General features: G+C 40.1%; 2 protein-coding genes across 2 annotated transcripts; both read right to left on the bottom strand.

Annotated features, from left to right (window-relative positions):
- Positions 1–22,724: 22,724 nt before the first annotated feature.
- Positions 22,725–26,951, bottom strand: cbln4 (cerebellin 4 precursor; the record flags this gene model as incomplete). The annotated part of the gene is made up of 3 exons (XM_084552774.1): positions 22,725–23,546; positions 25,180–25,296; positions 26,685–26,951. The coding sequence occupies 3 exons, from the start codon at positions 26,949–26,951 to the stop codon at positions 23,349–23,351; spliced, it is 582 nt and encodes a 193-aa protein (XP_084408900.1). The 3' UTR covers positions 22,725–23,348.
- An 8,944-nt stretch (positions 26,952–35,895) lies between these two features.
- LOC311493750 (uncharacterized protein) lies at positions 35,896–69,656 on the bottom strand. Its single transcript, XM_084552529.1, has 17 exons — positions 69,137–69,656; positions 68,444–68,554; positions 67,117–67,215; positions 66,738–66,911; positions 66,448–66,605; positions 65,073–65,261; positions 64,372–64,912; positions 63,973–64,135; positions 58,287–58,398; positions 56,460–56,550; positions 52,862–52,948; positions 49,041–49,193; positions 45,722–45,851; positions 45,578–45,610; positions 45,145–45,242; positions 42,565–42,648; positions 35,896–37,107 (listed from the first exon to the last, which is right to left on the bottom strand). The coding sequence occupies exons 1-17, from the start codon at positions 69,209–69,211 to the stop codon at positions 37,006–37,008; spliced, it is 2,400 nt and encodes a 799-aa protein (XP_084408655.1). The 5' UTR covers positions 69,212–69,656; the 3' UTR covers positions 35,896–37,005.
- Positions 69,657–72,089: the final 2,433 nt, after the last annotated feature.

Below are 72,089 nucleotides of genomic sequence, written 5' to 3'. Positions count from 1 at the left end.
AAACGGAAATCCGCTACTACCAAGCGGACCAATCACAGCTCTTGCAGTCTGCGTCACCGCAGCGCGTAGTTACATTTCTGGGGAGGTGCACATCAGGCTGCGGCAATAGGCCCTGCGACTTCTGATGTGTCATAATATCAAGCCTCTGCTGGTGAGAGTAAAACCTCTGTTATCACAAGCGTCTAATGTGTGAGCTCTGGACAGTCTCATGAACAGAAATAGTTCCAAAAATACAGAGAAATGTCCATAGATCAAAGACAACAATACATTATTTAGGTAGAACAACGTAATGGCTACATAGCCTACCATAAATATTTTACAAATGCCGACCGGTTCAAGAGCAGAAAGGTGACATTGTGTCTTTCCCCAGCCCCTTCTCTTCTTTCAGCTCTCTCCAACAAGGAAAAGCCAAATCCGCTTTCATCCGTGTATTTTCCTGCCGTTGTATACTTTCTTGTTTAGACTGTAATCATTCCTCTGAATGCAGCGTTCTTTTTTTCTATCTGGAGTCTTTTCTGTCTCTGAGTCTTTCTAGGTTTTTCACATTGTAGTTATTGTAGTCTACTCCATCCTCCACTGCAGTTTCTCTGGCGAACCACAGACACCAGATATAAACTCTAGTAAACTGCAAATTCAGAGGGATTTACTAGGTGCTGATTAGCTTCATCGGCATTGTGTGAACTTGTTTGAAAAGACCTTGACGTGCAGTATGTAAAAGCTCTGCTGCAGTGCTTCAGGAATTCAGCTCACCCAGCTGATACAACCAATCCAATTACACCGCAGATAGTGATTTTTACAATTAAATACTATACGAACATTAACAAAAAATAGTTTGCAGCCTTGATGACCTCAGCACCAGCTATCTGACAGAATTATTAATAAGACAAAATAGGCACTCGGGGCAGCACAGTTCTGTGGTGGTTAGCATTGACACCTCACAGCAAGAAGGTCCCGGGTTCAAATCCATGGGCCGACTGGGCCTTTCTGTGTGGCGTTTGCATGTTCTCCCTGTGTCTGCGTGGGTTCTCTCCAGGTACTCCGGCTTCCTCCCACTGTTCAAAGACATACTAGTTAGGTTAACTGGTGATTCTAAATTGGCCGTAGGTGTGCGTGTGAGTGTGAATGGTTGTCTGTCTCTCTGTGTTAGCCCTGAGATAAACTGGCGACCTTCTCCAGGGTGTACCCCGCCTCTCGCCCGATGACAGCTGGGATAGGCTCCAGCCCCCCTGCGACCCTCCAGAGGACAAGCGGTTACAGAAGATGAATGAATGAAAACGGGCATTCTTTAGGCCCCGATTGTGCAATTGATACATTAATGGCGGTGATTTCATATGGATGAGCCAGCAATCGATGCTCTGTGTTGAGTTCTAAAGCAGGGTAGGATGATTTGTCAGCTTTTTAAAAAATATGCCTTTCTCTTAAAAACAAACTCTTTGCTGTAAGTTCTGCAGTTACATGAGGTCCTTTGTGAATACAGTCCCAGGTGAGAGCACAGTATTAAATATAAAAAAAAAAACACTTTGCTTATGTACTAAAGACGAGGTGCTGTGTTAATGAACAGATCATATTCAGTGAACAGACACGGTTAGTGTTTGAGCCGTTAGTGGAACTTGTTGGGCACTGTTTTTATAGAAATCTAGCTCAGAGGCAGGAAACTACGTCAGCGACTGTATAACTACGGTCATCGCTGACGTGGTTTTCTTTGAACTCCTTGAACTTCATGAGCACGCTGTATGCCCACTTTTTTTCTACAATGAGTACTTTTAATGCTGGCTCTGTCCATTCATGTTACCCACGATCAGTCTCCAATCTATCTATATCTATCTATTACCTGGTATCATGTAGCCTTTGTTTGTAGCAGCATTTATTCTTTATCCAGATGTCTGAATGGATTTATCAGCTTGCTTCTGCTACTCTCTTCTCTTCTATTCTCTAGCTCTCTTTTTCCTGTCTCTCTCTATGTCTCCCATGTGGTTTCATCCTGTTAAAAGGGATTTTTTTCCTTGCCACCGTCACCTTAGTGTTTGCTCTATGCTTTTCAGGCTCTGAATTGTGTGAAGCCATCTTATTATTTTCATTCGCTCCTCAACTAACTCATGGTCCAGTATATTTTACAAATCATTTCTAATGACATACAGCATAATTATGTCATATCTCTAAATTTTTCGTTGGTATTGGAGGAAGGACGATAATCCTTACCACGCATGGCGTGATATCTACATTAACCGAATAAGTCATTTGACAAGGAAGTTGGGAAACTGCTTTATCGTGCACATTCAGTGAATGTTGGATGAAGTTGTTCAGCAGTGAGGTGTCACAGTCTTAAAATGAGGGAGGGATAACGTCTCCGGCTGGAGGTGGGGAGGGGGGTGGATTTGTGCTTTGAGTGAGAGAGAAATAGACCTCAGATTTTTCCTCGAGGTAACGGCTGCGAGAATACAGAATACACTGCCTCCTGTTGCGATCTGTTTTGTAACTCCATACATGCCAGCTGTCATTTAAACAGATTATTTATTTGTTAGCTGTGCTGCTCTTTGTATTGGGATCTATAATGTCTCAGTCTAACCTTTCTGTGTCTGCAAGCAAACCTCTTGTTCTCATTTTAGACGATGTACAAACAATTCTTGCACCTGCTGCATATTTCAAAAGGATCATTAAAGTGTCAAATTAAAGCGATGGCTGTTTGGCATGAAGACATTTTATAAATGACTGGCTATATAAGAGAGCACAATGGGATGCTTATAAATCTTAAATGCTGTCTTTTGGAAAGCCTTGTGTCTTCCTGTCAGCGCCGAACCAGAAGACAAAACACGCTGCGACTGGAGAATTTGTGCAAGGTGAGATGTGATCTCTGAAAAGTCAAGTGGTTCAGATGCAGGGTATTGGCTGCCGTTTGGAAGCTTAATAGGGGATTTTATTCTCGCAGACAGGGAAACAACTCACATTTTTCATGGGGTATTAATGTGCGAACGAGCTGACATGCCTACAAGATATTTATAAAAACGCGTGTCCAGGTGACTCGGAGGATCATTTTGGGATGGATTGTTTCTCCTCGAGCAGAGGGCCAAAATTGATTTCTTTCAAAATGAAACACAGACATACCTGCTCATAGAAAACTGGCTCTGCAGTTCTGTTCTGAATGTGTTCAAATCAACAAAGGTAGGTTACAAGTTCAGTATTGGTCTCCTTCTTTAGGTTTAATCAACAATGATCAAAGTTTTTTAAGTTTCAAAAGCTCTGTGCATCAGAACTGTACACATATTTTAATTTCTTTCAGCATATGTTAAGAGAAACTAAATTATGATCTACCTGCATGTTTTACATAGATATTGTAATTCATTTTGATTTATCCTACTGACTAGAAAGATACCAAGCCCCACCCCTTCACATTTGGTATCATTGAAAAGCCCTATATGTCCTCTGTAGATGGCAAAAGGAGTTAATTCAGTAGTATGCAGTAGGTGGGAGATATTCAGGTTTACAAATGTCCTCCACAGAGGACAGATTTGAACTACTGGTAGGCAGGAGGCTATAGTCAGTTTGAAATTAAATCCCATCTTTAGTGATGTCAAAGCTGGCCAAAAAAAAACAAAAAAATTTACTTTTATTCAACAGTACCAGACAACGAATCATAAAAAAGGAGGATATACAGACATAAACCAGGGTACTACAATGCTTATGTCACAGAAAATAATAAATAAATGAATAAATAAACCATGCTTCTAGCTTGCAGACCTGCATCTCTCTCTGGCTGGGCTGGCAGCAGTCTCAGCCATCCTGCACGCTCCCTCCTGCGGGATCAGATTCAGTTGGATTTTTAATTATCCGACTCTGATTCCTAAATTAGTTTTTTATGCCAGACTTAATAATAACAATACACAGAGATGGAGCTTGGGAGACTTGAGAATACTTATGAGGAGACAAACTGCTCAGTACCTCAGAGACTACTACCTTAACGTAGACGGCTATCAGTAAATAAAAACCCTTGTAAGACAATTAAATGGCACAATCACACCACCTTAATTACTATTCTTGACAGCACGAGCATGAGAATCACATTAAATCACATGTCTTGGATATCCTCTGCGCTTCGTAGTTAAAATTTTTTAGCAGTTTGGGGCACTCAGCTTAATGTTCCCACAGCACTGCAACGCACTGCAAAATCCTAGCAATGCTTTTGTAATAACTCGACTGTGTACTCGCACAAAAAGGAAATATGCTGATGCGATAGAGCAAAATAAATATGATGATTTTCAGAAATGCAACACTCGAGTTTGAAAGTGAAGCACTCCTGGATGGTGGAGACCGTGCCTTTCCTCTGTAATAACTGAGTGAGAGCCCACCCACCCGTCCTCCCACACAGAGACTCACTGTCACTGCTGTCTCACGCGCGCGCACACACACACGCGCGCACACCCAAACACAGCCCCTCTTTCACACACACACACGTTTCTAGTCAAGCCTTCATCCTTCATTTGCTGCCACCGTCTCTGTCTGTGTCCTACTGTACAGCTGAACCGCCACACCAATATCACTAAATTTGACCGAGCTATACCGGGAGGCTGCCTCCGCTGGAACACTGAGGTGAAAAACACATAATTAGTACCCCAAGACAACACACTGCAACCCAGCAGCTCGGGCCTCATCTACCAAGATGGATAGACAGATGGATATTTGCTAATTCTGTCTCCTTTGGATCTCTTGGTCTGTGCCATCTCAGGGTTTGACTCCTAGCCGAGACACCCTGAATAAGCACATCTGCCTGCTTCCTTCTCCGGAGACTTAATTGTTGCTGGACATTGTTTGCGATTCCTGCCAGGTTGCCAGAAAGTTTCTCTCCTTTGCAGCTTTTGGAAGCCCCACACAGCAGGATGTCCGTGCTGTTATTCTTATCCCATCAACTGATTCATGACTGTGGAAAAAGCTGATGAGACTAAAATAATCATTATCAGTCACATTTCCTCCTCAGGGTCAAACACACAAACCACAGTGCTCTGCGTCTTAAATCTGCTCTGATCTTCTGCATAACTGATGGTTTATATCGCTCATAAACTGGCAATACTTTGCAGAACTATGTAATGGAACTGATTCTGTTTCATAGCTTACTGTTCTTTAGGATTTTTTGAGGATTAAACAAGAATATTTGGCAAAGAGGAAAATAATATCCTCCGTATTACGTGCAGATAACAGTTGAAGCCTATAATGATTTAGTAAGATCAACATGATACAAATATAATATCAATGGTTCATCTTGCCATTAAATATAATTGAAAATAGAAATATGTCCATGTGGGGTAAACAGAAATTTCAGAGGCATGATATTAACAACCTTTGATGTTTTGAGCTGGATGCTAAAGTCAGTTTACTTTGAAAGGCAGATGGATTGTCACAAGATTAAAAGATCATGTGGAAATCCATCTTCCATTACCTGCTTTCAAAGCTCTTCAAACAGCAACTTGTTACGTTTCGTCTTTGCCGTTCCCCAATTATTTGATCTGTTTATTCCAAGTTGTGATTGATGGATTGATAAACGGATGGTCCAATCACATACCAAGGATTTTTTTTTGAAAGTGCTTGACCTTTCCAAACTATTTAAAAGTTGCATGTGGTTCTGTGTAATGAAACCATCTTGTGACTCATGTTAAACGGCATACTGCGAACATGCAGTGAAAATGCCGTCTCCAAAACAGTTCTCACTCATCGGACAATGGACATGGGCCTTCTGAGGGTGTCCTGTGGTGTCTGGCAACAGAATGTTGTTAGTGGGGGCCTTTGGGTCCTATGGGTTGAGGGGAGGGGCCTCTGTGGATCATCCCACAGATACTTGATCAGTTTAGGATCTAGTGAATTTGGAGGCCAGGTCAACACCTTGTGCTGTTCTTCATGGTTTTTTAGTTGTTCCTAAAGCGTTTTTGTGTGTGTGCCTGTGTCAGGCTGCATCCTGCTGGGGATGGCTGCTGCCATCAAGGAGTGTCATTGCTATGGGGTGGGGGTGCCTAGTCTGGTCTAGGTGGGTGCTACATGTAACATCCATACTAACACCAGGTCCAAAGGTTGCTCAGGAGAACATTGTATTGTCACAAGATGGTCAGTTGTATTGTCTTCTCCTGTCAGTGGTCATAATGTTATGCCTGGTCAGTGTATTGGGTATATACTATATTTTATTAAACACTTCATTCAATACCATAAAGCTCAGCCTCATAGAGTTGCTAAAAACAATGTTACAGGATCACCAAGTCATCAGGCTGCATTCAGGAGACCATGAATAGTCTCCTGAGAATGGAACATAAATTCCAATTAGTCCATCATGTCTATCGAGCAGAACTACAGTTATTTTACTACCTAAGTTAAATTTGTCGATCTTCTTGTAGACCTAGCTAATAGTACTCATCAGGATTCATCAAGGATAGCTGTACTGCTAGCCACTACCATAGTTAATAAAGATAAACCCTTTACTGATGCAGTAACAACAACTTCATACAAATATTTGTCAAGGTTCTTCTCGTCAGTAACAGAATGCAGTGAAAAGCCTCAAATATTCTTGTTGGGGTAAACAGACATTTTTGGAGGCACACATTATGAACTCCTTCAGTGAGATAAAATAACCGAGCCGAACATAGTGAAATCGTTTCTGCAGTTTGAACTGATTCATCAAATAGAAGTACATGAAGAAATATTGTGGTCCAGAGTGAAATCAACACACTTTTATCCAACCTTATAAATATCTCTGCGGAACTATGAAGGATATTAACTTTCAACACTAGAGTAAATAACAGCGCTCATTGTCAATTCAGACCACCATGCAGGCTGCTGAGTCTTCTGTTGATGTCTAACCTGTTCATGCTGGTATATTATATGAGAGTAGATGATATTTTTATTTTATTGTGCAACTGTTTCTCTGCACATGATGTGTTCATTTCAAAATAAAGTAATCAGAGTCCCACACATGTCATAAGAGACCTAAAAGCTTGTTATCTATTCAGAACTCGTCCCACGACTTAATACCGCAGCTCTGTCAGTGAAAGCCGAGCCACCGGCCCTCACAATGGAAGGATCCAGTTGTTACTGTCATTATGTTTTGTATGGTGCGAGTCAAATCCCACTTGGGTTGCCAATTATAATAACAATGATGTGACGAAGGCTTATTGGCCCCAGCGGGGAGGTTCACTTTCTTTTTGCCGACTCTACGGGGAGGTAGGAGTTCAGGATGCAGTGTCTTGTTGAGGGACACTTCAGCAGAGCTGGTGATTGCAATAAAGAAGTCTGAATCCAGATTCTCCAAATGATAGCGCACCCTACTTGCTAATATGATGTAAGAATTGTGCAAGTGTGTGTGAGAGACTAATGATACTGTCAATGACTAATTGCATTAGATCAAACATAAAGTTTGTTTACTCACTTTTAACTCACTTGTGTTATGCGCCAAGGTTTCTCTAAGCATGTGAGAGAAAGACGCAGCAAACTTATTGACCAAATGACAAATGTTTTCGCATTCACCCAGGTAATGTCTTTGACAGTCATTCCAAGATAATTTGAATTTGAGTTGCTGGTATGAATGAACAGATTAGATACGAATGAAGAATAAACCCTTCCAGTTGAGGGATTTAATTGTTGTTGTGACGTCTCCGCCTTGATAAGCGTTTCCAAACGGTAAAGAAAAAAATGGACACATTCTTGTTTATGTTTAGTGAGAACATTCACAGCATGGTGAGGTCAGAGAAACTTCAGAACTACAGAAGTTGGAGTATAATTGGACCAAATTTTATGTCATTAAAGCTGCATTTTTAGCCCCTATCGAAGGTGGACACCGCGGGAAGCGGTAAAAACCTGTGAAAGTGTGTGCTGTAACTGATTGCCCGTGGTGAAGTGTTTCTTTACTTAACATCAACATTAATGGCTCCTCAGCTTGAAAGTGATCAAAACCCTTGAAGTCTGATTCATTCTGCTTCACTGCACACCATTTTAAAAGAGCTGTGTCTAATCCATCGATATAACATGAAATGCATGTTATTAAGTAGGCTGATAATATTCCATTTAAATCTATACCACTACTTTACAAGTGTTTTTCTTTGTAATTGCACATTTCCCATGTAGAACTAGCTTGAAAAACTTGAAATAATTGATATGTACAATTACTAAGCAGGAAGTTGTGAACATTTATGCTGTCACTGAAGCATCCCATTGTAAATGAAAGTTAGTTAGCATAAAACTGTTAGCATCTTAGATTTTCTGATTACCCTTTCTTGATAATGAACTTTATGTGATGTAAAAGGTGCAGCAATGCAATGCTATTGAATTTAAACAGTCAGTTATAAGGGTTAAAGTTGAAATGTGGTCAAATTCATTGCATATAATGAATCAGCACCGTGGACATTAATATTCTCAACCCAGTCCCCATTAAACGCCTACTGTTGTGCAAACTGATTCTCCCTATTTATGTGTTTCTTGAGATATGGAGTCTGTACCCATCCCCGAAAAGCCCACACTGCTCTGGTTGGTACCTGAGCTGCCACCACCCATACATGTTGATGTCCACAGCTATAGCTGGAAGTGCTGCTGGTGAAGACGCCCCTGAGTGCAAAATGAGTCATCAACAACACCTACAAATGCCATATACTGGTACATATGTCACGTTAGGTACAAGACATATATAGGCATATATTAACACTTAAACATCCAATTAGATTTCATGGTTGTTTTTCAGACAACATTGCATAGTATTGTTAGCGCTGCTCTAGTTTATAGGGACTATAGAGTCCTTGCTAAAGATAATCATAGTCTTAGATTAAAATCCTTTTGTTTGTAATCTTGTGTCACCAATCAGTCACGTGGTATCACCAAGATGCTAATTCAGCATAATTTAGTGCACCACTGATGGCTCTCAGCTATCAAGGTGGCAGACACCGACCTTGATGTTTGGAGATGGATGTTTTTTCCACAGTTACTGTGTCCAAAAATATACAGATTCATTGCCCTCTAGAAAGCTGAAAATATGCAGCTGCGGTATAATCAAAATGTATAGTATCGCTTCTTACACAAATGTGAGGAAAATACTAAATAATCTTTAGGACCATTTTACTACTGGTGATTAAGTTTAACAACAGGCTGTAGAGGCCCTTAATGATGAAATTCAAATTTCCCCTCGGAGACTAGACAAGACAAAATCAACAACTAAAGCTGTTAACCAAAAGATGTTTTTGCTCTGTTGAGATATGAATACATAAAAAACAAAAGCAGTGTTTTTGTGCTAAACTATTAAATGACTTCAGCTCTGGAACTTTGGAAATGATTAATTGTTTCATTTGAGAACCGTTAAAGCCTTACACGTACAACTGAACTGTTTTCTAATGATTTTCTGTGTGATTAAGAGACACTTTGAGCTCTCAAAGTGTGGGTGATTGTTATGCAGAGGAGAATGAGCAATTTATCGTTTTAATCCAGGGAAAATGTTCTGTGCAGATTCAAGTAAATATTTTAGGAGTTTTCTTGCATCCTTTCATTGTTCTAAGTCACATTGTTAAAATCCAGGTGTCTCATCTGACCCTCAGTGCTTTGCTCTGTGTGCTGCTGCAGTTCATTGAAGGCAGACTCGGAGAGCTCTCAGTTTTGACTGAAGTGTTGACAGATGTCTATTCAGGCTTTAAAGTAATCTGGGTATTTGACATGATTTGAACTTTTGTGCGGGCTATATGTGGTGATGGACAGAAGAGTAACGGCAGCGTAGTCATCCACATCATCTGAGCACTGTGGAGTTGAATTTGTTTACAACTAAATGAATGGTTGTAGGACTTTCCAGTTGCATGCAGAGGTATTTTTTTCTTAGTATCGTTTGAAACATGTCCCACAATGAAATTCAACTGGCGTGCTACCAGACTCATACTCGTTTGAACTGAATGTGGCTAAGCCAGGATAATTTTTCCAGGAAGCACTTAGTTATTCTTCGGGGCACGATTATGACACCAGAGTTTGAATTCTGAGTGCAAATTGATTAAGTTTAGAAGAAAGATGAGTTTCAGTTTAATAGAGTGAATGCGTGCTTCAAGTCAGCATTTCCCGTGCTTTTAAATCAGGGGCCACATACAGCCCAGTTTGATCTCATGTGGGCAGGACCAGTTACACAATAGCGTATAAACCTATAAATAACGACAACGCCAAATGTTTCCCTTGTTTTAGTATCTCAGTGTTGTGTTATGTCCACACCTGTGTGTGAGCCCTAGGAATAGTTGCTAGTTTTATTGGGAAAAATTGCACTTAATGTCTTCAGTGTAATTTGTACACTTCGCAATTTCATCCTAGATTGGACCCTATGGCGGGCCGGTTGTGGCCCGCGGGCTGTATGTTTGACACCTGTGTTTTAAATAATGGACATAACAATAAGAAACAAAGCCATTAGTTGCTGTCATAAAATGATTAGTTTGTACCTGTGCAACAAAAAAATTAGTTATTTCAGCAAGTGCCCCAAAATGACACTTGTTTCTATTCAAGACACAACGCCCTCTGTTGGCCATAGTACTTATGACAAGTACAAAATAGAAAGCAAGAGTAATCTGCACAGTGAGGAGGTTGGGGTGGATGAATGAGACAACAAAATTTCATATATATTCAATACAGGAAACCACTAACAGTTCTTCTGATAGTCAACATTTTTTTGTTTTTCTTGAGTTTATTTAAATACACCAAAATAAGGCAAACAGACAAAAAAAAAAAGACCTGGCAAGCTTCTGCAGCAAGAGACTGGTGACTCTTTCTCATTTAGTTAATCAAACCCATGCACCATCCACTGACGCTTAAGGCTAGGGAAGGTGCAGGGGGAAGTAACAGCTAGAATATTTACAGAGCGAGGTCTGGACCAGATTTCTCCACTGCTTTTTTTAGAGGGCCGTCGTTTGTGTTAATTCAAACCATAACTACAAACCATCCAGTTGCTCTCCAGATAGCGAGTCAAAATCAGTTTTGTCCTAGAGGGCATGAAATGGACGAACAGTGCAGTTTTGTCGTCTAAGCTGGAGGATTTGCTCTCCCGTTTTGTTTTCTTGCCACCATGGAAAGAGTCTATGCCATAGCAAGAGACACAAGAGTCATAACAAAATGACTGTGACAACTTGGCATGTCGGGTTTACACTGTGTAATCATGAAATGTTTGTTATGTGATCCCAAGGAAATAAGCTGACAACCCAGAGCACGTGAGGCAGAATGTCTCATGATGTTAAGTCCACAGAAGCGGTGCCTCAGTCTGCCCCAGCCTGCCTCTCAGTCCCTTCCTTCAGCCACATTCCCACTTCACCCAGGCCCCTGCATTTCTACGAAGCTCCACGGTTTTTGTCATTCTCCATTCATCCACCAGATGCCCTCGGACTTTCACTTCACTCCCACCTTCACCTGCACCCCCGTTTCTCATTATCCCAAACCCTGTCACTATCCATGCCAACCTGTTTCCACCTGCTCCCAGCCAAGTTGCTGACATTGCCATTATGCTCTCACCATCCTGACTATTAGGCTGCCTGTTTAAGGATTGGCTACCCATGTTTTTACCTGCCAGAATTTGCTCTACTGGATCTGGTGGTGCATTCAAATTTCTCTGCTCTGGCACAATAATCCAAATAATATCCTGTAGTGTGTAATGCAGCCTGACTTCAAAATCAGGTAAGATTTTAAAACTCCTTGTAGTCACTTGTAGTAAGCCGGTCTTCCAGTCAGCACTTTAAACTGAAGCAATTAACTGCCTGTATGTCCATGTGTCTCCATACACAACCATGATCTTTGCTTTCTGTGGTTGGATTTCCAGATTACAACATAGATCACGAACTACTGTATTGTTAACATAAGATTACATCATGGTTAATGAAAAATAAACTATGGTTAAGGTAGGGTTCGAACTCCTTTCTTCTGTATGAAAGGTGGTTGGTCCCGACTGCCCCCCTAGCCCTAGCCTTCACACTGAAAAACCACAATTATAAAATAAGCCATGTGCAACTTTCAGATGCTAGAAAGATATTTTCCTGTTGCAGTGAAACAGTTATTACTTCCTTCAGTGTGTCATAACTCTTGTTTTTTTTTCATCTCGGCATGTTGCTAACATCTATTTGCATTCTGCCTGACTCCTAGAAAAGGAATCCGACATGGTCACCGCAGTCAGCCCAAGCCGCTGTCAGCTGGCTAAATGCGTGTGTCGGTGCACTCTAAGCTCATCATGTCAAGGACCCGCTGTACAAATTGGCAAAACGCCACAATTAGGTCTGCAACACAGTCACAAAGAAGAACCTGTAAGAAATTACAGGTTTAGATCCACATTGTTCTGTTTACATTTTGTGGTAAAGGGTCTTTAAAATACAGCTTCTATTTAAATTTGATCAGAATTTATGTAGTGCTTTTGTATCAGCAGGGATGAGTTGGTAAACCTCCACCTGGGTGTCAGGGTTCAGAGAGTTATTATAGGCTGTGTACCAACAGACATCAGAGCCCACTTCTCCTCAGCTGCACCAGGAAACGTCACTGGTTGACTAGTTGGTGCTTTTGCTCATCTTCTAAATTTCTGCGTTTGTACAGACCCTAGTATCCCACTTATGACTAGAATAATAACTCAATCAGCACAAAAAAAATGTAACCACCTCAATCGGAGCCGACTAGCCCGATCTGAAGGAACTTTTGGTTTGAGAGGGGTGGCCGTTGTGTTGGATATTGGACTTTTATGGCTGAAAGATATGTTCATCCCTTTTCACGGCGTACACACTCATTGTCCATTAGACCCGCCTAATGCACTTTTGATTTGGATCACTCTTGAGCTGCCATGCCAGTAAGTAGCCCCCTCTCCCCCTCGGAGACAGATGACAAGACGATGGCATTTCGTCTTCCTCGTGGCGTTACCAGTGATGTGCATCTCTTTTTCTTACTTAATGCAGCTTGTCTCGCTCACAAAGGCATTCAAAGGAGAAGTACAATATCCTGAGAGCCGGTCATGTCATTCATGGTTATTATCATAAAGACGTCAAGAATGAGTGGAGTGGAAGATGACTAGGCTGGTTTCTCCTTAAAATCCTCCACATGTAGGTTTAATATTAAATCACCCATTATGGCAGGTAAATCATGTTATAAAAGAAAGATTTAGAAATATAATTTAAAACTGCCTATATGGAGCCGTGAAGTCTATGTATTCAGGTGTAGAATGACAAAATTTAACTCTTGCACACTACCTCAATGGTACAGGACTGGATATTACTGATGTTATTCATTGCAGTTAATCTCCAATTATTACAGCGCTGACAATTTTTTTACTCCCTTTATTTATACACTTCTTGCTATTTTTGTACAATACTTAGTTTGCTAATTTTATTATATATTTATACTATTTAATATTTCTGCTATGGCTTGAATCGGGACCAGAGAAACTAATTTCGTTCCATCCCATGTACCAACATGTGTTGAAATGACAATAAAGAATCCTTGAATCCTTGAATAATGAACTTTAGTATATTGATTTATGCTGACACACGCAAACATTATGGCCTCCTTCCTAATATTGTGTAGGTCTCCCTTGTGCCTCCAAAACAGTTGGGACTCATCAGAGAATGGACATGGGCCTTCTGAGGGTGTCCTGTGGTGTCTGGCAACAGGATGTTGTTAGTGGGGGCCTTTGAGGGGAGGGGCCTCTGTGGATCATCACACAGATACTTGATCAGTTTGGGATCTAGGCAAGTTAGGGTTAGGGTAAGGGTTAGGGTTAGGCCAGGTCAGCACACCACAATTAGGCGTGCTGACCTGTGCTTTTGTGCTTTCAGGTTTTTTGAGTTGTTCCTAAACTTTTTTTGTGTGTGTGGCTGTGTCAGGCTGCATCCTGCTGGGGATGGCTGCTGCCATCAAGGAGTGTCATTGCTATGGGGTGGGGGTGTTTTTTATTTTATCATTGTTGTGTTATTTTTCATTCCATTTCAGTAGGATTTTCATATAATAATTAGAACCAAGATGAATATGCTGCATTTGTCTTTTCTTACACCGAATATATAAAAAATCCTCATATTTCAAGAATGTGTGTTGAGACCGTTGCTAAGTCTGATCGGCCCCAAACTAAAAATCTTGAGTCTTATAGATTTTTTTTTGTCTGTCTACGTGAACGCAATAGAGAACATGATTCAGAAACAGTTTTCTTCATTAAAACTGTGGGTCATATGTAATTTCAATTCCAAGAAACAAGAACAATAACAAGAAGGCAGTACTTTTGTTACACAATCCAACCTCAGAAATATTTGCAGCTTGATGAAAAGCAAATGAAATGCTAATATTATGTAGCTTCCTTCCAGCTTTGACCCCCTAAGTTTGTATGCTGGTTACGGATGGATCTAGAATCACAAGCTCATAGAAACACCTCTCCTGTGCACTGCATGAATTAGTTTCAGGTGCTGTCACAAATTTCTGCTTTTAAATCAATTCTTGACAAACTTGACAAACTCCGTTCCGTATCGGACTTTGCAAAACCGAACCACTGCTATATCAGTGAAGTAACGTGACTATCTTTATATGGTATTATTTCAGTCTTCTGCTGCCATTACTCCGGGAAGGCATTTGGGTGAAAACATATGACTTCAACGTCAATTTTGCGTCATATGGTTCAAAAATACAATATACGCCCACATAATTCTCTCCACAAGATAAATTATGTAGACTTTCCTTTCTGCATGCAAATATCAGCAGTTTTATAAATTCCAAGAACAGATATTGTGATTTACTCTTCTATTTGTGCTTTCCTCTGCCTGAGGAAAATGTCTAGCATCCTCTCTGCAGCGCTCAGTCCCTCTGGATACTGACAGCTGCTTGAATTACAAAGGTAGCAATGTGAGTAATGAACCCACTGAAATCTCATCATATGGAGCGACTCTGAGTTACCTGGAGAAGCCCCCTTGACCCTAACCCCATCCTCTGAGCCTCACCAATTGAGCTTTTCATCTACTGTTCAGAAATCAGAATGAGACATGTTGCAATCGCAGAGGTGCTCTGAAAAACTGCACTGCATGCAAACGTGATTTTGCGATCATTAAGCCCAACAAATCAGCAGTTCTGTTCCAAGCTTAGCTTTCAGACAGCGCTTATATATTCTGCTTGTGTTCACAGTGTGAAGGTACAGTTTTCACAGCAGCCTTGTTTTAATGCTTATGAAATAGTTTGGAACTTAGTTTAAACTGAGGTTTGATTCATGCTTTTGTGCAAATCTTGTCAGGTTGTCTGTGAAGAAAAACATTATTCAATGACCCATGCTTTGGTTTGGCTAATGTATAATGCACTAGCATTAAAGAGTTTAGCAGAGATGATTGTAGTAGTATAGAAAATGAAGTTCATGATTTGGTTGGACACGCCACATTTTAAGGTAACAGGTACAAGAAAAGATGTCAAAGATGTGCATTCATATGAAATACAACATTATTTGCAACTTGTGCAAGTAGATACCATTCCATTAAAGAAGACTTAAAAATTACCCAATTTACTCGACATCAACTAGCAGCCAGTGAAATGCTGATTGAAGGCTGATTAAAGATTATACGTGGGTTTATGGTAGTTTTTGGCACTTGAAGTGCTTAGATACATATTATTATACACACGACCAGACATCTGAGCCCAAATTCATTCTGCACAACGACAAGCTGTGTAATCATAGACTGTGAGATAATTTTGCTCCTTTAAAAAAAGAATTGTCCAGTTAACACAACACTGACATGTCACTTTCTAAAGTGGCAATCTCTCTTGAGATTTTCATTTAATATAAATGAGTCTCTTTATGTAGAGACGACAGGCTGCACACCTCCACCTCTCAGTGAGGAAACCATCTCATTTCACTTTGTCCTGCTGTTCGCTGTGCAGCATAAAGTTAGATCACCATTTCTCACAGTGATGGGGAAAAATAATAATTACTGTCAGACTTCTTTATTAAAATGACAACAGTTTGTTTTGCTGTTCATAAAATTCTGTGACCTGTTGTATAAAACTGCATTTGTTCATATCACCAGCTACTACAGGTGTCGCCAAATAAATCGGGACTGAAGCCGCTAAGTTGTATGTGACTTGTTAACAAGCGTTTGCCTTTAGGTATACTTCTACTTTACACAGAGCAATATTTGAGGTCATGTTTGTGTCCCCCTATGTGCTCCGTCTTTGGTCTCCACCAACTCCTGGTTCATCTAGTTCATCAGCCTCTAAAGGCTCCACAGTGTTCACCAGCTAGTAATAAACTGTATCTGTCTGCCGGCCGGTGCTGTGGAGAGCCGTAAACCAGATCTGCAAAGTGGTGGGCCAGGATAGCAAAGATCTACGGGACGACATAAAGCTGGTTAGAAACCAGCAGATATTAACTTCAGCCTACAGAGTAGTCCTAAATATTTATTAGAGCTGCTTGAAATCTGTATATTCAGTTAATAATTAAGAGACCAAACTATTTATCTGAAAATGTTGTTATGTCCATCATTTAAGAGTATTATCACAACAGCTGCATTGCTATTAAATAATATACTGTATATTTTATTATATTGAAGTTTAAGAGGTGATGTAGTATTTGTATCTGCATCTCGATCAGGTATTTTACAGCACAACAGCAGCCATGTGTTGTCATGTCTTCGCTCCACCGAGGTGGAAATCAAAGGCTTCTAATAAAGCCTGGCACCTTCTCGAACAGGGAACACAGGAAGGCAGGCTGCCACCAGCTGAATGTTTATCACAGAGAATCTGTCTCCCCGTCTTTATTATTTATTATAACAGGTATTTTACAGTCTGAGTATGTTTGAAATTTTAGAAACAAGCAGTAATTCGGGGAACAGCTCAGCCTCACATATTGCCATGCTCCTGACTTCATTTCTTTTTTGCACTGTTTCAACATCATAAGGTTCACAAAGGCAGTTGTATTTGATTGCATTAGACGGCAAGATTCAGATCCTGCTCCTGCAACTCTCATCTTCATCTTTTGCTAGCATGTAGCCGTCTTATCGCCAAGATTATTTACTTATTCAGAAACGGACAGATGCCTCCAGGTATTTACAGCGGAAGATTATGAGGAACTACCACTTTTTAGAGAATACTTTGTTAACACGTGAACACATCTCAAGGCTCACCCACTGTGGATCTGAACAATAGCTTGTTTTTCATCTACTTGTTTGCAGAGTGGGAGTCAGATGAAAAATGGTATGAAAGGCCACAAGCTACTTGTACTGCGTAAGAGTTTCTGTGGCACCAAGACTATTTTAACTGACTTTTGATTATACAGCTTCTGAGCAGTTTAAAGTGTAAGCAGATTTGAGTTTAGATTGACAGTGTTTTAAATAGTTGTAATTTTCACACACAAATAAGCAAATGTAGCTTCTGATATCTGGTTGACAAACTGATTCTATTGGCTGTTAGCAAATTTATTCAGTGGCATGAGCATATTTTTATTTACACGTGTGGTAAAATGCAAAATAAGTATAGTACTAGTATAAACCCAGCTGATTAGCCCTGCAACAGAGTGGCGACCTGTTCAGGGCCACCCGCGCAACTCTCCAGAGGACAAGCGGTTTCAGAAAATATGGATGCAGATGTATAGTTAGCATTGGCATTAGCACAATATTACAAGCAAAAGTGTAATTAAAATTCTATTTTAATCCAACACTGACCCTTAAATCGTTTGAAAAGCTTAACTGGACTAGCAGTGCAGTTGTTAGATTTATACTTTAATATTAGTTTCCGTCTGCAAATGTGTATTTTTAGATGTAAAAGCAAATATCTAGGCCAAAGTAAGTGCTTTTTCAGTGTTTGCAGTCCTCTTTGTCTTATTGTACATGAATGTTTTAAATAAACACCAATTTTCCGGTGTTGCGTAAAGCTATGAGAGCACAGCTGCACAGTACTAACACAATTTGCAGTATCCACACAAGATTTATTTATTTATTTATTTTTTTAAATGTCTGGACAGCTTTTACATCATCTAAGAGGATTTTTATGTTTAAAAGAGGCTTGTGTTTTGTTTTACTCAGATTAATGCTGAGTTGTAGCTCAGTTCAGGGGATCTCATTGGGTGCATCCAAAAAAAAAAAAAGAAAGAAAAAACGGTGTTCTGCATATTTAAGGCCAAGTGCCTGAAACTATATGATCAAAGGGTTGCACTGTTTAGAGACAATATATTCAATCACACACCAGTAATGTTCTCTGAAATCTAAGCACAAAGGTCAAAATGAAGCTTTAAATTCCACACAGCACACCTGCTACCATAGCTTTGAGGGCAGTAGGACCTTGTGTTGCTTAAATCTTCTTTTCCGCAGAATTTTTTTGTCTCGCACCTACATGATCATAAAAATCACAGAGTGGAAAGTTGTCGGGGTGACCTTCCGTTTGCTGCTTAATGATATCCACATAAAATCAAGAGACGTACAGTTTTACTTGAAATGAGTTTCTGGCAGGATCTTTCTTATCTCGTAAACAGTCTGACAGCCGGAACACAACGCGAAGCAGATCAAGCTGCAGTGGCGGATAATCTACCAGCAAATGATTTTGGGATGAGATTCATTAACAAGGAGCATCACCGCTCTTTCAACGCGTCACACAAACAGCGGAGATTCAACATGTTTTTACTGCCACTTTAATTTCAAATAAATACATGTTAGATAAAGGACCATTAACAACCTCTGCTCATGCGTTAATCACAACCTTGGAACAATTACCAATTACAGTTAGCGTGTCTCTTTTTAATTGAAAACGTTTGGTATTCATGGTAGTGCTGCACCACAGTACACCCCGCACTAAACAAGGCTGGTTGACAATCTGATGCATACCAAATTACTGACTTAGAGCTATGTTATGGTATAATTATGATGAAAGTCTTTTGAGCCTTTTTGTGTGTCATCAATTCCAAAAATATACAACTGAACTAAAAAGAAAAAATGCTCATCCTGTGATACATTTACTAAGCCGACATTTACATGATTTGGGAAGCGCAACATACAACTGGACCAGCCTGCATTATTCTTTCAGTCTGTCTGTTTGAAAGGGTATACAATCATACATTTTACATATGGGAGTAGATTCCATTGAGGAAAAATGCTAAATTTTATTTTCATTTGTCCACATATTTACTTTAGCCAGAATAAAAAGGCATTTCTCCTCACAGCAGCAAAGTTAAACTGACACCACTATCTGTGTTTCAGCTCTAATGTTAAAAACTAAATAGAGACGATGCTGCTGGGAAATGAAATCCACAATCACATTTATTCCAGTTGTAGAAGTTCTTGTTTGCTGTATATTAAATGAATTATGTGAAGATACAGTCCTTGAAAATGATAATAACCTTTCAGCTAAAACATAGTAAGAGTTTGTGGCAGAGTAGAGTTTCCAACCTTTCATTTAATTAAAAATCTTTACAGATGACATACTAATATTTATGGAGCCTGGAGTATTCTGTCAGTCATTTTTAAATACTTGCATTTAAAGTATGCTATTAACTATTTCTGGGGATTTTTTTTTTTTTTTTAAGGCATCATTAATAACATTAATGAATGATGAATGCACTTGTGCATCTTGAGCATGGCTGGCTTGATGTCTAATTTTAGGTTTTTCACTTTTTAATATGTTTTCTTGTCACATGCGGTTATATCTTTAAAAATAAAAAAATCAGCTCTGATTTGTAGACTGGTAAAAACATTTCCTCTCTCGCCTTCACACGTTTGAGTTTAATTAAAAAAAGTGAACTTTTTGAAAAATCACTTTTTTTTTTACAAACCACGCACTTTATTCATCATACAACGCTGTAATTCTTCAATACAATAATACGTTAATTAACACATTCATGTATACAATTTATGCATTAAATAAAAAGTTGTTAAAACGTTTTTTTTTTTTTTTTTTTTAAATGAGTAATAAAATGATCATCTGCTGAAACTATAAGCGTATCAAGGGTGCAGTCCAGTTTCCATGGTCATTATGAGTCCACCAATTGGAGCGAACACAAATGTAATACAGACACAGAAAATATAGATTATATCATTTTAGCAAAACAGATACACAGAGTATGATAAATAGATTGCAGGGGGAATTAAATACTGCTGCCAGACCTGTACGTTTAGAAGGTGCCCAGTCACTGAATACATTTGCAGTATTAATTTCAGCCTTGTTTTCTTGTGCTGCTGTCCATATGAGGTGTGATACAACAGTGACTGTATATGTCTAGGGGGATTGTTAAGATTCCTGTTAACTGAACGAAAATCCATTTTCTTTCATTTTCCCTTTATGATTCCAAAATATGACAGTTGCTCACTTGCATGGATAATATGTCTTCAACCCTGCGGAGCATTGCATCTGCCGGAATTGTTTCAGAAGACGAAGAAGATGTTTTCCCAGCTTTATAGACCTTTTTTTTTTTACTGCTTACATTTTTATTTGTCACAGTAGGGAAAACTCGTGTGTTTTAACAGTGGCTCAGTTCCATTAAGCGTGCCAAAATGCACAAAAGCAGGTTCTCCCCAAGTGGAATGCAGCCATTGTTAATACACCTGTTTTCCCCACTGTGACATGGTGACAGGTGACTAAGTTGGACACACGTTTTCAACGTCACTGCTCACTCTGATTCCAGCTTTTTTCATCTTTCATCTCATTTTCAGATATTTTTTTCGAATTGCATCACGTGGGTTTGATTGACATTGAGTATGCATGTTGTTAGAGGGCAATGACAGTGTTTACATGGACAATATTTCTTCAACCTGACTGAAATCATTCTGATAAGAGATTCCAGTTCTTCAGAGTCACGCTAAATAAAATGATCTAATAAGATGTTAGCATGCCCCGAAACATCAATCACAATACAGCTTTTTGGATAAAGTGGTTCGGCTGTGTAGCATCAAATCCATTATCCATTCAACAGAAGAGGGTGGTCATGAATGAGACATGTTTTCATGTTGCTGCCCGCAACAATTCCAGCTTCGTTCATCTTTTCCAACAGCTGTCTGAAGGTTGACACAACTCAGTCTGAAAATGTCCTATGATCAGGTCAGTCTGTTCTGTCTGGGGTGGTTACATGAGACATCTTTATTCTGACTGCACTGTTATTCTGATTATTAGTGGAGTATTAGTGTCCATGAAAATGTAGCAATTGATGTCAACTTATCAATCACTGACAAAAATGCGTGGCCGATTAAAACATAAATCTCATGAGTGAAAGTGAGCTTCAAGCTGATGAGTGTCTAGATTATCATGTCAAGGTAACACAGCACACAGTAACTCTAAAGAGGAGAGCTATTACACACTGGAAGCGCACACTGAGCTCAAGAGCAACAATTAAGGAGGTTATTAATTCATCAGTTATCCCAGGCCACCCAGTGGAAGCTGTTTATGCTCGCCGACTGTGACAGGAATCTATTTATTATCTGCATACTAACCAGTTAAGGTTCTCATTAAACTTTATTAAGCTCCATAAACCATGAGGGTACTTCTATCATAAATACTCAAGTAGGAATTAAGTTGATATACTTGGAATTTTTAGTGATAATTATGTTTTAAGAGAAAAGTAATGCTGCCTGAGTTATGAGCACATTCAGTGACATCATGTTTATTTTCAATAATATCTTCTGTAGCAGCCGAAGAACTGTTGACACTTTCCATTGTTACGTTGATAAACGGCTTTTAGTTAAGGTCAGGGAAAGATTGTGGTCTTGGTTTTTTATTCACATTTGACCAAAGCCACAAGCTTTCTCTAACCTTTGGCTACTTGTGGGAGGCAGAAACACACTGTAAACACAACACTGGTATGTTGTATATAATTTACAGTAAGTTTATATGACACGCTAGTTACACGCAGTTGCACGTTTGTCATTTGGAGTCAAATACTGCCGTCAAATTGAACACTTGAGCCGGTGATGACGCCATGGGAAGTGTTTTTGAAGTGGTAACATCGTCTGTAAGTCATGAGAACACCGCTGCTAGGTAACTGCTAGCAACTAGAAGCCACATTTAAGCTAACAGTTTAGCAAGCTAACGACTTAGCTAGTAACTTAATGTAGGAAATGTGAGGGTATGATTAAAAAGGAGGCCACATCAACATTTTCCCCAAACAAATAAAAGTATGACCAAAACTCTAAACTACAACCATTTTTTTGAAGACATCACAAGATACGTCAGAACTAGCGTGTTTGAACCTTTCCAAACTTCCACTTACAAGGTTGTGGATACCAAAAGAGTGGGCCGCTCATATGGACTCTTCTTGTGAACACTGTAAACATGACCTCATTTGAAGACATGAATTGACGTTAGTCTCCCTTTAGCTCTAGGTTTGGTCTCCACCAGATCTTCTAATCAGGCGGTTGCTAATATTGTGTTCTGTGATGGACAACATAAACTACAATAGATATGGTGATATTTGTGATGATTATAGCCAAAAAAAAAAGACTTCCCATTAATTTTACAATTGTAGTCATATCTCTTTGTGGTTGTTTTCTATGTATTTTTATAACTGATTTGTGTATTTATGATTTTTTGCAAGCCTTTGTGGTCATTTTGCATCTCTTTGTGTCGTTTTCCATCTCTTTGTGTCAGTTTGCTGCCTCTGAGTTGCATCGCTGCATCTCCTTGTAGTTATTTTGTGTTTCTCTCTGTGGTCATTTTCTTTCTTTTGGGTTTCTTTATAGTCATTCTGCATTTTGTTTTTTGTATTTATAGTATTTAGTATTATTTAGTTCGTATTTATATTTATTTGTCAGTTAGTGACAGGTGCAGCCCAGATATGTCTTGTCACCCTTTAGGCCCGTTCAACTATCCATCTATGTCTCTGACCGCTAAAGGCGCTTCTTGTCTGATTTAAACGAAATAGTTTAATTAAGAAACTTATATAAACATTATTTTTACCAACAGCCCTCTACACCACTACCATCCCTGTCACTGAAATACCTCATGGCCTGGAAAGCTTAGTTCCAGTAAAGACATTCCCCAATAAATATCAATGTGAATACTTTGCTGATGACAATTCACAGAGGCATATACACTCAAAAGGCAGATGTGCTTGAATGCTTCAACAGGTATTAAAAACGAAAAAAAGAAGTAGGATGAGCATATTCAAATGTTCTCTGTTTGTTTCAGTCTTTCTCTCTGAAACAGCTTGAGTGACAGGAACATACAGTAGTGATAAGGAACATTTGAAATGTCTTTCATCTGGACGGACACTCAGAACTTCCAGAGATTGCACACGACTTGCAAAGTCTTATTTCCTCTCTCTGCTGGGATCCATTTTCGTCCATCGTTCATCAACCATTTGGCAAGATCCAGCCAATGCGGCAGCAACGTTTTGTTTATACTGTGACAAGACATTATGAAGAAGTCGGTAAGAGTACAGTCTTTTTTTTTTTTTTCCTTTCTTTTATTTACAGAGGAAAGACAAGAAATCCAGAAAATGTAGAGTATTGCCATCCACCGACGAGGTTTCCTTTCTCCAGCTTTAGGTAGACCTTGTCCTCTTTTTCAAGAAAGAGCAGAACTCCGTTGGTTGCTGCCTCGCGAGTTACGTCTTTGTCACCCGCAAAGGCGGAGATGACTGGTTTGCCATTCAACATCAAGTTCACCTGGGTAATCCAACAAAAGTGACAATTAGCAACAGGAGAGGAAAGATGTAAGAGATGTTTTGTAACTTCACTTCACCTCCTCCACCAGTACCAGTACCATGAATTTATTTCATATTAGAAAAAAAGGAAGGTATTTCAGGTAGGTCTAAATCTTATAATGAAGCCTTTCTTTCCATTTATTAACATGTTTTAGTCGAACAGGAAATGTTCAGCAGCCATTGTTTTCATCACTGGTTCAATAGGATGAAGGTCCTCTAATTTTCTCTCATTTTTTAAAGAATAATTATAGAATCTTAACTGAGTAACATCTTTCAGGTGTTGCAAAGTTATAGTAATAGCTATAACATTTAGTTGAATAGGTACAAGGAATGAAATAAAATTTGTTAAAAAGGGAAAGATAACACATGGTCAACAGAGGGTGGTTTTGTGTCGCTGTGTCTGGCTGAAAGTTTTATTATCACCTCTTCTTTAATAAACCATCAAGTAAGTCATTTATGTTCTGTATCAATTGTGAGACACTCTCCACAACTTGTAGTATAATAAACATAAACCCTTATTGCCGGAGGAGGGAACACTGCAAGAGTTTGTTTTTATTCTTACCTCTGGGGGGGAATAAATCAGCGCAGCACCGAGGCCGAATGCTGACTGATGTGCACGTAGCCACTTAAATTTAGCTAATCAGATGTGAAAAGGATGATTATTTTATCACCCCAAGCAGAATCAAACAGCAGCCGCGTGGTGAAGCTTGTCGTTAATGAAATTTGACGAACGCGGGAAACCAAGACTTCAACCCCCTGCTAATTCAATACAATCTCTCACAAATTATTTGAGGGCAGCGCTTTGGTGGGGAGAACAAGTAAAAGAGCCGCGCTCAGGTTAACCACATCCTAATCAGGCAGTAAATTAATATAAAATGTATACATTACATCTTCTAATTGGTATCTTCACCTACTAATTGGTACCACCAGGGACAGGTGGGAACAGAGACATTAAACATGTTTCTGAGGAGATGAAGAGTAGGGCTTTTGAAAATGGAGTGCATTCATTTGCACTGCTTGGCTCGTGATAACACAATATCACTAATTATTTGTGGATAGTTTGCAAAAAGCGGATCAAACAAAAACAATGAAACTCATTATTCAGTTGATATGTCCCGGTAAAATGTCAAAGTTAGGGGACACCTTTTTAAATTCTTCCTTTGTAGCTGTTAAAAGGACCAATGAGGAGGTTTTAGTGGCGAGGTTGCACTTTGCAACCAACTGAAGTCTCCATTTCCAAGTGTAGAAGAGAATATATAGTGGTGGTGGACACTTAAAGGTAAAAATGTGAAGGGTCCTCTCAAGAGCCAGTGTGTAGAAATATGGTGGTACAGCATGGCAGACTCCATGAGGGGGCACTCACTCCTCTCATAGCTGCAGGGAGTTGCTCTAAACACCCATGGGAAAAAGTATCTAGTTTAAAAGGTTGTTTTCCACTTCTGATAATAACGCTCTAAATCCCACATACTGGTTTAATAATTCTGAATATAAGTGCTTTTATCTCATCTGCAAAGAGATTGTGTCCCAGTTTAACACTGAAATCAATCTCCAACTGAATCAACTGCACAGGTGTGTGAAGAAAACAAAATCTATACCTGTATGGTTTGGCTCTGGTACACTTTGATCACATGGAAGTTAAAACTGTAGACTCCTTTTCTTGGAGACAGGAACACTGAATCGAATGTGAAGTAGTTTCCTATGTTCACAAGAACCTGTGGGAGGCAGAAAAAGTACACACTGAGGGTCAAAAGTGTTCCTATACTTCAACAGAGCAACAACAAATTTATATTTTCCAACATATTACTCCGACAAGACAACCAGAATTTTTCATACCGCTTCTACGAGTGATACATGCAGAATATGGGAGCCCTAAACCTAAATTAATAAATAAATAAATCACTCAAAAGGCATATGTATATGGCATTGAATGCTCCAATATTAATGTTAAATATAATGTAGGCATTAAATCATATATTTAAAAAAATGTGACATAAGAGATATTTCTTCTTTTCATTCTGATAATATGACAGTAAATATATAACCAAATAAATAGCAGCATTTAAAATGAAATGATTAATAAAATAGTCAAATAAACGGGAACGTAAATATACTAGGAATTTAGGTAACACTTTAATTCAGTTTATTTCACATATTATGAAATAATTCACATTTACACTATTTTTAATAGTGTTTTGCTGTTTTTAATTAAATATATTTGTTTATGTATTAATTTATGACAGTGTTAGTCCTCCATATCAGAGTACTTCTACAGGCTTGACAAATAAATACGTTTTTACATACTTTTACATGCTAAATAGAAAAAAAATAGGCCAGTGTGTGACTAAAATGATTTACAAGGTCATGTCAGATGCACATGTATGGAACTTATTTGGGTTAGTGTTGGCAGAGGCAGCACAGGCTCCCTCTCTGAGCCCCATGCTCCTGAATCCCACCTGCTCAAACCGCTGCAGACTCAATCAGGACCTCTGACAAATGTTGCCTTCATAGCAACAGCATGCACAGGATCCACACCAATCAGATCAGATCAGATGCAGTGAATTATGATAGCGGAAGATTGTGTTATGTAATTCAAACGAGAGGACAGAGGAGCAGGTGATGGTATTGTTGCAAACACCTTGCGCAGCCCACCGCTGCATGACTAATCAGGTGCCTCTTGTTTTCGCTGCTCCTTGATTTGTTTGGGTGGCTTTGTGTAGGTAAGAGTGGGTGCGCGTGTAGGTGCGCGTGTGCACGCTTGTTGGAGGTCGCTCGAGGCATCAGTGATATGATGAGTGCGTGTGTAGGCTCTGCAGGATGCCCGCCCTCAAACACAGTCCAGTCACTTCCAAACCTGCTCGCCTGTGATATATGCCCACATGCCAGTAGCAAACAACTAAACTTTGGGCTGCACTTAAAACTACAATGACATTTTTGCACCAACGGAGCTAGAAGATGAAGTTTTGTTTAAAAATAAATAAATAGAAAATGCTAATTTTTTGGAATATACTATGTGAAATATGGGAATCGTGAATTCCAAAGTACTATTGAAGACAAAGTATCTACTTTCAGACATGAGTATTGTTCATAAAATGGTCTTAACCTGGTCGAAGTAGATTATTCTTGTTTTGTTGCTCATCTCCGACGGCTCATGGTTGTTGCTCCGGACTGCAGAGAAAGCCACCTTGGAGTTGGCGGCGCGCACTGAGATGCCGAGCGGAGAGGATGAAGCCTTCCAGTCCGTGGCCGGATTGGAGTCGCAGACCACGAGGCATTTTCCCTCCAGGACGATCGGCTCCGTGTCATTCTGCGCCCTCGCGACTTCGAAGATCACAGTCCAGCCGAGCATCAGTATGACCGAGTTCACCATGGCTCTCTTTGTGTGACAGCTGCGTTTTCAGCGCGGACTCGAAAAGAACGACCGTCTCCTGCACAACTCAAGTTTCCCAGTCTCTCCACTCGTCTCCACCGGCGCAGACCCCTCTGACGCTGTGAAATTCTCTTACTGGACCCAAATGTGTGCCATAGTGCCGAGTGGAAGAAAAAAAATAAAAATCTTTAAGTCCCTATCGTCTTTTGAAAACCAGCGGGAAACGTAGGAAACACCGGTCGTTGTCTGTGCGTGCCATTTTCAGTATTTCACGCGCGTGGATGAGACCAAATCAGACCTTGTGGAATATTTACGTACGATTATTCCGGTGTGACAGGTGCAGGTGTCGTTAAATCGTCCATAGGCTCCACTCCTACTCCAAATAACGCGTCTATCCCCGCAGTGATGTGCTGTGATATGCTGCCAGTGTGCGCGCCCAGCCATCCACTTTACGCACGCACATGGGCTAACTTACAATTAAATGTCCGTGCGTAAATTATTATTACTAATTATTTTTTACACTCAAAGCTTACATTCGTCTAATTCCCTATCAGATCACCACCAGCCAAAGCATACATTCCTCAGCTGGCTGCGTTAATTATGACAAGTGAAAAGAGACGCTGGATATACATTGATAGTGTAGACTGCTCTTTTCTGAGATCCAGGAACAAATCCATGGAGTAATTATCTTCAAACACATCTCTGATGATTTCTCAACTTTAAGTCACTCTGTAGTAGAAGTACACAACTGAATCTGCTCTGAAGAATGAGTTTCACTTCTCTACAATGTATCCGTGACTCATTGTCCACTCTGGCTGCAGGTTTCACTCTGAGGCAGTGACTCATCATAATCTTAGAGCCAGAGGAGATTAGAGAATCTGTTGGGCGAACATCAGTTAACTAATGTTACAGAAAAAAGTATCATCCAAATTAGCTTATGTCCTTGTGTCAATAAAACAGCAGGCAAAACTCAAAACGTGGTATACACCGTGTGTATTTTAGTAAAAATATCTAAGATGACTGACTAAATGTTAATGCATTATTAAAGTTCTTTCATACTAACTCCTTTAAAGAGTCATGTACATGACTGTGCAGAGTTGTGTCAGGCGGGTCCCCCTTGGGGAGGTCTCCCACTGTCACTGAACACTTAGCACATTGTCACTGCTGTGGTTTAAAGTTTGTCAGCCCTTGGGGGACCCTAACTGGCCTGGGGCCCCACGCAGTTGTGTGCTTCGCCTGTTGACAAGCTGCGCTTCTGCTTTTTGCACAGGTGGGCTGAAAATCTTTCAGGTTTCCCCTGCAACGCTGTGCTGTGTCACAGAAGTCAGCGCTGGAGCATTTACTATTTGTGCGGTTGTCTTGCTAACATCAGCCGTCAGTGAACTCATTGCTGTCATCAGTTTACCTGCAGCTATGTAAAAAAAAAAAATCCTTGCTGTCTGTAATTTTTATCTGAAGCTGCAAGGAAGAAATGTTTCCCACCCTCTTGTCTTCGTTGGCATTAAATCAACGGCCAACTCAAAGTGTCAAGTGAGAATATTGACAAGAGATTAGCGCTGTGAGCACGTCACCTCTGTCCTTGTGTCACTATAGGCTCCCCATAAAACAGCACATCAATTTTAACGTCCTTCCTCTGACTCTGAAGTGCTACGTTGTCTGGATCCCTCAGTATTTAAAACCATACTTTCTGCAGCTTAAAAGTCCCAGACAGATAAAGGGGTTGCTTTGTCGATTTTAGCCTCTGCATTCTTTATTGCCTTAAAGGTCAGTACTGTCAAAACAACTGGTCACTGAGATGCAAAGAGGAAGAACTGAATGTGGATAGCTGTGGTTCCAGAAGTAAAAGTCACATACATTTTTCTCATAGAGTACATAATGTAACAGTTTGAGACCTTCCTAGCTTAGGCTGACATAAAACGTCTCCTGATTAAATGATCACTACAAAATGTTCAGCTCACTGTTATATAATTAAAAATGCAAAGGTACAAGTTTTACTTTAATTCCCAAGGTAAGAAACATCCAATCAATGAGCTTAAAATCTGTGACCTGCACTGCTGAGACTGGAATTGAAGGTGCAGCTTAAATCAATTCACTTTAAAATTCTGCTTCGGTTCCGTCTCATGTGACTGAAGTTCTTCCCACACAGACTCTGTTGACTACTGGCTCCCATTCAGGAAGATTTTCTCTCAGTGATTCATGCTGGGAACGTCTGTATTACTAATTTAGTATTGAATCATGCGGCTATCTGATTGCTGTCTGCTAGTCTTCCATTCACACGCTTACTTGAATGACTCCTGAAGGGTTTGTGAGAATACAAATGCGTACTCATTTTACAGAACACACAACAACAACAACAACAACAACAAAGGATCTCTGGCAGCAGCATCACCAGAGACTGACTGTCCTTTTTGCATTCTACAGTTTGAATACTGTGTGGGGGACAAAATGAAAATATTCTGTACACTCTTTGAAATATTCTGAGGTTTTCACTTGTTCCATACTACAAACGAGACTCTTTCTGTACAAAAAACTAATTTTAAAAAGAACACACTCGCGTCCTTCAAAAAAAAGGTGTTTTATTTGAAGTGTTTGTACTATGGCGATTGTTAAAATAGTTGTGTATTTTAACGTTCACGTGAGATCAAGATGGAAAACAAGAAAAACCTTCTCTGCGCCCTTTGACCTCTCTCGTTTCGTTTCCTTCTGTCACAAAGCTGAACAGCCAATCACAGTGAATCGACTGGAAAGAGCAACTGTTTGAAGACACTCATGGCTCAGCTACAGCCTTTAGTATTTATAATATTCAAGGTTTTGGTCCGTATTTTGTAAAGGACAATTTCTCCTAAATTATTTATATGAAATATTCCACTAACATTCCCGTTTACTTGCAACCTTGCATACTCCAGTTAACCTATCCTTTATATTCAAATCAAAAAACTTACTGATATCCAAGTCATGAAGTTTAAAAGTAAGAACCATATGTGGGCTTCTCTTTTGGACATGCGTCTCTTTTAGCAGCTTCACAAACAGTTGGCTCCTTGGTTTGCATACATTTATTGTCTCTGACCTAGACCTGTGTGTATCAGTTGTACTGTGCCGCAGTTATTGTCCATGCATCGCCTATGAATCATCATCTAATTGTGAAAGTTTTAAAACTTCAAAGTTTTTGAAATTCAGAGTTCTCTACATTCATTTCTGCATGAAGGCTGAGCCCCCGGCAGCACTTGTAGTAAATGGAACAAATTTATTAGGCCGACGCCTTTCAGCTCGTGGCCTTTATCAGGGTCATCGAGAAATACATGTTTCTGGGGTCTTGGCCTTTCTACAGTTTCTTTTCCTCCTCCATGCACCTTGGTAGCAAGTGAAGTCACGCCAGATTTTCAGTTTTATTTTCTCCATAAAAATGACTCAAAACATCAGCAGATTTTCACATAAGTCATGGAAGTAGACAAAGGGAACTTAATCAATAAAAATCAAACTGAAATATTATAAATGTGCTGATTTGGAAGTCTCATCACACTGATTGGAAACCTGAGCAGATTGACTCTAATAAAGAATAATAAACAAATGCACAAGTATAATATTTCTGTATTTGTTTGATGGGTTCTCTTTATCTACTGACAGGATGAAGATTCATTTCATTCAGTCATTCTTCTCCAGAAATGTAGAAGACTGTGAAGGGCGCACAGACTTTTAAGCAACGATGAACATACAGTATGCTGTATGTTTGAATTGATGGGCTTGTTTCTCCTGTTCTCTTCCCCTCCTCTCCTTCCTTCTCTTCGAACCCACCTCCCTCTTCTTCTTCTCTGCCTCAATCAGATGGCTCCTCTGTATGAACTGGGTTCTGCTCAAAGTTTCTTCCTGGTAAAAGGAACCTTTTCTTGCTACCGTCGCCTTTGTGTCTGCTCTGGGAGTTTCAGGCTCTGGGCTTTGTAAAGCCTCTTGAGACAGTTTTGATTGTTGCCAGGGCTAAACAAATAAAACTGAAAATTGAAGTACAGCACACAGTCTTTGACTATATTCAGACAAAGGGCCATACACCGATCAGCCGCAACATTAAAACCAATCACGGGTGAAAGAATTAATAATCTTGTTGGAATGCAAAGTTCTTGTGAGAAATCTGGTCCTGGTATTTATGTAGATGTTATTTGGCACGTACCTAAACATTGCTGCCGAGGACAACAATACTCCCTAATTATCCCAACCACGGCAGGGTTAGAGTTAGGGTTAGTTGACCTGGCTTCAAAACTTCCCATACCCCAAACTGTCCAAGTATCTGTGGGATGCTGCGGAACCAGCCTGATCCACAGAGGCCCCTCCCCTCAAAGACTTCCCTACCAACATCCCGGTGCCAGACACACTGATGTTGCAAAATGTAGTAAAAATAACTGTTGAGACAAATATCCTGAACGTCTAAAAGTTGGTTCTAAAACCAACTAATACTGGTTCACCTTAGATTTGTACTTTTGTGTTAGGTAGCTGTGACTGTTCCATAGCGTATTTCCTCATTTCTATCTCTCAGCAGCAGAACCCCCCCCCCACCTCAGTCAGTTCAATGTTCGTTCACAACCTACATCTACTCTGGTGTCTTCTCTCTTTTCCACATTATAGTGATTTCATTTTATTTGTTGGCTAGCCACTGGCTCGTGTTCCAGCTGCTGCGTAGTCTCTGCATATATCTGCTGCAGAATTATAAACCAAGTTTTAGTTGGAAATGAATCATTCTGAATATTCTAATGGAACGCATTTTTTTACATGACCCTCATCAAATTCAGAATATTGTCATTAATTTGGATTCAAATATTTTTTGGTGTTTGGTGCTATAAAAAACCCTTGAACTTGACCTTGTTGTCTTCAACAGCAGTGCTCTCCTTGGAGTCCCTGCTCTGAAAACCATTTCATTGCGGTACACGCATATCATTTAGTGAAGCATGTGACACCGTGTCAGGCTGAGATCAACTTCAGTTATTCAGTTTTCCAGCCCAAGCTAAAAATCCTTTCATCCGTTTGTGTGCATGTGCTGGGAGGACGAAGAGCTCTAAAAACCAAAATGTCTCATCCAAGAAGAGTCAAATCACGTTAATATGTTACTTGATCTCTCCAGCAGGTCCAGCCTATAGAGCAGGGGTGCCCACACTTTTTTGCCTTGTGGGCTACTTTTACTGTGACCAAGACAAAGTGATCTATTAATTGTTATTATAGTGTTAAAAGCTCTATCCATCTTTCTGTCTTTTTATTATTCTAAGAACAAAATGTCGCACAGCACCTTTAGAAATATAGTGCTGTCCCTTTAGAAACATGGTAGTCTTGAGTTGTTCTTGATGTTGTGCATGGCTGTGGATGTGTACCGCTGAACTGAGGGCATGTTGCAAAAAAGAAGAGGATGAAAGTCTTGTCTTGCTCTTCATTCTGGAGGTGCAACAGATAAATGATAGGCTACCATCTGAAACACTTTTTCAATGGCATGCAATCTACCCGCACTACTCTAGCGATCTACCGGTTGATCGCGATCAACGTATTGGGCACTCCTGCTATAGACAAATATTGTTTGTCTGTCGACCCTAAATGACCCTCGTCTCTGAGGACTTTAATTAGTACACTGCTTATACAGTACTGTACCACTCTGTCACACATAATGAGCATCAAAACAGTGCAGACGCACTTCTGTCACTGTATATACTTTGGTGCTAATTAAACATAAAGACAAAGTTGTGGATGTGCCACATTTCAAAACTAGAGAACAAGCGGTAGGTGGGAGGCAATCAGACAAACTCGGTGCCAGTCAACGGTAGAAGGAGCTGCTGTCTTGTACTATGATGTATTAAGATTTGTCTGAGGAGATTTTCTGAGCTTGTATCTCCAATTTGGGTGTATATACAGTGCATCCGTTTCTACATTTCTGCATGAAAATGACTCAAAACTTCAGATGATTTTTCCATAAGTCGTGACAGTAGACAAAGAGAACCCAAGCAAACAAATGAAAGAGAAATGTTATGCTTTTGTGTTTGTTATTGAAGAAAAATGAAGAGATAGTCATGTCTGGGAGGTGCTTTCAGTATCTGGTGTGACCCCATTGTGCAGCAATATCTGCAACTACACACCTCATTTCTCAGTACAGAACCACTTTAGTTCTGAGATGTTGAGGTGAGTATCCTCACATGGACTGCTTGCTTCAGGTCTTTCCATAACATTTCTACTGGACTAAGGTCAGGACTTTGACTTGGCCTTTCCAAAATATGGAAACTGCACACTGTGATGCATTAAGAAAGCATTAGTAAATACATTAAAAACATTATTCCTAAATTCACAGAGATTACTATGTAAGTGCTTTATTCTTAATTCATAAGAATCTTTATAACATGTTTAAATGGTAAATGTCCTTGCTTTTATATAGCGCTTTGGTACTCAAAGGACTTTACAGTCACAGACACATCTACCTATTTGCTCACACAAGCACTCACACATTCACACACTAGTGCCACTGGGGGTGTCCTTGAGCGTCTTGCTCAAGGACACTTCGGCATGTGGCACATCCCGGGGATCGAACCGCTAACCCTCTGGTTTCTGGACAACCCGCTCTACCTACTGAGCCACAGCCGCTTTATCATCTATACATTGAGTCTTATAGTATTGTCAAATTAGTTATTAAGGAGTCATCAGTGGTTCATAAGACCATTCAGAAAGTGTGTACGGTAAGTAAACTATTAATAAGATAGATAGATTTTATATATCGTGTGTATTAATATTTATTAAGTCTGTTATGAGCTCATCTCCAGTGAGTACTATCTATGCCTTATAAAGGCTCTCCAAATGCTCAGTTATCTTCTCAGTAAACCCAGAACTCAACCCAGAGTGATACAAACAGAAATATTTGTTTCAACTGAACACTTGATATTTGTTAGGTTGGGTTCACTTTCAGGACTTGAGTAAAAGAAGCTGATGTTTTGAGTTTTTTTTTTTTTTTGGGCAGAAATGTAGAAAATTCCAAAGGGTGCACATACTTCTAAGCAGTGCTGAATATCCCAATCAACATAATCTAGACGGTTTACTTTTGAGTCTTCACACCCACGAATCTAAAAGGTGGCAGCACGATGTCTGCAGATTTCCCCTTCATTGAGAACAACCTGGACGTATAGCAACTATGTATAAACAAAAGGCTTAAGCATTTTTCAAAACACCCCTGAAGCATAATCACTTTCTCTGCTCTCTCTCTATATGTGCTGTATTTTCGCCAAAATGTGATTAAATGCACGGCTCCTGTCTCGTTCTTGCACAAACAGCTTTGCTCAGCTCATTAGCAGCCATTTGTTTAGGTTATGCGACTCAGAGTAGCTGCCTCCTGCTTTCACCTTGGTCAGAACTGCTAACACGTTCACTGAGCTGAACAGACATAATCACAAACAGAAATGTAAAGCTTTAAAAATCCTCACACAGAGCAACATTCATGTGCAGTCGCATTTGATAGGGATTTGTGCAATCAAATATCTTGTTTTAGATATATTTATTTAAGTATGTGGCTTTTTGGCTGCTAAATGCTCCGCCGTGTTCATTCAGCAGTTGCTGACTTTGTCTGTTATATGGAAGTGGAAAGGTAGTGTAATGTGCGTTGTTTAGAGCTTTGTTCGCTAAAACTGTGTTGATATGAAGGGTGAGATTAAAGGGTCTGCGTAACATTTAAAACAAGAAGCCAAAATGAAAACACTCAGTAAAAGGCGGATCAGTCTGAAGGTCATTTTTACCTTGCTTGCTAAATAATTTTTTTTGGCTTATCCAGATTGATTTAGGAAGTCTGGGCAGCAAAAAACAACATGATTCAGATTCAGATTTTTATATAACTATATTTGTAAGTGGTTTTAAATGTGATTTCACTCTGATTTCAACAGATTCGTCTCATTGGAATTAATTTTTGTATCCTGGTGCGAGGGGCAACCCAAAGGGCTAAATAACTGAGGCAACACGAACTGCAGTTCCTCAAATGGTCACTTGAGGCTGGCTCCAACAGAGTACCACAGACATAATTAGCAAAAAAAAGGAAACAGAACAGATTTTGGTTGTGAGTCACGTAAGTGGAGTCAGGTACTGTCAAGATGGTGGCTGTCAGAGACTCACTCAACAAGCTTCAAAATGCTCTTTATGAATCGTATCCATTGTCATATACAGTCAGTGGTTGTCAGCATGGGAGTAGCTGAGGACATCTACGTTACCACAACAGCTCAGTGAGATAGGCTGGTTCTTCCTGGAGACATGAATCTGAATATCCGAGTCGAGCTTTAGTCCCGCATTAAATATAGTTATTTGAGCCAACATTGATGTAAAAAATTTGATTAACGCAACTTTAAAGTATTAAGCAGGTACACAGAAGCTGCAGAAATGTGACCCTGAACAAGTTTACCAATGTGAATTGTTTTTATTCCCTCCGCTGCCAATTAAGCAGAAAGTATACTCTGAGCAAACCTGCCCAAAATAGAAACACAGTTCAGCACCACACCTCTTACAAACTTTCATTCAGTGTGTGCCTGAATTAACCTTTATACACTTTACAGTACACAAACACTAGGAAGGTCACTGTGACCATGTGACCAAACCTCTACAACGTCTCCTGTAAAAAGCAAAAGAAAGGTCTGAAACCTGACCGTCATAAACCAGTGTGAAGCTTTGTTTTCTGCTGCAAACACAATTACTGTAATATAATGAATACCGCCTTCACACTGGCACTGATGTGCCTGTTTGTTAATGAACTTTCTCCACCGGCGCACCTAAGTGAAAAGTGCCTTGCTTAAAGACCAAGAATTCAGACTACTGATGGTGTGAAAGTTGCAAATGCAGTCTCACTAATGACCTGGAGAAACATAAATTGAAAGGTAATGCATAACAGTTGTCAAGGGCTTAGCGGGTAATGGGGTAGGATGCAGGACAGAGCAGGCGGAGGCAGGAGTTGGCCCAAAATGTATTTAATAAAAACAAGGCAAAACAGAAAGCGCTGCACATAAACAACACATAAAGAAATACACATTAAGAAAAAAAAAAAACACCATGCATAACATGACCCGTTTTACTTTCTCAGTATGGCAACAGTAGAGTTTGTACCAAGCTGGGGTTTAACCCAACAAAGTAAATGTGGACGGAAAACTGGAACAACACAAACTGCAACATAACAAGTAGAAAAAATACACAATTACCTGTCTCTTTTTAAGTTAAATTAATTCTAAGTTAAGAGACAAAATGGAAGCCTGTATCATTTGAAGTAGTGTTGAGTTTGTGTGCCTGCTCAATGTCATCTCACTCTTTAAAGACATTTAAAAAAAAAAAGCCTTGGTAGTTTGTCCAGCTGCAAAACTGGAAAATGAAAATAACGATGCGTTCTGTGAAAGAAAAGTTTAATGAAATAGTTTTGAATAGTTTCGGCAGAGACAAAGTTTTAATTAAAAATAATTTGTTTTTTTAATTGCCTGAGCAGGATAATGTTCAACTTTTCCTGCCCAGCAAGAGGTCTCTTTCATTATACCACCATGGTTCACAGTTATAGATTTACAGAGTGTTGTTGTTTTTTTCCCCGTTAACTGATTAAAATGTCAGCCACACTAAAGGAATCAGTTCTAACCAGCTCAAAGAAAACCTTCCGGTCTTTCAGAGGGGAGTTTTGTGTCGGTGACCATGTCATTGCCACGGCACAGACGCGTTCCTGAATCAGCGGCTGGAGAGGAAATGTCCCCGACCAAATAACAGATGCACGTTGAAAATAATCAAAAACCCAAAGCAGGCTCTCCTCAGCTGGCCTCTCAAGTGTCTATTTTGTTCCTCTGCTAGCGGAGAGCTGGGTATTAGCAGCACACTTAAGCATGTGAGTGCTTCAAATCCTTCAGGACTGATTTGTCTCAGTAAACCCAAATCAAACCAACCTCTGACATTAAGTGATGATCACTTTTATATTCGCAAAACCGATTTCAAATGATAAAGTAGACCTATCGTCCAGGCACATGAGCATCACTATACAGTTACTTACATGTATTGCTCTGGCTAGTAACGCAGTATGCTGGCTATGCAGTATAACTCATACAAGTTCAGCGTGGGCCTTTTTAAAGTCAAGGATGAACTGACAAATCAGTCCAAACAGCTCCTGAGAGTCTTGATCTGCTGGTTGTCCAAATTTAACCTAGAAAAAAATAAAAATAAAAAAATGTATTAGCAATCAAGACATTTGTGAAAATAGTTTCACACTTTACAACTAGACATACTTTCATTAGTGAACAGCTTCCAGGGTCATGCACATTCTCCTAAACTCTTTTGATGTAATTAAGTGCACTTATATGATGAGGTAGACATTAATACTTACATCTCAGTGGTTAAGGGTCACTGACATCCAAATGTAAGTAATTCACCAGTCAGACTTTATCAGAAAGGGTCACAGTGGCTAAGTGAACTAACTGGCTTATTGCATGCTGTTGATGGTGCAGACTGAAGTTCAGACTTCAGTTGTTGCCGCTGTCTCTCTGTGCTGTATGTTTTCTTTGCCTGTTATGTTTCTTAATCACTGACTGATTACTGTATCCTACCCTGCAGCACACACAGATCACACTGTTTTTATGCACATATACCCATATGCACTGCTGCTTAGTATTAGCAGCGCACTTCAGCACTTGAGTGCTTCATAACCTTCATGACTGATTTGTCTCAGTAAACACAAATCAAAACAAGTCACATCACTCCGAAATGGAGTGATGTGACAAAATTGATTTCAAATGATAGATTTTACTGTTTGTAGTCAAACTGGCTGTTGGCCATATTTATCGTAGATGTAATAAAGATATAAATCCTCTCATCTAACTCTCATAGTTCTAATTAAATACAGTATTTTTGCCACATCAGCTGCATATGGTTGGTCTGGTCAGATTGACGCCTTCTGCTGACACCGGGCACAGATAATGTCATTGGGTGAGTCAGCTGGCTACGTTTACATGGACTCCTTACATATTCCTCTAATAATCACAATAAGTATGACTCATGTAACAATCTCAACCAGAACAGACTGGCTTGGTCAGAAGAGATCTCTATTCATATCAAGAAAGGTGCCGAACATTTTACATGTTCCTGTGTACGCCTAATGTTTTCTAACCATTTATTTAAAGGTTTATATAAGAGGGGTTGAAGAGTTGAGTCAGTAAACTTAATTGATATTTTCTATTTTTAATGCCTGCTACTTTAGACATCGGTGGATTCAGTATTCCAATCATACATTTCTAATACCAGCTCAGAGAGAAAGGAGCTCGGGATAATCTAGACTTTTTTAAAAGAATTCTATTTAGCATAAAATTTAACAGCACAGTACGATACACATGCAGTCCACAGTTAATCTCATTATCCTTCTTATCCCCACTCCTTAAAAATGAAACATATTGATACAAAGAACGGGCACTTCCTTTATTTCTCCTAATGCCTTTTTATAGTGTGGCTGTAAATTGGCTTTTTTGAGCAAAGTATGTGTTTGTAAAAATGCCCAGAAATGTTGAGCAGGAAAAAAATAAAACGAAAATCAGTGGAGAGCTTTGCAAAGGATTGCGTCATTTGAAACAATGTAATGTTGAACATTTCTGGCAGACTGTGCAAAATACAGGGAGGGAAGTATGCAAAACGGCTCACTTGCACATCTGATCCGATTATTTTGTACCGAGAACAGGTGCTAATTGTTGGCTTATACCTTCATTTTGGAACCAGAGCTGATGGCTTCTTAAACCTGTGTGACCCTTTCACAAATGTCAGGAGGAGCACTAACACTAAGACACTCATTGTCACTGATTACGTTTTGATCCTTTGGAAGAGCTAAATCACAGATCACTGCCACATATGGGTTCAATCGATAAAAAGTGACAAATTATTATAATTAATTATGACAAGAAACTTCACACAGTTTTTTTAAACAAGGGATGGGGCAAATATAGTTTGCGCTGTCCATTTTTCATAGTTTAATAAGTTTCCCTTGGGTGCATTTAGCCTGGAGTTATTTAGAATTCAGACAAAAAAACGTATACACTGTTATTAAAATCTTACTTTATCATTATGTTTACAATATCAAACCCACAGTACATATGAGACAATTTAATGGTGCAGTCAGAGTTTGCACCAGTGCATCAATGCATCAGCAGTTATTACTGTCATCTATAATGGACAGCTGATTCACAACACGGCAAGGCATGAATGATGCCACCCAGTTAATGCAAGAGTGAGCTGTGACCAGCTGTAGAAAGGAAGTGATTTCAGAGTCAACTTAGCTTTTTTTAAGCTGTGAACAAAATATATACAGTATACACATGTATTTCTACCACTGATGCGTTTAAACTTTAAAGGTATCATGCACAGACCAGAGTTGAGTTGAGTTATGTGGGGAAAACAAGCCCAACATGTGTAGAATGTATTTAGTCAGAGAGAAATGACCAGTCAAGTGTTCACATGGTCATTAATTGTTAGTATTTTCCTATTGAACAGTATCAACAAAGTTTCTTATATTAAACTTTGTTGATACAAATAGAATTACAAGACTGACACAGATTTGTTCATTATACCCCATAGAAGCATCTTGTATAGTTTTTAATCGGCAGGTCTGAGGTCTTCATTTGCAGAATCCCTTTATGCAGATGCAGAGGTGAAACTGATTTTGTTATATCATCTAAAGCTGACACGCTATATTAAAGGTAGGTGTTTGTGTTACATCGCTGCCATGTTTTAGTGTTGGTGTTATAAATAAAAATCAATCAAATTAAGAGAAGTTAGAGAAGAAGTGTCCCAACTTGTTACATGAAACCTCCTTTCATGCAAAATCATCCCCCAAAAATGCATGAGCTTCTTCCGTGTTTAATAAATTTGCATGTTGTCTATTCAAGGACATCGTTATGAATTCTCCCTTCCTCCCCCGCGACAAGATGTGACTAAATATGACGCCTTCTCCCCAACCTGCTGCTCGCTCGCATTACACCACAGCCCAGTCGGTCTTAATCATTTTCCCCAGTGCTCCTGAAGGGGTTTATTGTGTTTTCAGGAGATTTCACAGGAACAATATTAGCTAACATGAGACAGAGTAGCAGGTGGGGTAAAGAAATATGAGCTAGACAAAACAAAACTTGGAGGAAGGACGTTTGATGGCTCTGTGTGTTGGTATTTAAAGGAGACAGACAGTAGCCTGAGAATTATGCTACAGCAGAGGGCTAACAAGGTTGAAATATTAAATATAATTTATAAAAAATCGTCCAGATTGCATTGTCCAGGTTTGATAACACATGCAGGGCTGACGCTAGGTTTTAGTCTGGTGATTAAAATATAACTCCAGACCTGACAGGGACGCCACAGTTAAAGGTCAACTGGTTAAAATTCAAAAGGCCACAGCCAGTGCATTTTTATTAAAACCTGGAGGACGGATTTATGTTGAGAATAAGGAATGATATTGAAATACATGAGGATTAGGATAACAACGGAATAAATTCAAATGCGTCTTTAAAGCACATTAAAGTGGACTGCATCTGGGGAAATATGCTGAGCTGTTTGCTTTCTTGCTGACATTTAGAGGAGAGAATCGATCATTAATATCGGCATGCTTTCTCCTCAGTGTGTGAGGCACGTTTCTTCATTGCTAAAATTAGAAGCAGGTAACAGTTTGTTTATATGATTTATGCTTTAATCGAAGTCAAACCCACTTATTGCACTGCCACACAGCCACAATCTCTGCTTAACTAAAAAGAAGCTCCGCGGTGAGGAGGCTGCTTCAAAGCCTTTTCTTCAACTGACCCAGCTTCCAAATTAGATGCTAATCCTTCAAGACAGGGAGCGACTTGAAAAAATGTTTTTCTCAATGAAAGGTGAAATTTGCAGGAAAACCGGCTCGTCGGTTTCTGAGCTCCACTCTGAGATTACATTGAAAAGTCTAGTGAACTTTGATTTACTTCTAATGACCGTACCTTTGGTGACCAGAAGCACAGGCAGCTGCAGCCACTTGTGTATGTTTAAGTGGCAAAGGTGAGCTCTGTTAAAGCTAGGCCACGCATGCCTTTTACAGAATAGGTACTATTTTAATCACAACTACAACAGCTACCCAATGGCTCATGTGCACACACAGGCAGAGGACTCAATGCTTTGTTGATGTGCTGCTTCAACTCCGCAGCTTGTGCTGATATTATGTTAGGAAACAAGAATAACTCCTGACCAACAAATTTAAGTATATCAAAACGAAGGAGAAGTAATATTCGTCTGACAGGAGTTTATGTTGCCTCATTTTAGTTAGGACAACTGTAGCCAAAGAAACCTTTATTTGCATTTTAAGTAACTTATTTCCGGCTTTATTTCTGTTATTTCAAATTAACTCTGGCCTGAAACCCCCAGAGCAAGCATGGAGGTGACGGTGGCAAGGAAAAACTCCCTTTTACCAGGAAGAAACCTTGAGCAGAACCCAGCTCGTATGGAGGGACCCATCTGCCTAAGGCCGGCCGGGTAGAGACAGAAAAGAGAGCAGAGAAGAGCAGGAAAACGAGATAAACATACATCTGTCATAGATACATACATGTACGACAGCAGCATTAAGCTTCTCAACTATCTCCTCGAATATCAGTTTTAATATTACATGCAAAATCCACAAAATGACAGCTGTTTGTTTCACTTATTAAATCTACTCTAGCCACACAGAAATAGATGTAGAGAAAAGGACTGAAGGTCTCCCTTTGGCTATTTTTGTGCAGAGGGTTTGGAGTGGACAGAGTCTAATTAGTATAAAACTGTTCTCTACCAGCTCACAGTTCATGTTATCATATCTCAGCACTCAAAGGCAGCAGGGAGTCTAAGTGGACTCTCTATGAAGATTAACTGTCCATAGAGGCATGAGGAAGGTGAGAAAACGGGTCCTACTTTGTACTGATTGTTTTTGGTCGGGGGCTCTATAAAAGAAGACATAGCACCTGTTAAAATGTCAAAAGTGGGCTTGGGTTCGATAAACCTAATCGAACCACGTTAGCAAGCCAAGACAATGTTCTCCTTCATAGACACTAAATCTGATGAGAGGTTTCCTTCATGAGATGTCTCATGTCGAGACAAATGCTTAAAGGGGAGTGCAGTTCTCAGATACCCATATTGGGAGTCCATATTGTGGAGCATACAGTATGAACGACAAAAGCCGTAAACCTTGTTGATGCTTTTTTTTGTTTGTTTGTTTTAAATGATATCTACAACCCACCAAGGTGCTCTAACAGCTTCTTCCACAGCATTCGTCAATACTGTACATTAAGGGTCCAGATGGATACATCTCTCTGGCAACAGAAGATCCTTTTTGTCGTTTTTTTTTTTTGTTTGTTTTTTGTCAAGCCAACATGTCAAAGCTGCAAATCAGCCGTGGTAGCTTTAAAAACAAGGCCACGGCCAGCGAGGTGCATTATTGTGTAGGCCCTCAAGGACACCTGTTGCAAAAGAAGTAACCTTGTCAACTACTCCCTCTGAAATGTAAGTACTCCCCCCGTGTAGAGAGGGGAGATAAGATGACAAATGTGAAAGTGCCGTCTAAGACACCTCCCGGGCGAAGGGGTCATCCATCTCTGAAGCTGTACAAAAAGAGATATTGAAATAACAACTCAAGGATTACCAGTATGACGGAGTAGAGTTTCTTCATCTCCTCGCACGTCTTCGTCAGCGCCGTGAGATCCGAGTTGTATTTCTCAATCGCCAGCTGGGTAAAGAGGAAAGGAACTCCCGTGAGTTTGATCAGCGTTCACTCAAAGCGCTTATCGCAACAAAGCACATGATTTAAAAAAAGAAGCATCTGTTGTGTGGAAATTGTCTGAGTTTGTAGATTTTTTTCTTAAGGTGACGTTGATGTTAATTAAATGACCAGTGGTCACCGTTACTGACTTTGATTTGGATATTTACACTTGGTATTTGAATTTGGAGACATTTTACTGACCCTCAGTTACAATTCATTGTTTAGCCAGGTTTTTATTCTGCTGTAAACTAGAAGCAAAACAGCACCACCGATAAGTGTATGTTGCGTCTCATGCAATATTCATCCTAAGGCAATTCCCGCTCGCAGACAGAAATTATATAGGATACAAAGGATGGAATAAAATCAGTACAAACTGCCACTGCACCTGATTTAATTTAACCGGTGAGAATAGCATGAGTAAAGTCTGTAGCAGTGTTCAGAGGGAGAGATTAGAGGGTTGAGACAGTGTGTGACAGGGATGCAAATTAAAAGATTCATTATAATGTCGCTCTACTAGAGCTGTCTACTCAGAACCACAGCACGAAACAAAAGGCAAGGACTATGACAAACTGCTGTTGTCCACTTTCACAATTTTGTTTTCCTTTTGTGTCTTTCTGCTTGTTTCCTAGACCGATAAACAGCAGGCCAAACACGCAGCGACATGATTGAGCCACTAATACTAGCGGTGTTTACCTGTTTGCATAAATGATTTAGTCGTGAGTTTGAAGGTTTTACCAAAATCTAAGACACTTTCACAACCCATTTAATCACAAACATGACACTGATGATACTGTTATGCGAATGTATTATTCCCTCACCATAATCCTTCCTCCTGCAGGATCAATACACACTAACAGTTGTGAAGATGACTTCGCTTCAAGCATCATTCCACCCTCAGCTGCAGGCAACACGTTCTTTTGCGCTACATTACTTACCTGAAATGCTAATCCTCACTGGATTTTCTTTTTTACACCTTCAGCTTCGGTAAAATAAGCAGTTACGCTGTGCCCCTGACAGTAATTTGCAGCGGTAAATATCCCCTCGTGTCTCCCAGTTTTAAGAGGCAAGAAGTTTTTTTTGTGAAATCCCAACAATTTCTCAGTAAAATGAATTCTCAGTAAAAATCCATCAGTGGCTACGTTTACGTGGACAGTATTTCTAGAGCCTGGTTAGTCATTTTGGTCATTACTGTTTTTGTTCTGAACGCTGAATTTGTTCAGTAGTTGTGATGACCAACATGGGCCCACGTGTAATCTTGTTTGAAGAACCGGTGGTTCAAACAAGTGTTGGAAACTCATCCCATCTCTTGATATTTACCCTACGTCACAGGTGTCAAACATATGGCCGGCGGGCTAAAAGCGGCCCGCCAGAGGGTCTAGTCTGGCCCGCAGCATGAATTTGCAAAGTGCAAAAATTACATGGAAGACTGCAAAATTTCATGTTCTCCCTGTGTCTGCGTGGGTTCTCTCCGGGTACTCCGGCTTCCTCCCACCATCCAAAGACATGCTCATTAGGTTAATTGGTGATTCTAAATTGGCCGTAGGTGTGAGTGTGAGTGTGAATGGTTGTCTGTCTGTCTAGCCCTGCGATGGACTGGCGACCTGTCCAGGGTGTACCCCCGCCTCTCGCCCGATGACAGCTGGGATAGGCTCCAGCAGACCCCCGCGACCCTTAACAGGACTAAGCGGGTATAGAAGATGAATGAATGAATGAATGAAAGACTTCAAATTTTCAATGAAAACAACTGCTTTCCCTAATTTGTCCACTGTTTTAGTTAGAGAAGTGGACAGAACACAACACTGAGACCCAGGACTAAACAGCAGACAGCAATGTGTCCATATTTCTAAAGAAATTTCATTTTTTTAATTTTTTTTTAAAGTATAGTTTATTAAATATAAACATTCTCCTAATTTACCTGTTCTTCTTTCCACTAAAACATATGGAAAAAAATCTGGAGTTGTCGTTACTTATAGCTTATTATTCTGTTATGTTACTGGTCCAGCCCATTTGAGATCAAACTGGGCTGTATGTGGCCCCCGAACTAAAATGAGATTGACACCCCTGCCCTACGTGGAGAAAACATGTGCAGAAAATGATCAGGTCACGTGTTTGCATGGTTATTAGCCACTAATATTTTCCCATTTAACTTACTGTCAGTAAATTACACCGCCCCTCTCAATCTGATTGAAAATTCTTCTAATCGTTCTAGTCTGTTCTGACTGAGGTGGTTACGTGAAGCATTTCTATTCTTTGTGGGCTGCTGTTCTGATTATCGATGGAATACTAGTGTCCATGTGAGCTTAGCCAATGGGCAAATGAAAGAAGAAGGCAGACGGCTGAGGTAAACAATGTGGTGAGAAACACTGAACGTAATCAATACCTCATTTGCTAACAAGAAGACTCCACAATGTCCCTTTAAATGATTGCAGAAATAAATATTGAACAAAGGCTTTTACACTTCACCTTCAGGTCCTTGAAGAAGTTTGGGTGATGAGCGCCAGCATTCTTCTTCTTGTAGGTTTTTCTGTACTGAATGACTTTCTGTAGTTCGTTCTTCAGGACTGAAGCAACACAAACACACATTTTGGTTAGCACCTTAAATATTTGAGCTCTGAAGCACAACGCTGCTTTAAACCAGATGCTGTCTCCTGCGTGGTTCTGTTGAATGCTGTATTTGTGTTTGTAGCACAAGTCATCATACAGGCAGCATATTGGATTGAGACCCCAACTCCCTCGAGATTCAGGATGTTTCAACAAAGTACAATTACAGGAAGATGGAGTAAATGTTGTTATCGCACTTTCTCACAAATAACTTCGCTGGCACAAAAAAATGAGGGTCAATATCACAGCTATCTCAGCAGTCTTCAGACGCAGTAGTAAAACGTGATCTACTCACCATCGACTTCTGCGGTCAGGCCTTTGATGGAAGCTATCCCAAAGAGAGGGGGAGAGGAACACACGGAAAACACACATTTCACTCCAACTGAAAATGACCACACAGATTTCTTACAGTTTTGATTAAAACTTCACCAGCAAATACCTCCAGGGACAGTTTCAAATTCTGCCAAGTCCTGTGTAAAAGCCACCAAGGATGGTTCGTGCAACACGATCTGCTCCACAAGGGCATGGAGCAAAGTGAGCTTCTTGTCCCTCCCACGGAACTGGGACAGCTGTGGATGGAGAAAACACAGTGAAATATGGGACATGGGGACATATTTGAAACAGTGCCTCAGATAAATGTGGAATAGTCTCCTTTCGCAGAAATAACTTGTGAGCCTTAATTGTTACCATCTCTGACATTGACTTGCTGACATTTTTTGACCACTCATCTACACAGAATCCCTGTAATTGGTGGATGTTTTCATGGTTTGGATCATGATCAGTCATTGTCTTTACAGAACCCAGAGCCCAAAACCCTCAGAGCAAGCACTAAGTGGAAAGAAAATAAACCCTTTTAAAAGGAGAGAACCTTGAGCAACTCATACAGAGGGACGCATCTGCTTAAGGCCAGATGGGCAGAGAGAAAGAAAAAAAAAGGGATCCTGTTATCTTGTTGAAAAGTCCTGTTCTACTCTTAGACAGATGGCCTCGCATTATCTTCAAGCACGCTTTGATATGATGCGGATTTCATTGCTGAATCACTGACTGCAAGCTGTCCAGTCCCTGAGGGAGTGAAGTCGCTTTAAACCGTAACAATTTCACCACCTGAAACGCTGTCTTTGGTCTGCACCAAGCATGTCTGCTGTTACTGTGGCCAGACGACTCTTGTACAGATTCATCTGTCCCGAGCTCATTGTTCCAAACGGCCTGGCCCTGGCCCGTAGCATCACTGTCAAATCTTTCTGTGCTCAGTGGACTGCGCAGGCTTTTTCATGGCCACCACAGAAAACAGGGCCAATTCATTCAATTTTTCTTTTGATTATGACTCACGCACATTAACACAGACTGCTGAGTTACCTGCAGACTTATTTTTGCATCAAATCTCTGCTCTCAGCCTGAATTTACTGGAGCGGTCGGTCCTGATGACTTATCAGTTGCTTGAAATCTACGCTACTTGTAAATTATTTTCCTCACAGTGGAGACATTTATCCCAAAATAATCTCGAAATCTTTTTAAAAGTCTCGCAAGTCTTTTTTTTTTTTTTATAAAGCCCTTAGAGAATGTTTTAAATCTTGCCATAATGACTGCAGGCCTTAGATGTTCGAGCTTTAAATAAGATCGGTTCTGCCTGTCACCCTCTAAGGAGAGTCTAAACACTGAAACCTAACCCCTGAAGCCAATTACGTGTTTTCAGATGACTGATAAGTTTATTCATTTATTTGAGTTACGTGTAATTTGTTGAATATATCATCTTTATCTGTCGGCACTGTTTTAAAGAGGACTGAATGTTTGTCTCCACATGTGTATAAAAAAAAAAAAAAAAGAACAATTTTGACATGAAAATATATCATCAGTGAAGATTTACTAAGGTTTCTATTTGAAATGCCTTACCACGAATACAAACTTTTGGGCGCATCACTTTTTAGGAGCAGTATTTGCAAAAAAGAGTTCAAGTAACTGTGGTTCTTATTTGTATGAAATGGTAATAACTCAAAAATTCAATGTGGCGATTCAATTCAACGGCGCAGCATTGCTGAAGTGCTAGAAGGACCCCTCTGATTGTGTAGTGTTGATAAGAAAAAATAATGCCCGAAACGAGATATCTGAGGCATCTTCGGTGCATTTTTTCTCGGAGGAATTCAGCCATTAATTTGAGGAGAGTGTGTCTCAAGCAGCAAAAGTTTACTCTTCTCATTTAAACCTGGAAACGCCTCGGAGGCAACACAAGGCCTCGACTTCATTAAATGGAGCAGAGGACATTTAACGTCTGTGCCAGGAGCGCTTCCCCTTAAACCTTCCCATCAGAGAGACTCGCACACGAAACAGTGGTTCATACTACATTCAGGAGAAGACACTGTGACAAACCCCAGATGGCAGTAAAAACTATGCATCCATCAACGTCATCAACCTTGAGGCAATTATTCTGGGGAAACAAACTTATTTGTTTTCCCAAAATTAGACAAGAAGGTTGAACAAAATATTGATACATAGCCGAATCTGATTAACCCTTCAATGACGTATTTAAAAAATAAGAGAGGTAAAAACCTAAAAAGACATTAGGTTCATTCCTATCTATCCATATCTTCCCAATCAGTACCAGCTCAAGGTAATTTAGAAACAATCCTTGAGCACAACGCCGCCGTAGTAAGTGCACGCATACTCATCATTTAAACTGTTTCCAACATCCTCACAGATCCCTATAAAAGGAATTGTTAATGTCTCGTGCCCTTGTGGTAAGCCGTATGTGGGTTATGTGAGCAGAGTTATGAGTCAATCGAAGAAGCAGTATTAGATAAAGAAGCACGAATTACCCAGTAGCGGCGCATTTTCTTAAATTTAGTCATCATATTTCTTTGAGATATGAGGGAGTTAAGAAGTTAGAGGTTTTATTTTTCTGGAGGGAGCATTTTCTGATCTAACATGAATATAGATTTTGACATAAACTGCTTCTGTTTATTTGAATTTCCAGACGTAAGTTATTTACAGTGTTTATTGAGAGCTCCTGCAAATGTATTAGATGTGTTAATCTATCTTTAGGTTGGATACTTAACCAAACTGTGTAAACATGGAAAGCTTTGTGTTTGGCATGAGACGGGATGGCTCTCTGTATAAAGAAAAATCTTATCAAGATTAGCATTTAGCGTCCATGTAAACAGTTAGGATGGAATCTCTTACCAGAATGATTTCCACTCAGTTTCAAGCAGGTCGAAGAAATACTGTCCAGGTAAACGTAGCGACTGTTCCAATGAAAGCCTCTTGATTATGATTGTTGATGAAGACTAAGTAGACACCTTTTTACTACTACTTAAGTGTATCTCCAGTGCATTACCTTTATTTATCTCTCTCATACTTGTTTGATATACAGCTTACAGCAACCAGTTGTTTAGCTTTGGTGTATTTACCAGACACGTGTGGTGATAGCATTAATCTTCTCATCTAACACTTGCCAAGAAGGTGTATTCCCCCAAATGTTGCACCACTCCAGAAAAGCCTCTGATACTGTTGCTAATGAAAAGCTCCACGGACTGACTGCTCTTAATGATGGATATTGAGCCACTTGTGGCCACATTTTGTGCAAAGCTGAATTTCTCCTGTTGAAGCCAGGCTCAGTCACACCGTGTCAAAGACCTGAATGATCCTGAGCGACCCACAGAGAACTTAAAGACGCACAGAAGCTCTGCTGTGTATGTCAATGAGTAGTCTTATTAGCCTGTCGCCGCAACTCAATCAAAGGTCAGGAAACAGTGGTGGAGTCGTACTTTGGGTAAGGAGGACAGGCGGAATCCCTTGGCCTTTCCCCTTCCGGCGTTCTCGTTGAGGTAATTGCCGATGGCGAGGAGGTACTCCAGCACGGAAACAAATGACCTGGAGTTGTACAGCTGCGTGCACATTCTGATCTTCTGGTTAATCAGCTGGAAGACAAACACGGGCACAGAGCAAAGTCATTTAGTTGAGTAATCCCGCTGCATACAGGCACTCACGTTCATTTCTCAGCACAGAAACTTTGTGAAAATTAAGTGGAATAAGGCTGAGGCTTGGAACAAAAATAAGTCCATTTAGAATTTCACAGTATGCACAGATATCGCACATCTCATTAGACCTCATAAAATAAAATAAAAATAATAATAAAAAACAGGTTATTGTTTGTCATGGTAATTATTATTTAGCATGCAGTTGTGTCAAATATAAATATCCAAAGAGAAGATCACACAACCTTCCTGATTATCCATGTCTGAACCTGTTCTGTCGAATATGGATAGAAATCATACTAAAAAAGCATTAGAGGAAAAAGAAGTTGACGCTATGGGAAACACAAATAAACAGAGGACAAATCAGATATTCAACTACATTATATGAACTGGATTTCTACAAGACCATCTGTAACATTAACAACAATGTACCGCATGTCTGTAATAGTTGTTTACAGTTGTCTCTCTTCCAAATTTTCTTTTTAAATTACTAAAAGTTGTGGTTGAGTATTTACATGTATCCAAGCAAATGTGATTTTGTTAGACAGGTATGTCATATGTCGTCATTTCAAGTCCTTGACACACTGAGCTGGGATCAGAGAACTACCGGCACTAAGTCAGGATGAGGTCCCCTCAAGTCGCCTGCGGCTGGACCAAAAAGTTTCTGAGCAATTGAACACACCACAAAGACTACAGCCAAAGGCCAGCTAGCACGTACATTCTGTGGCTGCATGAGAGGAACTAACTCTTCATTGGAACAGGGGGCAGTAGTCTGTATTTATCATTTAAAAGGCAAACCGGAGGAGCTAGGATGAGCTGGGAAGCTGGAAAGAGTCATATGCGTCATACAGAGCTGCTGGCTGGAATACAAACACAGGGACACAAAGCAATGTAATTTTGTTCTGTAATCCAACCCCAAAGGTTCTCACATTCATTTCTGTAACTTGATGAAAATTAACCGTAATAAGGCAGAGGCTTGTTTTCTGACAAATATGCGACAAAAATCACTCCAGGCTTTAGGATTTCACATCATAAATAGATACCTGCCGACACCCCATCTGACCTCATAAAATAAAGAATAGGTTGTTGTTTGGCATGATAATTATTATTTAGTATGCAGGCCTTTTTCACACAACAAACAGCCATCTCACATTTAATTTAAAATGTGAAATCTGTCGTACAGAGCTGTCGGCTTGGTGTGACACAGCTTTAAAACTCTAGTTTCATAGCCATGTTCCACGTTCTTAGCTAACAAGGCAATGTCACTGGAGGTGGTTTGAGTTGGCAAAAGTTTTGTTTACATCCCTGAATGATCGTGGTTGTTCTCTAATTTATCAAGCTCTCCTTCATCTTTCACCTTCTGCTCTACACAATGTAGAAAAGAGAAGTGTGAGCTGACGCTAGCTGTGTCTGAGACTGTCTCGTGCACTGTGGGAGGTGGATGCTTCACAATAGATGCTTTCAGACCTTCTTCATAGTTGCTGTAGCTGCTGGAAGAAGAAGGAGAAAAGGAGAAGGAAGTCCAGGCTCTGTTGAGTTGTGTGTTGTTGTCGGGTATGTCATGCAGAACGTTGTGGTTATACCAGTGGGTAGTTACTTTCAGAAAGTCTCCTCAACTGTGTGGCCAGAAAGCACCTGACCATCTCAGCGAACAACAGAAAGGCTGTGCGTTGAGGTTAACCACAATCGATATCCTAGAAACACTTTCTCTTTTAAGACTGAAAAAATACAGCTTGAAACACTTCTGTTAAAGCATACCCGTCTCAGTCATCGGTCAAAATTTTACACGCACACAAGTGAACTGAGACAAACCATGCAAGGGTTAGATTTATGCTTTGTCCAAGTGTATCCAGTGTTTCCACACAATACAACAGACCATGGATAAAGACAAACTCGTTGTTTCGGCATAAAAACATCTGTCAACTTCCTCTCCAGCGATAAAGAGCTGCATGCAGCCGCTTTCCTAAGCTCTTCATGGGAGCCATCTATCTCCCGTGCAGTGGATGACAGTCTCAAATGAGGTGAGGCGGAGGCCAACATTTACAGCTCAGTGTTTTAACTGCAGCTCCACATTTCTTTGTATTTGCATCTATGTCCAACTTTGTGCACTCTAATCAAATCAGAGAACTTCCCATTACCCCTACAAGGGTCAAGTGTCAACATCCGAGACTGTTAGGCCAACGTGAAAAACTGCAGTTCCACGAATGACCACTGGAGGCTGCAAAAGTGAGTCAGTCCCTATAGATAAAAAAGTCCAACTTTACAGCAGAACTAAAAATGCTCGCTATAACAGTTTTTTCTGGGGGTTAAGGATGTGGCCGATCATAGGTTGCGAGCTGTCTTTTCTAAGCATTTCTCGCCTCAGTTCCACTCACACTCCACCTAAAATGTGACCATTTCATGTGCAGCCACGTTGGTGAGGGCCAGAAACACTGAGCTTCAAAACAAATCTCACTAAAACAAACAACTACTGTTGTTCTTTTTTTTAAAAAAGTCAAGCTGCACAGAGCACCAGCGCAAAAAATACAAAAGTTTTGACTAAGTGACCTTTTCTTAAATAAATCTAAGTCAGTAGACAGAAAATAAAATCAGAAGCCAAGAGCCGAGAGTAAATTGAAACCTAATGAAACTGCTAAACTTTCTTGTCGAGTCATCTTGCCAGCACACACTATGTTCGTCTCTTTGTGTTAGACAAAGAAAAATTACTGTCCCAGTCGATGGATTACGTTGCCATCATTCTTATCTATTGTTTCTTTTCGCTCTTAGACAGTCAGCAAATGAGAGACTGGGACCGAAGCAGTGGTGCTGAAAGAAACAGAAGCTTAAGAGAATCACATTTTTTCAAAAAAAGGCAGAGGAGCTGTGAGGTATTCTTGTCTCACTGCAATATCTTCACACCCTGCAGTCATCAATGCTAATAAACAATATCCTCTGTAAGAGTGTTAACAATCAGTCTGGCTAATGATGAATCTGGCAGATCCACGCCTGAAACATTCACATGTTTGTGTTAGGGTTAGGAAGATGCTAAAAATAACAGATATTTAATTTAATATATTTAAATTAAACATATATTAATATTAATTTAAGAGTGCTTCTCTTTGAAGAGAACCCAGCTGTTTACAAAATGAAGGAAAAGTCATGAATTTTCCCACATTTCTCTTCATTTGTGAAAACTGCCAAAGTGGGTTTTCATTGGGTTTTTGATAAAGATAAAAAGCCTAGTATGCTTTACACAACCTACAGGCAACTGTAACCTGATTAAACATCCATCTTCATTCTTCATCGAACGGAGGAAATTGTTTTTAAGTGCCTCTTCTGCCTTTCTTTTTTCATGACTCTTAAAGCGAACAGAATAGGAACTACTTCACCCGCCGCTTCAGTTATAAAAGTCGAACTGTAGAGGGAAAAGCTTTCATGCATTAATGTCCACAGATGCTCTTTTCATTTGTCTAAAGGTACTGAACATTAGCGTTTGCATTTCAGAATAAATGTGCATGTTTCTGTGCGCTGTGGAGGCTTCAGTGGAGTTTTTCAGCTTGAATGAGTCAGACGTTGAAACAATTCAACGTCTGACCTTTGGTTTGACTCTGTGGATGATTGAGTAAACTCACAGGCTGCAGGTCGTTCATGCTGATCGGAAGCTCTCTCAGAGTCAACAGCAGGTCCAGTTGTGTGCTCAGGTAGGGGATGTTGCACATCTGTAGCAGAGGAAATATGTAATGCTTATTAGTTGTGTGTATATACAGTGATCAGCCACAACATTATGACAACTGACAGTGGAGTCAGAGAAGTGAATGACATTGGCCATCTTGTGATAATCCAATGTTCTGCTGGGAAACTTTTGGACCTGGCATTCATGTGGATGTGAAGTGCACATGTGCAAGCTTATGCAGACAATACCAAACAGTGCAAATAATATGAAAACGGTGTAGACAGTGCAGACAAACAGTGCCAACAGTGCAAGAACGAGAGAGTGCCATACAGACAGTACAAAACCCTTAGGAGAAAATGCCCTTAAAAAAAGACATTACACAAATACAGAGAGCAGCCCTGACTGTTTTAAATATCTGTGGAATACACTGGAACAAGCCTGATCCACAGAGACCCCTCCCCTCAACCCATACGACCCAAAGGCCCCCCACAAACTACATTCTGGGTTTAGACACCTACACTTACACAATAATAGGCAGCATTATCTAAAAAGCCTTGCTACAGGGAGATGCAGCCACTGGTTGGTCGCAGCTTGTTCTCAGCCTCTAATCTCAGGCAAGATTATGGCAGGTGAAAGTGGAGCGCTGCTGTACTGCCGACAGGCTGATTTAACAGAGAAAGTGAAGGCTTGACACTTTGAAACAATTGGCTGAGCTGCCTAGTCAACCTTTGTGTCTCCGCTAACCTCTTATAAATCACTCCACATTGTCAGACTGCCTCCCTCACACTCAGGTACCATCTCCCAAAAGCCAAGGTGAACTTCATCTGATGGATGGTTAAGGTTACATATTAGGATTAGTGTTCCCATGTGACAATGTGGACTTTTTTTTAATATCCAAAAAAAGTGCAATACTCCACATACTGTGACATTTTCCACAATCAACCTGATACCATACCAAGGTGAGACCATAAGAATCGAAACCTGCTGGGCTAAAAATGTATATTTTCCTCACTTTGAGGCGTTAATATTCTCAGATATTTCGTAGATTTTGTATACAGAAAAGGAAAACGCTGTGGTACGGCACAGTGCATGACTGGCTTTCATACAGCCTGCTGCTCAAAAACACCGTAGTGCTACAGAAACATCTGTGACAGACACAGAACAGACAACAGCGACACATCAGAGCATGACAATCTAGAAAGCATGACAGGGATTTGATTTATTTAGAGGAAAAATGTCAGCATTCCAACCCTAATATACGGATATTTTCATAAAGAAAATGCTTTTTGTGGATGCCGCTGTTGTCTACACAAAAAGGGAGAGAGAGATGGGATTATTCAGAGCTGTTAGCTGTCTGCAGAAAAAAAAACAAGACAAAACCTTGTTCTGTGATTACACCAATAAAACAATAGTCGACTGTGTTATTTCTATGCCATGTCTTCATGTACTTCAAACAGTGGGCAAAGGAACAGAACAGCTTGTGTAAGAGTTTTAATTTTACAGAAATCCCTGTAACATAGAAAAGAGAAGAGAGGCTTGGGTAGATGTAGTGGCTATTGAAGAGACTGAGACAGAAGGAGGGAGAGCCACTGAGAGATGTGGATGAGGAAATGCATTTTGGGCCAGTCACAGTTGTCGTGGTCTGCAGCGCCTGAACATGTAGTTACATTTCTGGCGAGGTGCACGTTTATCATGCGGCTTAGATCCGACATAGAAGTATAAATCGAGCATAAGGCTGCAGCTATGCTAGCCGCTCTACGAGACTGTATTCAGGCAAAAAGAAATCGTTTCAGAATTACATTGAAAGTAACTGAGTGCAATCACTTGACAGTGAAGCTAACTGATGCCTACAAAACAGGTGGAAAGCTATAAAAAGCTATCAAACTGCTTCCAGCTTGCAATTTTCACAGTCTGAAATGCTGTTAAGAAATGGCAAAGGGAACTGTAAACGTCTAGACAAGATCTGGAAGACCAAGAGAACATTCAGATCAAGCTGTAAGTCTGCTGGACAGAAAGGATAAGCAAACGCTTTCAATAACTGCTAAGGAGGTGCAGGATATTTAAGATGACACGGGAAGGATGATGCACTATGTTACTGTGCAGCAGTGATAAACGAACCAGGTCATCAGAAATAATCCTTACCTGACCATGACACATATCAGATGACTATGTGTCATGGTCATGTTGCTTCAGAGCATCAGACTTTTAATCTGAGGGTCCAGGGTTCCTGTTAAGCTTCTTATATGGATAGACAGATACAGCAGAGTGTCTGGCTGTTTACATGTTCAAGAAATAAGGGCAGAAAATTTTGAACTGGCCTACACAGCCCTGATTTAAACACCATTACATATTTGTAAGTGGAAAGTCCTGAATCTTTAATATAAAGAGTAAACTATTAAATTTATGGGCTTAAACCTTTGCCTTTGGCAAAATAAACTTCATTATTATGCATAAATAGTCCATTAACAAACAACGATAGTTCATTTTGAATGTTTTCTTGCTAAAAAGTTTGTGTCTTGTTCACTTAAAAGTGTTATACGCATGATGTGGAGTCAGATTCGAAATGTAAATGCTTTACAAAGTAATAAATCTGATACTGGACATGATTGGACAGTCGACTGTAAGTCCATTGAAAATATGTGTGTATGAAAATGGTTGTAATTCCCTATTTGGATGTTTGGATGTGAATCCCCTCAAATTAAAGCAGAGAGTCTGCATTTTAAGATTATATATATAACTGTAACGTTAATATGTTTTTGTTAAACACCAAAGGTAAAAAAAAAAAAAAAACTTAAAAATGTTTTTAGTTCAAACATATATGGACCTAACTTTTTAGTTATACCAAAAAATAGTTTTGATAACACTCATTTAACATTCATTTAAGTACGCAGTAACAGAGAATCAGCAGACAACACGCGTTGGTGCATAATGGATGCTGAATATCTTCTGTGTCACGTAGGACTCCAAGTGATAATGAAGAATGTGATACTGAAAGAGTGTGAAATTATAATGACATACAGAGTTCCTCAGCCCAATCATTTTCGTTAATAACTAAACTGCATTCGACGACAAAATCCCTCAAAAGAGTGAGCTGTCACCTTCACTCTCCAGTTTCAATTGATCACATTTTAGTTTCTATTAAGTGTAATATCTGAAAACCTGTCTATCCGGCTTATGTTATGTATAGTAAAAGTCGGACTGACTGTCTCAGCATGTAAGTCTTCCATAAGTACTGACACCTTGTCTTTTACACAAGAAATTTCTCATGTCAGGTGTCAAATATTCCTGGTTAGCACTGGGGGCTGATCTGGCGGTTCATCTGTTACCCTTCCTGCAACCTTGAGACATCCGCATGCTGGCTGAATGACTCCTAGGCTGGCTGGAAGGTGATAACCAGATGAAGTTCGTCATGACGCCCACAGTGTGTGAACGCGAATGCAGGTGAATAAAGATTCAGTCAGTAAAGAAAAGTGCTAAAGAGCATGAGCAGCATTAGATTCTTCCACAGTCAATTGTATGGTATAATTCTAGTTAATACAGGGAGATGAAAACTGTACCTCCAACATGTACTGGTCCACTATATGCAGCTCAGCCACAGGTCCCTTGTGGGATTTGTACATTTCCACATCATCCATGGTGGGGACGTACCTTGGACATAAGAAACACACAACTTCACTTCTCCTGCAGACCTGGCAGACATTATAAAATACAGGAAAATATATTTTCTGAATCAGCGTCTCACCAACAGTGTTGGGGTTCAAAATAAACACACTATTGTCAGTATTTATTACTGCCAAAGGTAGAAGACTTCTAGTTATTCCACATGAGAGACTCCTGTTTCCTCTCTGTGGTTTGTGACTCAATTGCAAAAAGTCAACTCTGATCAAATCACACTCACACAGCACTGACACAGCAGATTAGCAGAGTGGGTTTGAGGGTTACTTTTGTAATAAATGACACCTAAAGATATTAGATTAAAATTAGATGTTGTTCATTTAGTCAGGGACATTTGAAATTTTCAAGGACCTCGATGGCTGCGGTTTTGTCCTTTGCAGTGTTAATTCTTGTCTTGTTCACATACATCTGTTCATTATTTAATGTTACAAATGTTCCTCTGTGCCATCTTCTATATGATTTGATGTTATTTTGTCTACATTTTGTGTTTGAGTCTTTTAATATAGGTACCCAATGACTACACATAGAAAGCTGCTATTTGGCTAAAAACTACCAATTGAAAACTCCAGTAACAGATTTTCTTTGGCTCTTGGGTCTAGCAGAAATAAGTTGTAAGTGAATGAATATTTTATCCTCCCACAGTCTACTGTATGAGTAGTTACGCTTTAGACTCCTACTGATTGAATGCACTGATTTGTAGTACCTTCTTGCTTTTATTTGATTATTATTTCCATGTAACATCATGTTGAGGTCTAAGGAGCAACACTCTGAATGCAACTGTCCCAAACATCTTTATATATTCATGACCCTGTCCCAGTTGGGAATGATTTTTTTTTCCTGTCATGCATACTTTCGCATTTTTGACCTTTGCCACATAACATGTTCCCTCACGCACTCTTTTGGGCCAGTGCCATCCGATTGATTTCCAGTTGCATGGAGAAAGGCAAGAAATTAAAAGCGTTGATGGTCGTTGTCAGCTTCTATAAAGCAGTGAGACGCTGACGGGACCAACCATTTACTCGCTGGCACTGAATATGAACCCAGCTCATCTTAAATTGGATTTCCTTCTCCTGCCATTTCAGTGCATTCTGACCCCAAATTCAAAGGCATTCACTTTTTCACGAGTCAGACGATGTGCCACTGGGGTAGCACCGGTCATTAATATTGCAGAACCTGTTGGGAGTGGTTCTTTCAAGATTGTATTCCTCAGGCCACATTAAAATATATATTACATTTTCATAGAATAAATAAAATCCTCCATAAAGTACATTAGCTCACTCTTGCCTCCCAGGTCAACATCCAGAGATGAGTAAACTGTAGGTAAGGAGGAGGAAGCATTTTACCCACTGTCATGGTTATATTCCTGAGGGCATGTCAATAGTTTCCATCTCCGCAAATAACCAGCAATAAAACTTTTATTAGTAAGCTGCTCTGGTAAAAGGTTTTGGCATCTGCTCTTTAGTATTAGAACGCACTGAAGACTGCTGTGCAAAGCATTTGTCTTCCTCACATGAACTGACTGTGATTTCCATGCACTCACATCTCTTTGTTAATGATTCGCAAAGCTGCTAGTTTTCAAAGATTCTACCTTCGCTGATGAAAACACACCGCCCACGTACTTGGGCACAAAAAGCCATTCACCTCTCAGCTTCAGTTGTGACACTGTAAGGACTGAATACAAATCAGCGTTTTTTGGCTCAAAGTCATACCTCCTGAGAGAGGTGATGTGCTCATCAGACAGGCCTCCGTCTTCCTCATTAACCACGAACAGTTTGTCCTTCAGCTCTCCCGGCTGCACTGGAAAACTTTTGAGGAAAATGTCTGGAAGAACAATAGATTAGAAAGAGTCAACACACTCACTGGTACATGAAAGCTTTCTTCTTGACAGATAGTCTTCTTATTCTGCAATGAAATGACTCAAAAAGCATTCCGAAGACAAAGGGCCCTTTGCTTAATTACTTTCTCCCACATGCCTAAGGGAAATGCACAAATTTGCATTCTATCAAGTCAAAGCTGATGCGATTTTTTTTATTTTATAGGAAATGCCTCTGAATAATTTAGGGATTGTGGGAAGCCTTCAGTAGCAGCCTAGTTTATTTAAACACATAGTGAAGTTTAAGTCCCCAGACTGTGACCAAATACTCCCATTTACACAAAATTAAATCTCAATTTTTTCATGTTGAAAACATTGGTTGAAAAACGAGAACGGAACAAGTCCACCAGTGTAGTTGAAAAATGGTTTTGATTGACATTGAAGTGGACCAACCAGGGAGCTTCCTGTGGGTCAGCGTAGCCAATCAGATGAGATATTTGTTGACCTGTTGATGAAACTTTGTTCAGAAATTCTTGGTGGGTCTTGCTTTTTTTTTTTTTTTTTTTGGAAAGTTATCAGGAAGAGATCTGCTAACTGCTATGCTAAATGTATATTGAACGTAAACTGCCAAAGATGTACGCTAACTGTATTACCATGTGGGTCGTGAGTGAAATCATGTGAGGCAAACCCCCTGGCTGCTAGCTGCTAAGCTAGTTTCTAAGACTAATGTTAAAAAAAAGAGTGTGAAAATATGATTTGGCGCAATATCAATAGTTTTGTGTAATTTAAAAGCCCACCCAGTTCCCTAGTTTATTGCCATTTGTGCATTTTAGTTAATTCAGCATTAAAATTAGAATTGCCTTATGTAGTAAGGATAAGTATGTGTAAGTTTATTTTGAGTTTTGGAACATTTAATGTCACAATACGGTGAACCCACGATTTGGGAAGTCTTAAAAGCTTTGACAGCTGTTGTACAACAGAAACAAGTGATAACGTTTGAATTATAAGTTGCACTTATACTTAATGGTCACTAGGGGGCGTGTTTGCTGCGTTCACACAGGAGATGTGTCCAGCACCCTCTTGTGGTATTCACAATCTCATAAATGGAAATCTCAATTCAGAATGTGAGTCATGTTGAAGTGGATGGCATGTTAATATGGAAAAGTTGTTCTACACAAAATTTCTTTGTAATTGTATATCTGAGGAAGATGTTGATATTCCCAACGACCTGACCCTGATTTGCATTTCCTACACAAAGTTTCCTGGTCGTTACCTGGCCAATTTTGGCTTCCAAATGTGAACAGTTGCCTAGCTGTGGTGATGTTACCACATGAACGCCAAGCATTTTATGTACACGACGTCCAGTGTTGTAACCACGAGCTCACAAGTTCCATTTTAAGGGAGCATTTGTCTCCTACAAGGGCAGGACTGTGGTAAACCTAAGGAAACAAGAAGTTAGTCCATCTCATTTCTGTCTCTGACCAGACTAGCACTATTCACCTGTTTTCAGTCTTTTGCTCAGCTCAGCTAGTACACTTCAGTCTTCTCACTGAACTCTAATATTTGACAAAGGCATCAGACTTCCAGTAATTCTCGTCTGAAGTAGGAGTTAACCTACTCAATCCAAATCATCAAACTGATTACAGATCTACTCATGACAAAGTGAAAAAGGCTAATCATATTAAATGAGAAGCATTTCAAAGAAACAAAGCTGTAATCAACACGTCTCCCAAGTCCTTGACATTAAAAACTTCAGGCTGTAATTCCCTTACCAGGACCAACAGGAGCTTTCATGTCACATTTTCAGATGAGGACCAACAGCGTCAAACATCAGAAACTATTCCAAGCACCACTAGTGTCCTCATGAGTGAGGGTTACGCTGTCTCATCTGGCCCCCCAAAAAGCCACACGCAAGTGCAAATTAAGCTCTTTGTTGGCTGGCTCACGGACAAACTGGGCATTGCCCTGGCAAATTAGAGTACGGAGATGGAGAGCGTATCCCACTGGGCACTGGGAAGCCACAGGTGTACTTTTAATTAGGAGTGCAACGTTTCCAGTCATTAGGCAGGCAGCGTGCACTGCAGCGCTCTGGGTAAATATTAGTCAGAGATATTTTCTAAACAGAAATACACTTTGGCCAGACAAATCCACAACGTATTTCATACAATATGAGTATTAGTATTTAGCGCTACTTTCTACTCCACAACTAATGTAGGTTTTAGTTCTTGTTCTATTATATTAACTTTAACTAACATTTCAGAGTTGTTAGCATATCCACCAAAGAGGGATTTCCTCTTAAAACCTCTTATTTAAATAACCCTAAAAGCCAGCTGAAGAGGCAAACTTATTCAAACTAGATATTCAAATCAAACTGGGAAACAATGAATACAAATGTGTGCAGTACACCTTTTTTTTTTTTTTAAATAATTCCGTAATAACCCTTATAGCCATCCTCATACAGTCTCTCACATTTAACAAAGTTTTGATACTTAAATGCAGTTTATGTTTTACTTTGTTGTATTCATACTTTTACATAAGTAAGGATGTGAATATTCTGTATGATGAAATCTTATTTCTTAGACTTTATTAGTGCTGATTAAAACACTGTGGTGGTATGCATATTCCCTTCTTTAAAAAGCTTGTTGGAGCCATTATATAGTTTGTATTTCTCTTTCATTTAAATCACTGTGTTAATGTTTTTACATGCAGTTCCGGGGTTTTACCTGGAGGGGCGCACCAGTACTGATGGGGATATAGTTAAGTTACAGGTGGGGGAAATCGTGTGTGTGTTTGGTGTGTTTGGTGTGGGAAGCAAAAAGTGTTTTACCATGTCAACTGGGAGCGCGTCGGAATAGCTGACGTTTTAAGTATGTGGATTTGGGACAGTGCTGTGGTACTTTCAGCGTGGTGAGAACTTAATTTTTGTGACTGAAAATAAATGGATTACAAGAATCCGAACATATGGAATGCACTGGACATTGTTCATTGTTTATTAAAGAACACCCGTCAGAACACGTTCACCCGCACGCCACCTCAGTGTCTTACTTAAGTTTGTTTGGTTTTCTTTAAGTCACTACAAAGCTTATAGTTTGGGCTGGCTCAGGTGACCCACAAACCATCCCTTGGTTACACAGCCATAGGCCTAGGTTGCTGTGGGACTTCCCATTATGCACTGAGCACTTCTCTACTCTCCCACCTCACTGTCCATGCATTTATATCGTACTACTGTATGGCACGTCATGAACTCTGTTTCTCTCTCACACACACGTCCTCATTAATGTGATACATGTCTGAATTTACCTGCTTCTTCCACACTCTTCTCCTCCTCTCCTCTCCTCCCTCCTGCCCCACCTCTCTCTTTCTTCTATCTCTGTACCCAGTCTCAAGCAGATGGGTCCCCCGTTATGAGCTGCTCAAGGTTTTTTCCTGTTAAAAGGGAGCTTTTCCTTGCTACTTTTGTGTGTTGACTCTTGGAACCTCTGGGTTCTGTAAAGCGTCTTGAAACAATTTGGGTTTTAAGTGACACTATATAAATAAAACTGAATTGAACTAAACTGTGAATGCAGTGAAGAGTCAGTCACGGCCATTAGTATTAAAAAGCCCTTTCACACATATACCCACTCAGACAAACCTCATATCTGTATCTTTTATCTCCTCAATGGATGTTTTTTTTTTTTTCTGAAGAATTCAATCAAAAGAATCCATTTGAGCAACAGTCTTGCTGCCAAAGCTTGTGTGGAAGTACATGGCTCAACAGAGCAATATCATGTGGACTCTTGATGCAGCTGAGGTTCTTGCTTGCCCGTAAGGATCACGCTGATTACTACATTAATGCCGCGGTGCAACAGTAAGACAACCACCTGTTCAAGCTGTCTAGCTCCATCTCCCTTGGTGTGTAACTGCAAACACCACGATGCTTTTAAGGCAGGTAGTTGGCGCGGCACCTGTTGCACTTACAAGCAACAGTACTTTTCTATGGATGCTGTGAGACTGGCAGTTTTTTGTCTTTGTTAATTACAGATTACAACCCTGTGATGTTATCTGATCAAGTCTCACTGTCTGTCAAGCTTTTTCTATCTTTGTAAAAAACAAATTCGATTCGCATGCATGCTGGCTTCTGGTGTGATGGGATCAGATGAACAAATAGTGTGGCAAAGATATGAGATATGAGCTGAAGAAACAGCACAGATTTGGGGAGGTTTGAGATGATAAACAGGGAAGGCGTGTGTGAATGTGTCTGTGTGGGAGACGCCGAGAGACGGAGAGAGAAAGAGGAGTCGTATTAATACATGATGTTTTCCGTATCTGGCTTCAGCAAGAACTGAATCCTGAGGGGAGTTCATGTGTTTTTCATACATACATGTATTATTGAAATCACTTATCTGGATGGGTCCTGATAAAAACACACGTGGTGTAAGTTAATCAACAGTTACTACTCTGGTTAAAGCCTGCTTACTTCAATAGTAACAACTTTTTACATGCACAACGTAAGACCGTATGATTTAGTAGTAATAATTAACAAATGGCATAATATAGAGTGTTATAGCACTATATATAGCATTATAGTATAGTTTAAAGCACATAAACTCTTTTGCATATGCTAGTATTTTTGTATTATACCATTAAATAGGTTACTTTCTATATAGGTGGTAATGGGACCAAATAAGGGCGGACGGAAAGTCAGACAGGTTTCCTTGTTCTTCTAATATCTAATTTTTTCTAAAAACCTGCAGCAGAGATACATGGCCTCAAGTCGCCCGCAGGCTGTCATCACTCATCTCCTGCTTCCAGTTCAGGGAGAAGCACAATCTCCTCACGCTGGTGTATTCTGCATCAAGGCAGGAAATCACCGCCCGTGTCACTCAGATCATCCATATTTTATGATCATGTGAACTCTAATTACGTTGCCAGTCTGCACCTTCACACTAATTCCGTTTAGCAGCCCACAGACACCACATCAGTATCACTTCAGCGGGGACTGCGCCGCACGGAGGACCTGTGAGAGGAAGCTTCTGAAATATTCTCCCCATAGCTTGGCTCTTGAAATATACAAGCAACATACTCTCAGTAAATCAGAAGTGAAAAGGTTTTAGATGAGGGAGACAACAGGCTCCACTCAGATTCCACGAGCCACTGCTGGGTTGGTGACACACTGCCCCCTGCAGACAAACACGTTTAATATCCATGTGCTTGTCAGACGGCATGTCTCTTAAAAAGAGAAATATGGCTGCATGTTTAGGCCTCCCCTAAAAGCTGTTCTCAGGTCAGCTTTCTCTGATTTGTGATTTGTAAGACCACTTTATGAAAATCACAGAGCCTGACATCAGCACTGTTTCTGCGTGTGCTGCTACCCTCTGGTGGCTGTGAAAAGACTCCCTCTCATTTCTAAGTTGCTAAAGGAATAAGCTCTTTTATTCAACTTTATCCAGAAGAATGGCTTTTCATTTCAAAACAGAAAGATCATTTCATTATCTTTGCAGAGAGAAATCTAATCATCTTCCTAAAATGAGGAACATTATCTGTTGCTGCCGAGCAATTTCACCTAAAAACTGAGAGACATATTCATTGTTTGAGTTACTCACTGAAGTTGTGTGCAATCTTCTGGTTCAGCATTATGTGCTGGGTATTCGTCGGCTCAGCCGCGCCAAACATCCCCAGATCTTTAGCGGCAAATTGCTCGTACAAACGTGACGTGTCGAGCTCAATCTTCCTGGTGCTTTGTTGTGACCAATAGGATTTTGACATCTGGTGAGAAACAAATGAGTTCAGTACTGAGACAACTTACTTTTATGAAAAATCTGTTGTTGATGTAGTAAAAGAACAACACTTGGATGGAAAAGAAAGAACAAAAGCCAATAGTGATGCAATATGAGGAGCAATGAAGGGAAACTGAGCTGAAACTGACTTTTCTGTTTCTGTAGCATATGGTAATTTAGTGTCTTCTAATGAATGTAGTTTTAAGTAAAATATGATAGCGGTACCTTCTCTGAGCCAACAAGGTCCCAGTGGAAAGCCTTGGTAAGTGGTTTTCTTGAACTTGAGCTCAAGCCGATGGGTAGAGGTGGCGGAAATGGGACACTTGGCGGTGAAGGTACTTTCACAACCGCAGAGCCTGATTCATGGTTAAGAGTCTCTGGGACTATGGAAGTGGTTGCTAGGCCAGAATGGCAGGATGAGGGAGGAGGGGAGGTGGGTGATGCGACGGGGGGCAAAATATCAGATCCAGTGACTTTAACAGTGGCATTCTTACTCCTGCGAGGTTTAGGAACAGGCCCTGATAAACGATCTCCACTGCTGGAAGTGCTGATACTTCCATCATCAAATCCACCACTTGTATTGTTGTCTTCTGCATCTTCGCTTATGCTGAGCTGACGTAATGTCTTCGCTTCCAGAAATGAGCCTTTGCCCTTGGATTTCCTCTTCCAGTCCGAGCACAGTTTGTCAATGGCTTTTACCCAAGAGTCCCGCTCCTTCTGGGCAGCACCAGGGGCACTCGTTTCATCTGCTGGAGGAACCCTGAACCTGCAATAAATCAACAAAACCCAACTCAACGTCTTTCATCAGCTGAGATACGTTTTAGGCCTATATTTGTGGCATTATCTTGCAGAGATTTCTGACACGAGACGACCACGAGGAATTAAAAGAATAACACTTTCTGAAATTTCTGCATCTCAATACTCACTGGTACTCATTTTTGTGGGTCACCAGAGTGAATGTGTCGGAGCCGTGAGGTTTCTCTACACTGGTGTCACCGTCTGATAAGTGAATCACAGTGGCCACGGGATCGACGGGGGTTACCTCGCTGTCGGCTGGGCCTCGCCGCCTGAACGGAAGCAGTATTAGCTGTCCAGGGTGAAGCTGGACCTCATATCTGGAACGAAATAGAGAAAAGGAGTGATGTGTAGGGTAAACCTCAACAACTGAACTGAAACCGTGTCTCAAGTCCACTTTTTGTTGTACTATAACCGACCAATAGTAGACTAAACTGACCAACGTCTGCCCATAGGGGTGACTGATCTAGCTATGTTTTGTGCAAAAAATTATGAGATGGAACAGGAGCACCAGTGGGCATAGTAATGCAACTGTCAGTTCAGTGTTAGAAAGAAACCTTTTACTAAAGAATAAATGTTTTAGGAAATGTATTTATCAGAAGATCAGTACCACTCTCAGACGGCTAAATATAAAACTGCAGCTGTCAGCTTAGTGTAAAAAGTCTAGAAACTGGGAAACGAATAGCCCAGCCAGGAAAGATTCAGTTAGAGGAACTTTAAAGGACCGCTTTCTAAGATAGTTGATAACAGGCTCACAAATGCAGGAAGCTGATAGCACGTACTAACATCATTTTATCTGATGTTACATAGGTAGATATGCTTTGTTACTTCATATTTACTGTGGAGATGTGAGTGCTATCAGTCTTCTCATCCCTCCAGTGCTATGGCACATGAAGCATTATGTATTTGTACAGAATTTCACAATAAAATGTTGTTTTTATAATCATCTATTCAAGACATGTATGTACATGTTTTGTCAAGTTAACATAGACAATATTTTATTCTGTCCGGTTGCTGAACTGTTCCTGTCCCTCAGGGAAACTCGTCACCTGATGTATACCCCTCGTGGAACAAGCACATGCAGAAAAAATGTATTTATTCCAACCGATTCAAAACTATAGGATCAAATGTTAATGTGGCTGTTTAGGAGCGGATAAGATAAGATAACTTATCCAACGAAATAGAGGTTTACACGACCAATCTCAATTAGACGGAAAATTTCTTCCCATCATGTCGATCTGTTCTGACTGAGGTAGTTACATGAGGTATCTCTATTCCGATTTAGCTATTATTCATATTATGAGGGGAATACTAGTGACAGCAGCTAGTGACAAGATACTAGTGATTCAGGAGGTCTCTTCTTTCCAGTAGTTAAACTTTATCTGCATGATCATAGATTCATGAGAGGAATGACCAGAGAGCATATTTTTAACTAGTCAACTGTTCTGTTCATTTGCTGTGTAGCTTTTTAACAGAAGTGCTACATTAATAACAAAACATCCGTACTTCACCCATTTTAATGACGCCAGGCCTCCTCGGTGCAGTAACAAGATACCCTCCCGGATGCTCTGTGATGCTTGAGGCTGCTGGTGCGTTTCTGCATTGTCATCTTCAGGATCACTGTATATATTTCCGTAAATGATCTGATTGACAAGCTGCATAATCTGCTCACAGAGAGAAAATCACAGGCATGTTAGTGTGAGTTGTGACTGGCCACAATAGGTGGCATCTTCCTTCTCCATTTTATTTGAACTTAAGAGTTGTTACAATGTAAGCAATGCAGTGTATACATCCACCTTATGTTTGTCCTCCAGTGATGTGGCCTCCAGTTCATAATCATGATGCCCTTTAAAGGAAATGGAGAACCTGGAACCCACTCCATCATCACAACTCTTGACAGTAGAGAAGGGAAGTTGCCGTTTGACGATGCCTTTCTCGATGCTGCACAGCATTTTGGTGTTGAAATCGAACTGGATGATCACAACAGGAGTGTTTAAATTAGAGTTAATAATTCTGTCCAAAGTGTATGTGTAACGCAGTTATTAATAAATACCTGCAAAACTAATTACGTCAGCTTTAGTTTATGCGTATGAGCTAATTCTATGTGTGACAGCGTCAGGGAGCTGCTAGCATTGCTAAAGGCTCTGCTGTCATTCCTGGAGTTTCTGAACTTACCTGAAGAATACGCTTCTGCCACCTGTAGTGGCTGTGTTTGTGAATGCTAAAGTTGTACTGTGTGGGCTGCTGTTCCTCACATGTTTTGGTCACTTGTTCCTGCAAAAGCAACCAAAACCCTAAAAGTCAGTTATAAGCAAATAGTAAATAACCTTCTAGAAAAGACAGTTTTGTGTCAATTAATTGCAGTGTATAAAGGACAGCTTACAGTTTCCAGCTAAGGTGCTGGATAAGATTACCGCTACAGGTGGTAGGTCTGGATTCTTTCATAAAACGTGATCATGATTAAACTGATCCAGCAGGTTGAGCAGCTTATTAACACAACAATGCCTAAGGAGCTAAAAAGGACACATGCAACTGGTTTCCTCCAGTTTCTGACTTTTAAAGTAGAACATTCACAAACAGGTCAGGGTGATCGTTAAACTGATTACCTGTCAGAGAGTCTTGTCTATTCTAAGTGCGAGGTGGGAGCAGAATGACAACTGGAAGAGGAGGAAAAGCAAAAAAAGCTCCACTTTCTCCCTCTCGGACATTAAAGCACATCCTTATCAATACCTTGCTTTCTAGCTGTAACTATTAAACTGATGTTTTCTTGGTCATTTGGGTGCAGTGGAGCAGTTGATATGGCACACTTCGTGGCAGCACTTCCAATATATACAGTGACACAATCTGGTGATTTTAGATCTAATATTCAACCTCCTTTTAGCTCTGTTTTTGGTCTCCACCTGCTCCTGAATTAAATCTAGCGTGTCAGTTGCTAAACACTGCGCTCTCATGGTTTGCTGCTGAGAATGTAAGGTGTAGGGACTTTTTATACTTTATCAGCTGCAATGAGAGATCAGAGTGGTGAAAGTCATACACAAAAAAAAGAAATATTGGAGGCTGGAAAACCCAAAAAAATAAGCTGTAAGACACTGAAAACACTTCCTAGTTCTGACGGGAACTACAGAGTTGGGCGATGATTCTCGATGGGGTTCATAAACAAATAGTAATGCGCACAAAAGTTAATATAAAACACAGATTATGGCCTGACAACTAGAAAAAAAAGAAGTGACTGCACCAGCCTGCCTATAAAGTAAACAAGCACTGAATACTGAATCTGAATACTGAAAAATGTCATAGAGCAAACAAAACTGCAGTTGATGCTCTGGTCAGGAGCAGATGTCAGCTGGATGTACAGATGTGGTCGCAGCTTCTTCCCATGACTCATGTCATGAACAGATGTGAATCCTTTCAGTAAAATCCCTCTCTAGAGAATACTCAAAATAAAAATCAGAATCATGTAATACTCAACCTATAAAAGGAACTTGTGTTAAAATGAGACTACCTCCTCAGCAGGGTTCTTTTGTTCCTCCATGGCCTTTTTCAGGGCCTGCTCGATGGATAACTCTCCACTCTTCACCATGTTCATGAGGCTCAGCTGCATCTCATTGCTCAGCTGAAAGCACAACAACACAGCAAGTTAAGATGAACTGTTTCTTTTTATGTCCACATTTGAGCATTTCATGCACATGCATTACCTATCCTTATCATAACATACTGTACTTGATCAAGCACTGCTTAAGTGTTATTTTAGATGTGACACCTGATAACAAAGTGAGCTTCACAGTGAGCAGTGTATTCAGCTCTCAGGTTACTTGTAAATAACCTGCATCTGAAAACATGCTATTACAGGAAAAAAAAAAAAAAAAAAGGTACCTTCTGTAAATCAGTCACTGTCAAAATTCTGAGTAAATGTATGCTCCTGTTGTGGGAAACTACTAACATCAGGGAAGTCTGGTCAAATTGAGGAAGTATAAAATGCTTGAGAGACTCCCTCAACCAAAGCGTTCGACTCCTGATGTCAATGAAAGCGAAAGAGCAGTTTTCTCCGGAACCCAGAGTACAGTAAAGCTGCTTATTCAGTGACTCATAGGCAGAAGCATTTATTCCATAAACATGGTGAACTGGAGCTTGACACTTGCTATTAAAAGAACGTACTGCTTGATGTTGACCTTTTAATTTCAAAATAAAGTCTTACCTTTGGAAAGTTCTGGCTAGATCCATCCATCCTGGACAGACTGTCTTTCTTCTTCGATCCCAAACTTGGCATCATAACTTTTTAGATTACACGCCAAAATTCATGCAGTTGCTTTTATAGCAGAGGTATGTCCACAGTGTTTTGACTTGTTTTGTTTGTCATGCCGTGCCTGAAAAGTGAGGGGGGGAACTAGCCGTGATTTGTATCCCTTGTTCTACCCCCCGCCCTATTTTAGCTCAGGTTACACTTCTTCCAGGTAAGGCAGTCAGCGGCCTTTCAGCCACACCCACATCACTAACATTTCCAGTCAGGTTACATGTCTCTGCTTGCAGGACAATGTGTGTCACCTATTGCTCACCTTTTTTTTTTCATCCAGGAGAGAGCGCTAGGAAACCTGTAAATGTTTCACAATGGCCACGACACAACGGAGCAATACAATTTATTTCCTTAAATAGGTAACTTACCTCTAAGCGCTTTATTGAGACTTGTCCTGTTTTCCTGTTCAGAATAGTCTATAGGCCTAATCCCATCTGAAATATTGTTTGTCTGTAGTAAGTTGAAATCAATACAATTTATTAATTTACAAGTGAAACTACATTAGGCCACATATGATTCAAATGATTAGGGCTTAACCTCAGCAAATCACAAGTGTGAACTGCTTGTTGGATGGCTGGATAGCTAGACTCACAAACAGAGAGTTTTAGCTTTAGCTAAAGTTAGCAAAGGGCTATCTCACGAGCTAGCTGAAGGGAAGTTGCCTTTGCTTTGCTGACTTTTTTTGTTTTGAGTTAGCTGGTTTCTCTCTTCAAAGTTATAACCACACAGAACTGATGGGTCACTGCCATCTATTCTTTATGCAGATGCCATATTTCGAAAAAAAAAACAACAAACATAAATACATTAAAAAGTTTTTGCTTTAACTAGGGTTATCCCACCAGCTAGCTAATAGCATTCTTACTTTAGCTTGTGTTAGCAGTGTATGAGTGTTAACTTTGAACATTTTAATTATTTATTTACCATGACATATAGACAGTATGTATGAACATGTATTTAATTGTCAATGGTGTTCGTGAGTCTGGGGAACTGTCTGCCTAATTCTCTTTTTGTTTCACCAAACAATTGCTTGGTTTGCCCTGACGGTGCAACCTCTTTTGTGGATTTTCAGGTGAAATGTAAACTTATTTGACAGTTTCATTTCAGGAGATATCACGTGTTAGCTCTTTCCTTATTATCTGTTTTTTAATCTGTCATTTTGCCCATTTTCTATAGTATTAGTCTTTATGAAAGTAATTTACTCATGTTTAATATATCCTCTTAGATTTGTTGCAATAATGTTTTTAAAAATCCTTCTATATAAATAGTTAAAATGAAATTCACACGTATTTCTTGATAGCTAGATAGGTAGATACTTTATTTATCCCATGGGAAATTCAGTGTCCAGTAGCTTCATCAAATAGAAAGAGATATGAAAAATATATAAGTTATATAATATTACTGTGTAAAAAAAATATACAGTAGTATCAGCAATGACTACAGTTGGTTTCTCACAAGGAGGCATTATAGAGTCGTATGGCCTGAGGGACAAACGACCTCCTCAACCACTGTGATGCAGGACAGAGACAGCAGCCTGTCACTGAACGAGCTTCTCTGCCTGACTATGATGTTGTGTAGTGGGTGGTGGACATTGGTCATGATGACCGGAGTGTGTTCAAGGTCCTTGCCTCTGCCACCAATATCAGGGACTCATGCTCTGCCCTTCCACAGAGTGTGCTTTCTGTATCAGTTTGTCCAGCCGTGGGGTGCCCTTCTTCTTAGTGCTGCCTCCCCAGCACACCACAGCGTAGAAGAGGGCACTGTTAACGATAGTCTAGTAGAACATGTCTAGCAGCTTCTGGCAGATATTAAACGATCTTAACAAAATCTCCTAAGAAAATAGCGACAGCTCTGGCCTTTTTTGTATACTGAGTCTATGTTAGCCGACCAGTCCAGTTTGTGATCCAGCTGTAGACCCAGGTACTTACAGGTCCTTTCTGTGTGGAGTTTGCATGTTCTCCCTGCGTCTGCGTGGGTTCTCTCCGGGTACTCCGGCTTCCTCCCACTATCCAAGACATGCTCATTAGGTTAACTGGTGATTCTAAATTGGCCGTAGGTGTGCGTGTGAGTGTGAATGGTTGTCTGTCTCTCTGTGTTAGCCCTGCAATAGACTGGCCACCTGTCCAGGGTGTACCCCGCCTCTGGCCCGATGACAGCTGGGATTGGCTCCAGCAGACCCCCGCGACCCTTAACAGGAATAAGTGGGTACAGAAGATGAATGAATGAATGAATGAATGAATGAATAAATGAATGATCTGAAGGTGGCTCACTCTGCAACATGAGACGAAGTTGTTCACCAGATACTTGTACTCCTGCTGCTGTCCATCCCTGATTCACCCCACAACTGCAGTATTGTCCGAGAACTTCTGCATATGACATGACTCTGTGTTGTACTTGAAGTCCGAGGTGTACAGGGTGAATAGGACAGTCCCCTGTGGTGCTCCAGTGCTGCTGACGACAGTTATTGATGTGCAGTTCCCCAACCTGACATACTAAGGTGAATCCAGGAAGTGAATTGTGAGTCCACTCCCATCTCTATTCACTTGTCTCTCAGCAGCAGGGGCTTGAATGCATTGGAAAAGTAAAAAAACATGATCCTCACAGCAACATTCCCCCTTCCAAGTGTGAGAGAGTCTGATGGAGCAGGTACCATGATGGCATCCTCCACCCCCACCTTTTCCTGGTACGCAAGCTGCAATGAGTCTAGAGCGCGTTAAGTCATTTTTGACTTGAGTCCACGTGTTTTGTTTTTTTTTCATTGTTTTACCTTAGTTTTACTATTTGCCTTGTGTTTTTGTCTTTTTACTGTTAACAGGTATGATGTCATTACTTTAGATGCGTCATGTGTACTGGGAGACAC

This window comes from Chelon labrosus (assembly GCF_963514085.1).
Source record: "Chelon labrosus genome assembly, chromosome: 10".
Taxonomy (NCBI): Eukaryota; Metazoa; Chordata; class Actinopteri; order Mugiliformes; family Mugilidae; genus Chelon; species Chelon labrosus.
This window is presented reverse-complemented; position numbering and strand designations above follow the sequence as displayed.

Excerpts from the sequence above, each read along its gene's own strand:
- LOC311493750 (XM_084552529.1), bottom strand. The coding sequence starts at position 69,211 with ATGATGCCAAGTTTGGGATCGAAGAAGAAAGACAGTCTGTCCAGGATG. Across the intron at positions 64,136-64,371 it reads ACCTTGTTGGCTCAGAGAAG|ATGTCAAAATCCTATTGGTC; the intron begins GTACCGCTATCA and ends GTTTCTCACCAG. Across the intron at positions 49,194-52,861 it reads GCATGAACGACCTGCAGCCT|CTGATTAACCAGAAGATCAG; the intron begins GTGAGTTTACTC and ends TTTGTCTTCCAG.